Raw genomic sequence first — 70774 nt, 5'->3', positions numbered from 1 at the left:
AAAGTAGTGACAGTCAGAGTCTCCCAGGTGTCAATAGAGAGGTGGGCCAGGGACTTTTCCCAGTGACCAGAAACAAGAGCCTCAGGGAGATGAGGATGTCTCACAGCCAGGGACAGGACAGTGAAGGGCCCCATGGGAGTGCATCCCAGGGGTCTGTTCCTGTTCAGACTCCAATGCTCAGCACCCAGTGCGGCACGTGGCAAGACCTCAGCAAATACGTCAGTTGGCTGGATGAAGGAGGGCAGGTGTGAGCCAAAGAAAGATTTTTGTTAGAGCATAAATGTGAAAGTGTTAATGAACCTACCTTGCAAGGAGATAGAAAGGTGGATGGGTGGATGGATAGATAGATGGATATTCATTTTCTCTATGTGTGTGTGTACGTGTGTATCTATCTCTATGTCTGTCTCTCTGCTCTTTCTCTGCATTTGCCATTGTTCCTTCACAATCATGGTTTCACTATCATCAGTAACATCTTTTTTTTTTTTTTTTTTTTTTTTTTTGAGATGGAGTCTCACTCCGTCACCCAGGCTGGAGTGCAATGGCACGATCTCTGCTCACTGCAGCCTCCACCTCCTGGGTTCAAGTGATTCTCCTGCCTCAGCCTCCTTAGTAGCTGGGATTATAGGCGCCTGCCACCACGCCCAGCTAATTTTTGTTTTTTATTGTTTTTTGTAGAGACGGGGGTCTCACCGTGTTGGCCAGGCTGGTCTCGAACTCCTGACCTCGTGATTCGCCCTCCTCAACCTGGTCTTATAGGACCTTGCCTGTCTATTTTATTCGTGGTCACAAGACAGAAAAAGGAAAGGAGTGTGTGGAAAACAAGATAAGGAAACAGATGCTTCTGACGTGGGGCAGTGGGGAGACAGGGGCTGCGCCTCACTGCAGAGTCCATCTGCTGAACACAGAGGGGCAAAAGCATCCAGACAGCCATGCCCGTGCTGATCAGAAGGGAGGGCTGCGCCTCCCGATCCTTCTACCTATGTCTTTCAGGCTTTGCTGTCTAGGTCCAAGTTACCGCTATGAAAGGGATTTGAGAATTCCCAGAGGGGCCTTTCAGCCTCTTTGCATGGCTCTTCCTGCCCTTTTGAAAGCACAGCCAGAGACATCAGAAATGAAATTGTACATAATTCTTTTGGACTTTGTTGCAATCTTCGGAAAGAATTTTTGTAAATGCCAAGCTACATTTTGGCAACCCCATCAGAGTCAGGTGTGCCCAGGGCAGTCAACACAGGCCCTGGACTCTCATTCTGGTTGGATTCTATGACAGTTATTTTGCCATAAGAATTCTAGAGCCAGATCTTGCTACACCACAATTGCCTCACGTTGCAAGACAAACAAATCTAACCTGAGTCCTGTGGATTCCAGTGCTGCTCAGGAGGAATCTCCATCCCAGCGTGGATGACCTCAGGACCAGCCCCGTCTGCCCACTCAGCCCGCAGCCCGGTCCCGGAGGGCGCTCAATCAGAATTCGCGAGCAGCGCAGCGGCGCCCCCGTGTGGCCACAAGGCCGAGGACAGAGGATCCCACTCCCCTTTCTCCCCAGCCAGGACCTCCCAGGCTCTCCTTCTGCTTCCAGCACCTGGACAGGGCTCCGCACACAAGGGGCCTCCGGGTCTCAAGTCAGGCTCTGAGTCCATCCAGCTTCCCAAAATCCATGTTGACACTGACGTTTCCTCCCACCACTGAGTGACTCTGGAATTTGGCTTCAGGCAAGAGATACCTCCAGGCCAAAACAGTGGGGCTGACCCACCCCCAAACCATTGCTACCACATGACCCAGTCCCTCAGCCTCCAAAACGGGGCCTTGCCCTCCTGTCCCCTCCCTTGTACCTGCTGCTCCTCCTGCAGGTGGAGGCTGGTCATCCCAGGAATCAGCCTGTGAGCTCCAACCCTGGAGTCCGGCTCTGGGGCCTTGGTCCAGAGAGCAGAAGGGAGAAGAAATGCATCATAAGAGAAGCAGGAGAGTGGAAGGAATCAGGGGGAGAGAAAAATGGGAAGCGTCCTGTTAGAAGTTGTGTGTGCGTGTGTGTGTGTGTGTGTAGATCAGGAGGGGGTTTCTAGGGACCTGGGGAAAGGAGAGCTAAGGGCAGGTGCTAAGGGGCCCAGCCCTATTAATTCCAGGGTCTCACTTCCTGCAGTATCACTTCATGGCCATATCCAAGTCCAGCCCTGAGCAGCCTGTGGTCACAGAAAATCGTGAGAATAACCAGAGAAAAATGACATGTTACATACATGAAGACAATTATGAGAATGACCAGTCCATGTGTTTATAATTTGTCATCAGAAACAATGGTGGTCAGAAGACAATGAAATGGCATTTTTTTGAGTGCTGAAAGAAAACAACCTAACTCAGAATTACACATCCAGTAAAAATATTTCAGGGAAGAAAAATGAAAAGGTGTCTCCAGATAAAATAAAACTAGGATAATTTGTTGCAAACATAACTCTACTACAAGAAAAATACTGAAGGAATTTCCCAGATTGGAAGAAATCATACTAGATGGTAACTTGAGTCTTCAGATAGGAGTGACCAACACTGGAAATGCCAAATATTTAGTGGGAAGTTAAAGATGATCTATTTTTTCTTAGTTTATTTTTTTATTAATTTTTTTTTGAGATGGCCAGGCTGGAGTGCAGTGGCACAATCTCGGCTCACTGCAACCTCCACCTACCACGTTCATGCAATTCTCCTGCCTCAGCCTCCCAAGTAGCTGGGATTACAGGCATGCGCCACCACGCTTGGCTAATTTTGTATTTTTAGTAGAGACGTGGTTTCTCCATGTTGGTCAGGCTGGTCTCAAACTCCCGACCTCAGGTGATCCACGTGTCTCGACCTCCCAAAGTGCTGGGATTACAGGCATGAGTCACCGCGCCCAGCTTTTTCTTAGTTTTTTAAAAATACAAATGAACAACACTATCAACCGTCTTGATCTGACATTTACAGTCACTGTATTCAACAACTCCAGAATATATATTTTGTAAAGTGAATATGGTACATTCACTAACACAGGCCATATGTTGAGACATAAAACAAATAACAACATATTTCAAAGGACTGAAATCATACAGAATATGTTCTCGGACCAAAATAGATTTTATTAGAAATCAGTAATAAGTTGTCTAGGGGAAAAAAAGTATTGAAAATTTTAAATCGTCCTTCTAAATAACCTATGGATCAAAGAAGAAAACATAAGGGAAGTTAGACAATATTTCCAACTGAATGATGATGAAAACATACCTTTCAAAATTATGAGATACTATTTCCAGTCTTTCTGCAAAGGACAGTGATCAGGAGAGTGTGGTACTGGCAAAAGGACAGACATATAGATCAACAGAACAGAATGGAGAGGCCAGAAATGGAAGGACAAAAATAGTGTCACCTGATTTTGAATACAAATACAAAGGTCATCCAGTGAAGAAGGGAATCTCCTTTCAACAATGATGCTGAAACAATTGGCATCCATCTACTTAGGGAGGCTGAGGCAGGTGGATCACTTGAGGTCAGGAGTTTGAGACCAGCTTGGCCAACATGGTGAAACCCTGCCTCTACTAAAGGTACAAAAATTAGCTGGTGTGTGGCTCATGCCTGTAATCCCAGCTACTCGGGAGGCTGAGGTAGAAGAATCACTTGAACCTGGGAGGCAGAGGTTGCAGTGAGCCGAGATCATGCCATTGCACTCCAGCCTGGGCAACAGAGCAAGACTCAATCTCAAAAAAAAAAAAAAATTGACAATACCTCACACCTATAAAAAGTAACTCAAAATGTATCTTAGACCTAAAAATAATATGCACAGCCATAAAACTTCTAGAAGAATATAAAGGAGAAAATCTTAACCTTGAGTTTGAGTTTTTAGATAAAACACCAAAAGTACAATCCATGAAAGAGAAAACAAATCAATTAGACTTTATCATAATTAATAGTTTTTGCTTTACAAAAACACTGGTAAGTGAATGAAAAGACAAGGCACAGACTGGAAGAAAATGCTTGTCAAAAAACTGGAAGTTATAGATGTGACAAAGAACTCGTAAAGATAATATGTGAACAAAATGAAAACACAATAATTGGGAAAAAAAAATCTCGATTTTAGAAGTGGGTGAAAGGTCTCAGCAGACACCACCAAAGAAGATATATGGGTAGTAAATAATACATGAAAATATGCTTAAGATCATCTGTCATTAGGGAAACGCCAATAGGGTGCAGAGGCTCATGCTTGCAATGCCAACACTTTGGTAGGCTGAGGCGGAAGGATCACTTGAGCCCAGCACCTCGAGACCAGCCTGGGTAACATGGCGAGACAACGTATCTACAAACAAACAAACAAACAAACATTAAGCAGGTGTGGTGGCATGCGCCTGTGATTCCAGCTACTTGGGAGGGTGAGACGGGAGGATTGCTTGAACCTAGGAGGTGGAGGCTGAAGTGAGCTGTGATCACACCACTTTACTCCAGCCTGGGCAACAGAGCGAGACTCTGTCTCAAAAAACAAGACAAAACAAAACACCACAACAAAGTACTACTACACTATTAGAGTAGCTAAAATTTTTTAAACTTACAATAAAAAACGCTGAAAATATACAGAGCAACAAGAATTCCCACTCACTGCTAATGGGAATGGAAAATGGTAAAGCCACTTTGAAAGACAGTTTAGAAGTTCTTATAAAGTTAAGGAGAGACTTACCATCAATCGTGCTCTTAGATATTTACCCAAGTTAATTCAAGGTTGATATCCACACAAAAACCTGTTCACGAATATTTATAGCAGCTTTGCATATGTTCACTAAAAACTGTAAACAACCAAGATATCTTTCAACCATGCAAGACTCAGCAAACTGTGGTATAAACATATGGATCATAAGAAATGAGCTATTGTCAGGCTGGACATGGTGGCTCACACCTGTAATCCCAGCACTTTGGGAGGCTGAGGCAGGTGGATCACCTGAGGTCAGGAGTTTGAGACCAGCCTGGGCAACATGGCAAAACTCTGTCTCTAGTAAAAATACAAAAATAAAAAATTAGCCAGGCATGGTGGTGAGCAACTGTAATCTCAGCTCTTCAGGAGGCTGACACAGGAGAATCACTTGAACCTGGTAGGCAGAGGTCGCAGTGAGTCGAGACTGCATCATTGCACTCCAGCCTAGGCAACAGAGCGAGACTCTGTCTCAAAAAAATAAAATAAAATAAAAAATAAATAAATAAAAAAGCTATTGCCCTGGTGCAGTGGCTCATTTTGGAAGGCCAAGGTGGAAGGATGACTTGTGGCCAGGGTTCAAGACCAGTCTGGGCAACATTCTGAGACACTGTCTATGTTTATTTAAAAAAAAAAAAAATAGGCCGGGCACAGTGGCTCACGACTCTAATCCCAGCACTCTGGGAGGCCGAGGCATGTGGCTGAGGTCAGGAGTTCGAGACCAGCCTGGCCAATGTGAAGAAACCCCATCTCTACTAAAAATACAAAATTAGCCGGGAGTGGTGATGCATGCCTGTAATCCCAGCTACTCAGGAAGCTGAGGCAGGAGAATCACTTGAACCCAGGAGGCGGAGGTTGCGGTGAGCTGAGATGGCACCATTGTACTCCAGCCTGGGCAACAAGAGCAAAACTCTGTCTCAAAAAAAAAAATATATATATATATATGTATGTAAATGAGCTATTAATCCATACATCAATTAATCTTAAATGCATTTTACTAGGCGAAAAAAATGTCAGACACAAAAGGCTTCATTTTTTCTGACTCAATTCATATACCATTCTGGAAAAAGCAGGTCTATGGGGACAGAAAACAGGTTAATGGTTATCAAAGGTTGGAGGGAGAAGGGATAAAGAACATTCAAAGGGAAATTTTTAGGATGAAGGAACTGTTGTATATGGTACTAGGGTAGTGGATATATGATTCTATACATTTGTCAAAATCCAGGCTGGGTGTGGTGGCTCATGCCTGTAATCCCAGCACTTTGGGAGGCCGAGGCAGGTGGATCACCTGAAGTCACGAATTCAAGACCAGCATGGCCAACATGGTGAAACCCCACCTCTACTAAAAATACAAAAATTAGCCAGGCGTGTTGGTAGGCGCCTGTAATCCCAGCTACTCAGGAGGTTGAGGCAGGGGAATTGCTTGAACCTGGAGGCGGAGGTTGCAGTGAGCCCAGATGGCGCCATTGCACTCCAGCCTGGGCGACAAGAACAAGACTTCATCTCAAAAAAAAAAAAAAAAAAAAAAAAGAAGTCATTGTTGTAAAAAGGGCACAGGCTTTTCTACAGATTTTTCTACCAGTGAAAAGATGTATACACTTGCCTGGCCTCATCATTCAAACCAATTCATAAAATAACAAATGCATGGAAAAAAACTTGACAACACAATCATCATGTGACTGACTTCCAAATTAGATTCTCCTTCAAATCAGAGTATTGCTTGTTAATAGTGTTTATAAATTTTAATTCCTGATTGCTGAGACAATAGGTACCTAAAATATTTAACCAAAGAGTTCAAAATAAAATTACCCAAATTACCTATTTATTTTTTATACATAGTAATTTTTTTTTTTAATCTTTTGGCTGGGTGCTGTGGCTCATGCCTGTAATCCCAGCACTTTGGGAGGCCGAGGCGGGCAGATCATGAGGTCAGGAGTTCAAGACCAGCCTGACCAACATAGTGAAACCTCGTCTCTACTAAAACTACAAAAATTAGCCAGGCATGGTGTCACGGGCCTGTAATCCCAGCTACTCGGGAGGCTGAGGCAGGAGAATCGCTGGAACCCGGGAGGCTCCATCTCAAAAAAAAAAAAAATCTTTTAACTTTTGTTTAGGCTCACGCCTGTAATCCTAGCACTTTGGGAGGCCAAGGCGGGCGGATTATTTGAGGTAAAGAGTTTGAGACTGGCCTGGCCAATGTGGTAAAACCCTGTCTCTACTAAAAACATAACGATTAGCCAGGCATGGTGGTGTGTGCCTGTAGTCCCAGTTACTCAGGAGGCTGAGGCAGGAGAATCACCACTCGAACCTGGGAGGCAGAGGTTGCAGTGAGCCAAGATCGTGCCACTGTACTCCAGCCTGTGACAGAGTGAGAGTCTGTCAAAAAAAAAAGAAAGAAAGAAAGAAATTGTTCAGGGGATAATCGCTCTCACATCACGGCTAAGTCACAAGGAACTTCAAAACTTTGGGGGAAAAAAACTCATCCCTGATAAGTGAGAAATTTTTTTAAAAAGTATAAAAAAACAGAAGTGACAGTCCTGTACTCTTAACAATCTTTACCACAGTATGAACTATTATTAACAGCAATCAAAGGTATTCCAGCCCTGGAAAGTGGCTGCCTCTGAAGATCTGGTCTTTTTGTAATGAAATAACAAGCGCAACATGTTAAAACTCAGATAAGTAGGAACTCTGATTTTATTATCAGCTGTACATTTTTGTCAAGTGCAAGATCAGCCTGCTAAGATGTGAATCTTCCAATAATGACTGAAGTAATAGCTTCTGCTGGCATTTCTTCTTCTGAGTCTCCATTTCCTCTACTGATGGTCACACAAACAAAAGTAATACAATTGCAATTGAGTTTGCTGTTATCAATAGCACTGTCGTCCTGTTTCTTACAGATTGAGTAAGTTTTATCAGCTGAGATCTAATTCCTGGCTCCTCTCAGAATCCACCGATTCTCTGGTCTGTTCCCCAGTTGATGTTCTTGAGGAAGTGCTCCTCTGGCAGTATGGCAAGGGCACTGATGCAGAGCAGAGGTGTCTACAGCAGTGAATACAGGGTAAAGGCCATGGCCGTCTGGATCTGCCCCGAGGCCCAACTGACTCCCCTCCTGCAGCTGTAGGCACATCTCCTTTCTTACTGGATTCAGTGTATGGGTTGATTTATGCAGGTTTCCTCTGCTCCTCTCAGATATTGGTCCAGGCAGCTAGAATGTGAAGATTCAGAAACTCTAACTCTATCTTCAAATAAACCAGACAGGGCTCCACTTCTAATGATGGCATACCAGCATATTTCAGACTAATTCTCCCTCCAAGAACAATTACCAGGGCTCTTCAGCAGGTAAGAACATCCACAGAAAGTCTGGAGAGCTGCCCAGGCAGTGAGGATTTGATGGGGCCAGAGTTTAGAAAGAGGAAATACCCAGATATGTGAGCCCCATATTTGGTACACTCTGGTTCAAAGTATTTGTCAAGTTCAGAGTGGAGGCTCAGAGCCCCAGAAGCTGAGTAGGGCTTTTGGCAGCCTCTACTGGTAGAGAGACTTGAAAATGGAGAATAGAATATTCTACAGAAATGAAAATGACTGAACTATTGCTATGCACAAAACATGGATGATCTCACAATAAATAAATAAATAAATAAAGTTGAGCAACACAAGCCAGGCACAAAAAAAGTAGATGCTCTATGATTCCAGATATATAAATTCAAAATCAGAACAAACTGCTTCATGGCATTACCAGCTGGGAGAGTGTTTACTTCAGAGGGCAGCAGTCCCTGTCTGGAGGAAGCATGGGAGAGATGCTGGCAACCTTCCCTGTCTTGGCCTGTGGAGTGGTTATCACTGTGGAGAATTTTGAGTAGACTCTGAGCTGTACAGTTATGAACTGAGAAATTTCGTTTGCATGTGTTACTCTCATTTTCAATGTTTATATATATATATTTATATATGTATATATACACACACACATATATGTATGTATATGCATATTTTTATTTTTTGTAGAGACAGGGTTTTGCCATTGTGGCCCATGGCTAGCCTAGAACTCCTGGACTCAAGTGATCCACTTGCCTCAGCCTCCCAAATTGCTGGGATTACAGGTGTGAGCCACCAAGCCTGGCCAAAGTTCATTTTTAAAACTTTTAGGATGTTAGCCGGGCATGGTGGCTCACGCCTGTAATCCCAGCATTTTGGGAGGCCAAGGAGGGTGGATCACCAGAAGTCAGGAGTTCGAGATCAGCCTGACCAACATGGAGAAACCCCGTCTCTACTAAAAATACAAAATTAGCCAGGCGTGGTGGCGCGTGCCTGTAATCCCAGCTACTCGGGAGGCTGAGGCAAGAGAATCGCTTGAACCCAGGAAGCGGAGGTTGTGGTGAGCCAAGATCGCACCATTTTACTCCAACCTGGGCAACAAGAGTGAAACTCTGTCTCAAAAAAAATAAAAAAAAAAAAACATCAATTTTAAAAAAATAAAACTTTTAGGACATTAAGCCCCTGAAGCTCCGACTACAAAGTAGGGTAAAAGGCTGCCTAAAGCAGTGAAGATCAAGGAGTGACCTTGGAGGCAGCAGAGGGAGACTGTATTAGTCCATTTGTGTTGTTATAAAGGAATACCTGAGGTCAGGTAATATATAAACAAAAGAGATTTATCTGGCTCACAGTTCTGCAGGCTGCACAATCATGGTGCCAGCTCCACTAGGCTTCTGGTGAAGTCTCAGGAAGCTTTTACTCGTGGCAGAAGGCAAAGGAGGAGCAGGTGTGTCACATGGAGAGAGAAGGAGCAAGAGAGCTGCTAGGCTCTTTTAAATAATCAGCTCTTGTGTGAACGAGTAGAGTGAAAACTCACTCATTACCATGGGCAGGGTACTAAGCCATTCGTGAGAGAACCGCTCCCATGACCCAAATGCCTCCCACTAGGCCCCAGCTCCAACACTGGGGATCACATTTCAACATGAGATTTGGAGGGGACAAACACCCAAACCTTATCAGAGATGATCCCAGCCACAGGTCTCAGAGAACCAGCAGAGGGCACTCCTCCGGGGCCCAGCCTCAGTGTGGAAATAGCTGTCAGAATCATGTCAGAATGTTTCAGAACCCATGGGGAAAAGCTGAGACAGAAAAAAAGAAGAAAGTAAGAGGCTGGCAGAAATCAGCTAGGAACCTTGAGAGACTTGGTATTTCACTGAAAGGTAAGATAGGAGTGTTTTGACTCCCGTCATCCCTAAGGAAGACCAGCAGTATCTGAACTGTCAGAGAGCTCCTCTGCCCTCACAAAGCCAAACACTGATGTGCATGGCTATTTGGGAACTTCTGGAGGGCATCACACCAGACAACCAACTTGCGCTGGGTCACGTGTCCCTCCCCCAGACTCGGGCAGTGTTGGCAGGGTGCCATATTGGGAGTGTAGCCATCAGGGGACTGTATCCTTCCCAGGGAACCCCAACCTTTGTATATTCACATCACAGAAGCTCCTGCAGCCATGCCTCCAGTGCCCACTTGGATTGTGACAGCCACACAAGGCTGGCTGGACCCAGTGGAGCTACAGGGTTCCCAGTGGTCTAGCCATCAGGGATTGCTGCTCCTAAGGAAAGGGAGACTGCAGTACCCAAAAAAAGCACCACTTGGGACAAAGGAGGCCAGACCATGTGCTCTTCTGTGTCCAAGAGCTCCTTGTTCATGGGTTGAGTGACTGCACCACTTCCAGCAGAGTTGTGGATACTGTGTTCAGCTCTGCATGGAAGGAGTGTAGTTCCATCCCAGCAGCCAAGCAGCCCCAGTGCTTAGGATCAGGCATGGAAAGGGGAACTTCTCCTGCCCTTCCCCCATCCACCACTGCTTCAAACACAGCATGGCCACTCCCATGGGAAATTGGCACATGTGTGCCAGAGAAGAGACTTTCTAGGGTTATCAGGGATGACTGTGTTTCCACTGGCAGTGTGGCCATTTGGGCCAGGCTTGTGTGAAAGACATGGCCCTTTCCCCTCTCTACAGGGAGTGCCAGCATTCCTGCAGTGGAGAGCAGGAGACCTGAAAAGCTGTGTGCAGGCCGGGCGCGGTGGTTCATGCCTGTAATCCCTGTAATCCCAGCACTTTGGGAGGCCGAGGTGGGCGGATCATCTGAGGTCAGGAGTTCAAGACTAGCCTTACCAACATGGAGAAACCCCATATCTACTAAAACTACAAAAAAAATTAGCCAGGTGTGGTGGCGCATGCCTGTAATCCCAGCTACTCGAGAGGCTGAGGCAGGAGAATTGCTTGAACCTGGGAGGTGGAGGTTGCGGTGAGCTGAGATCTTGCCATTGCACTCCAGCCTGGGCAACAAGAGCAAAACTCCGTCTCAAAAAAAAAAAAAGAAAACCTATGTGTTTGGGGCTGAGGGAGGATGCTCTGCACCAAAGACATTTAAATGGTGAGCTGAGGAGAAGACATCTTTAATGAGTCTCAACTACATTGCAGCTTGAAGATAGAGAGTAGTGTCTGGTCAATTTGAGTGTCCCCGATGCCAGGACTGGGGAATGACAGGGAAATGGTGGCATTCCTGCCTGGCCAGGTCATGAAGCTGGGGCAGCCCTCTTCTCATCTGTGGAGACCTAGGCACGTTTCACCAGAAGCTTCCCATGCCACCGTTCCTGCCTGAAAGCTGCTGCCTGTACTCACCAACGTGGGGCAGGCTCGGGGATCCAGCTCTACTCAGCTATGTCCCCTTCTCTGGTGCTGAGCAGGGAGCCCAGACTGCTGTACATTCCACTTACCAGCACATTTCCTCAGGCAACAGAGAACTTTTCTAGGTATACAGTGATGAAGCATATACTCACTTGCTTCTGCCACATAGGCTTTTAGGCATAAGCCCACCTACTGTTCTGGAGGCCGAACCACGCAACTCAATACAAATCAGTTGACAAAAGGGCCCATGAGTGGAAATAAACTTCTCATCTCTTCCAAAAGAGAAAATGAGATAAACTTCTTAAACCTCTGCCATCCTGGCCCTGCAGGAGGCTGTGAGTCTGTTCACACTCCCAGTACATCACCAACACAACCGGCATTTGAGAAAGCCACCATACAAAGGCTATCTATAACCAGGGGACAACTACAGAGTCTTTGCCACTGAAAGCATCCACAACCAAATGCAAAGGACCTTAAACAACATACATTATAGTCTTAAAGGGAAGACTATAAAGGGAAAAAAATTCCTGCCCAAATGAAATAAATTCAAAAATAAGAAGAGAAAGTTTCTACAGATGAGAAGGAACCAAAGAAATGATTCTGGAAGTACCTATGTTTTCTATTTTTAAAGTCCTTTGTTTCTCTGTTGAAAACAATAGAATGTTTTGAAAAAATACTCTGAAAAAATAGAATGTTATGACACCCCCAAAAAATTACACTAACTTTCTAGCAATAGATCCTAACAAAAATAAAATCTTTGAAATACCAAATAAATAATTCAAAATAATGATTATAAAGAAGCTCAATGAAATCCAAGAGAAAGTTGAAAACAACACAAAGAAATTTAAAAAATCAATTCAGCATGTGAATAAAAAATTTACCAAGAAATAAATATTTTTAAAAAATTAAACCACCTGGGCTGGGCGTGGTGGCTCACGCCTGTAATCCCAGCACTTTGGGAGGCTGAAGCGAGCGGATCACGAGGTCAGGAGATCGAGACCATCCTGGCTAATACAGTGAAACCCCGTCTCTACTAAAAATACAAAAAATTAGCCGGGCCTGGTTGCAGGCGCCTGTAGTCCCAGCTACTTGGGAGGCTGAGGCAGGAGAATGACCTGAACCCAGGAGGCAGAGCTTGCATCGCACCACTGCACTCCAGCCTGGGCGACACAGCAAGACTCCATCTCAAAAAAGAAAAAAAAAAAAAATTAAACCACCTGGAAATAAAAAATTCATCAAAGTAGTTCCAAATGCAGCTGAAAGCTTTAACAATAGACTAGACCAAGCAGAAGAAAGAATTTCAGAGCTTGAAGACAGGTCTTTCAAATTAACCCAGTCAGACAAAAAGAAAGAAAAGAGAATTAAAATATGAACAAAGCCTTCAGGAAGTATGGGGTTATGTAAAACATCTGAACCCATGAATCATAGGTATTCCTAAGGGAGAATGAAGGGTAAAAAGTGTGGAAAATCTACTTGAGGAAATAATTGAGGAAAACCTCCCTAACCTTGGCTAGAGATTTAAAATCCAGATAGAAGATACTTAGAGAACTCCTGGAAAATACATTGCAAGATGGATTTCACCAAGACAAATAGTCATCAGACAATCTAAACTCAATGTGAAGGAAAAAAAATCCTAAAATGAGCAAGAGAAGAGAAAAGTGTCCTAAAAACCTATACAGGAAATTCCATCAGACTAACGTGGATTTTTCAGGCCGGGTGTGGTGGCTCACGCCTGTAATCCCAGTACTTTGGGAGGCGGAGGTGGGCAGATCACGAGGTCAGGAGATCCATACCGTCCTGGCTAACACAGTGAAACCCCGTCTCTACTAAAAATAAAAACCATTAGCCGGGCATGGTTGCAGGCGCCTGTAGTCCCAGCTACTCAGGAGGCTGAGGCGGGAGAATGGCCTGAACACGGGAGGCGGAGCTTGCAGTGAGCCGAGATCGCACCACTGCACTCCAGCCTGGGCGACAGAGCAAGACTCCGTCTCAAAAAAAAAAAAGAAAAGCACTGTGAAAATCCCTATCCTGTTTGTTCTGATCTAATTACTGGGGCATGCAGCCCCTAGTCACATACCCCCTGCTTGCTCAATCGATCACGACCCTCTCAAGCTCACCCCCTTAGAGTTGTGAGCCCTTAAAAGGGACAGAAATTGCTCACTGGGGGAGCTCGGCTCTTGAGACAGGAGTCTTGCCGATGCTCCCAGCCGAATAAACCCATTCCTTCTTTGACTTGGTGTCTGAGGAGTTTTGTCTGCGGCTCGTCCTGCTACAATATGGCGCCATTGCACTCTAGCCTGGGCAACAAGAGCCAGACTCCTTCTCAAAAAAAAAAAAAAAAAAACAACGGCCGGGCGCGGTGACTCACGCCTGTAATCCTAGCTCTTTGGGAGGCGGAGGTGGGCAGATCACGAGGTCAGGAGTTAGAGACCAGCCTGGCCAGTATGGAGAAACTCCACCTCTATTAAAAATACAAAAATTAGCTGGGCATGGTGGCACACACCTGTAGTCCCAGCTGCTCAGGAGGCTGAGGCAGGAGAATCGCTTCAACCTGGGAGGCGGAGCTTGCAGTGAGCCGAGATCATGCCACTGCACTCCAGCCTGGGTGACAGAGCGAGATTCTGTCTCAAAAGAACAAAAAAGAAAAACAAGCAAAGAGTGATGATGAAATTTGAAAGAAGGGACCAGGCTGGGCGAGGTGGCTCACGACTAATCCCAGCGCTTTGGGAGGCTGAGGCAGGCAGATCACCTGAGATCAGGAGTTCAAGACCAGCCTGGCCAACGTGGTGAAACCTGCCTCTACTAAAAATACAAAATCAGCTGGGCATGGTGGTGCGTGCCTATAAGTCCCAGCTACTTGGGAGGCTGAGGCAGGAGAATCGCTTGAACCCAGGAGGCAGAGGTTGCAGTGAGCCCAGATCGCTCCATTGCACTCCAGCCTGGGCGACAAGAGTGAAATTCTCTCTCAAAAAAAACAAAAAAGTAAAGAAAAAGAAAAGAAATAGCATATAGTAACATATAAATTCCCAAACATTAAACAATTGCCTTTGTTCATATAAACAATAAAAAGTTAAAATTTTTGTGAGGCGATAACCTCATATATAGTAGAAACAAAAAGGTTTTTAATGAAAAAAATTACTAAGAAGTGTGCAAACTTTAAATGAAAACATTAAAACACATCTGAAATTTAAAAATTAGATATGAACAATTCGGGCCGGGTGTGGTGGCTCACGCCTGTAATCGCAGCACTTTGGGAGGCTGAGGTGGGAGGATCACCTGAGATCAGGAGTTTGAGACCAGCCTGGCCAACGTGGTGAAACCCCGCTTCTAATAAAAGTACAAAAATTAGCCGGGTGTGGTGGTGTGAGCCTGTAATCCCAACTACCTGGGAGGCCGAGGCAGGAGAATGGCTTGAACCTGGGAGGCGGAGGTTGTGGTGAGCTGAGGTCACACCACTGCACTCCAGACTGGGTGACAGAATGAGATTCCATCTCAAAAAAAAAAAAAAAAAAAAGAAGAACTTTTTTTTCCCCATAAGTTCTTGGGGTACAGGTGGTATTTGGTTACATGAGTAAGTTCTTTAGTGGTGATTTGTGAGATTTCAGTGCACTTATCACCCGAGCAGTATACACTGCACCTTGTAGTCTTCTGCCCCTTGCCGCCTCCTACTCTTCCTCCCAACTCCCCAAAGTCCATTGCATCATTCATATGCCTTTGTGTCTTCATAACTCAGCTTCTACATATCAGTGAGAACATACGATGTTTGGTTTTCCATTCCTGAGTTATTTCACTTAGAATAACAGTCTCCAATCTCATCCAGGTCACTGCAAATGCTGTTAATTCATTCCTTGTTATGGCTGTGTAGTACAGAAGAACATTCTCAAATAGGAAGATTATACAGCACATTTTCAGAGTAAATTTTAAAATGTAATACCTCCTAATCAAAATGCCAACAACTACTTTTTTTCTTAAGCTAGACAAGTAGATTATAAAGTTCATATGAGAAAATAAATAAGAATAATTAGAAAATCCCTTGGGGGAAAAAACAAATTGAGAATTGGGTGTCTAGGTATGCCTAATAGTTAAATATTTTACAAATTCCCTGTCACTAGAACGGTGTGGCGCTGGTGAATGAATAGACAAACCAATGGAACAGCACAGGAAATCCAGAAAGAGCCAAGTGCATAGCAACCTAGTCCTCATTTAATGACTTTAATTCATTCCTGGACATCGTGCCACTAAATAAAAAGTATTAAACCAGGCTGGGTGCAGTGGCTCACGCCTGTAATCCCAGAAAATTGGGAGGCCAAGGTCGGCGGATCACCTGAGGTCGGGAGTTTGAGACCAGCCTGACCAACATGGAGAAACCCCGTCTCTACTGAAAATACAAATTAGGCAGGCGTGGTGATGCATGCCTGTAATCCCAGCTACTCGGAAGGCTGAGGCAGGAGAATCGCTTGACTTGAACCCAGGAGGCAGAGGTTGCTGTGAGCCAAGATCGGGCCATTGCGCTCCAGCCTGGGCAACAAGAGCAAAACTCCATCTTAAAAAGGCCGGGCGCGGTGGCTCACGCCTATAATCCCAGCACTTTGGGAGGCCGAGGCGGTCGGATCACTAGGTCAGGAGATCCAGACCATCCTGGCTAACACGGTGAAACCTCGTCTCTACTAAAAATACAAAAAAATCAGCCGGGCATGGTGGCGGGCACCTGTAGTCCCAGCTACTCTGGAGGCTGAGGCAGACGAATGGCGTGAACCCGGGAGGCGGAGCTTGCAGTGAGCCGAGATCACGCCACTGCACTCCAGCCTGGGCGAGAGAGAGAGACTCTGCCTCAAAGTGGAGAAAATAGTACAGAGGCCGGGCGTGGTGTCTCACGCCTGTAATCCTAGCACTTTGGGAAGCCGAGGCGGACGGATCACGAGGTCAGGAGATCGAGATCATGCTGGCTAACACGGTGAAACCCCGTCTCTACTAAAAACACAAAGAATTAGCCGGGCACGGTGGCGGGCGTCTGTAGTCCCAGCTACTCGGGAGGCTGACGCAGGAGAATGGCGTGAACCCGGGAGGCGGAGCTTGCAGTGAGCCGAGACAGCGCCCCTGCACTTAAAGAGCGAGACTCCGTCTCAAAAAAAAAAAAAAAAAAAAAAAAAAAAAAAAGTGGTACAGAAGTGAAAGAGATGTTTACTTATTGATCAAAAGATGTGAGGGTGTGTGTGTGTGATAAACGATACTAGAAAAAAAGAGAGCAAATGAATGATATTGTATTCTCTTCATTGTTAAGGTGTTCTGCTGTTTATTTTTTTTTGAGGGGAGGGGGACGCGGGACGGACAGAGTCTCACTCTGTCGCCCAGGCTGGAGTGCAATGGCGCGATCTCGGCTCACTGCAAACTTCTGCCTCCCTAGTTCAAGGGATTCTCCTGCCTCAGCCTCCTGAGTAGCTGGGATTACAGGCACGTGCCACCGGCTAATTTTTGTATTTTTAGTAGAGATGGGTTTTCACCATTTTGGTCAGGCTGGTGTTTATATGATATTAATAAATAATGAAAGATGAAGAAAAGATCTGAATCATTTGCATTTTCAGGAAAATTGTTACACATCAGAAAATCTGTCAGGAAATATTTGATACTCCAACACAATCGTTGCCCCTTAAACATACCCATCAACACGACTATTCTTCCTCCTTTAGAGAGTAAAATAAACCTTCAGTACACTGAGTTTTGTGGAATTCTTACCTATTTACTCTGAAGTTTCTATTTACTACTTACCTACCTTTGTTTTCATTGCTCTATTATCTACCTGCAAACGTTTTCTGTGAGTCCTCTATTGTTATAGAATGCACCATAATTTTTTCCATTAGGAAAATTAAATTTTGTTTACTCCTTGTTTTTTTTTTCTTTGAGACAGAGTTTCACTGTTATTGCCCAGGCTGGAATGCAATGGCATGATCTTGGCTCACTGCAACTTCCACCTCCTGGGTTCAAGCAATTCTCCTGCCTCAGCCTCCTGAATAGCTGGGATTACAGGCATGTGCCATCACGCCTGGCTAATTTTCTATTTTTAGTAGAGACAGGGTTTATTCATGTTAGTGAGACTGGTCTCAAACTCCCAACCTCAGGCAAAAAAAAAAAAAAAGTTCTCCATGTGGTGGTGGTGTTGGAGGTGGGGCTTAGTGGGAGGTGTTTGGGTCATCGGGAGCAGATCCTTCATGAATAGATTAATGCCCTCCCACATGAGTGAGTAATTTATTACTCTGTTGGGGCTAGGTTAGTTACCAAAGAGCAGATTGTTACAAAAGCAAGTTTGGTTTCCTAGATTCTCTCTTGCTTCCCTGTCTCCCCATGTGATCTTTTTGCACATGCCACTCACTTTTCCCCTTCTCCACCATGTTTTGACCTAACATTTGGCCTTCACCAGAAGCTGGCCAGATCCAGCACTATCCTGTTGAACTTCCCAGCCTGCAAAATCATGAGCTAAATAAACATCTTCTCTTTATAAACTACCCAGTTTCAAGTTATTCTGTTATAGTAATACTCAACAGACTAAGACAGTCATTGAAAACAAAGTCAACCTGGAGGAGCCTTAAGGAGACATGATTAGGACTAAATACAATGTGATATCCTCGATGAAATCCTGTGACAGAAAAAGGAAGTTAAAAGAACTAATGAAACCTGGCTGGGCATGGTGGCTCACACCTGTAATCCTAGCACTTTGGGAGGCCAAGGCGAGTGGGTCACTTTAGGTCAGGAGTAAGAGACAAGCCTGGCCAACATGGTGAAATCCTGTCCCTACTAAAAATAGAGAAATCAGCCAGGCACAGTGGCATATGTCTGTAATCACAGCTATTTGGGAGGCTGAGGCACGAGAATCGTTTGAACTCGGGAGGTGGAGGTTGCAGTGAGTGGACATCATGCCATTGCACTCCAGCCTGGGTGACAGATAAAGACTTTGTTTCAAAACAGAAAGAGCTAATGAAATTGAAATAAAGTTTAGTGATATTGTATTAATACTGTTTCATTGGTTGTGAAAAATGTATGATAGTCATATAAGATGTTAACAATGGGGCTGGGGGCAGTGGCACACACCTGTAATCCCAGCACTTTGGGAAGCTGAGGTGGGTAGATAACCTGAGGTCAGGAGTTCGAGACCAGCCTGGCCAACGTGGTGAAACCCTGTCTTTACTAAAAATACAAAAACTAGCTGGGCATGGTGGCACGCACCTGTAATCCTAGCTACTCGGGAGGCTGAGGCAGGAGAATGGCTTGAACCCCAGAGGCAGAGGTTGCAGTGAGCCGAAATCGTGCCACTGCACTTCAGCCTGGGTGACAGAGTGAGACTCCCTCAAAAAAAAAAAAAAAAAAAAAAAAGATGTTAACAATGGGGAACTGAGTGTGACATATGTGAGAACTATGTATTATCTTTGCAACTTTTGTGTAATCTAAAAGTATTCTAAAATAAATAAGTTTATTAAAAAAAAAAACAACAACAACCCTCAGAAGAGGAAAGGAATAGGGAGTTAAAGAAAAAACAGTATACTTTTTAGTTTTCCCAGGGTTTTCTATCAAGGGGCTGGGAAGAGGGAGAAAAGATTGGAACCTCAGAGACAGTGCAGGGCTCCAGAGTTCTCTTGTCCTCTGACTACTGGGGCTGCTCTGAAATTGTCTTCATCCCCCTATTGATGTCAGGTTCCAGGGTCAGCCACCTCTGCCCAACTCAGACCACAGACATCCCAGCCTTTTCTGATTGCTCGATTTGTGTTTGAGACACCAGAGAGGTGGCACCCCCAAATGGCCATAGGCCTGAGGACAGACGACCTGAGCCCCCTTTTCTTCTCGCTGTGGACTTCCCCTGTGTCTCCTTGGGCTCCCAGAAGTCAGACAGGGTTCTTCATGCAAGGGCAAGTGTTTTAGTCTCTTTGGGCTGCTATTAAAAATTATATATCATAGACTGAGAAACACTGCCCTAGCCAAGTGATGGAGGTTAACATAATCATTTGATAAATCAACTGGGTAATATACACTCTTGGTATGTTGTATTGAAAGTATTGCATTTCATCTCTGTGCTCTTCTTCCCCCAAACCTATAGCCCTGTCAACCACACTCAAATTAAGGGACATTTTACAATATGCCTCACCAGTACTCCTCCAAAAATACCAAATTATCAAAAACGATGTCTGAGAAATTGTCACAGACCAGAGGAGGCTAAGGAGATATGAAGGGGACTAAATATAATGTATCCTGGATGGGATCCTGGAACATAAAAGTGATGTTAGGGAAAAGAATAAAATCCAAATAAAATAGGAGTTAGTAACAATGTATCAATATTGTTTCATAACCTGTCACAAATGTATAATAAAATAAGACATTAATAATAGGGGAAACTGAATGTGGAACATACGAGAACTATGTACTATCTTTGCAACTTTTCTGTAAATCCAAAAATATTGTAGATTTGATTTGATTTGATTTAATTTTTGAGATAGTTTTGCTCTTGTTGCCCAGGCTGGAGTGCAATGGCACGATCTTGGCTCACCACAACCTCCACCTCCTGGGCTCAAGCGATTCACCTGCTTCAGCCTCCTAAGCAGCTGGGATTACAGGAATGCACCACCACGCCCGGCTAATTTTGTATTTTTAGTAGAGACGGGATTTCTCCATGTTGGTCAGGCTGGTCTCAAACCCCCAACCTCAGATGATCCGCCCGCCTTGGCCTCCCAATGTGCTGGGATTACAGGTGTGAACAGTGCCCAGCCAATATTTTAGATTTTAAAAGGATATTTTTATAACTAGTGCTCAGGAAAGAAAAAGAAAGTGGAAGTAAAAATTATCTACTTTTCGGGCGGCTCACCTTCACTCCCTCATTGACACCCAGCCTCCACGCCAGCCATATCTGTCCAGTTTAGACTGCAGCCCAGTCCTCTCCCAGGCCGCTCAATCAGAATCCAGGAGAGCAGAACATCAGCACTTGTATGTGGTCACCGGGCTGAGAACAGAAGACCGGACCCCTTTGGCCTTCTCAGGTTGAGACCTCCCATTGTCACCCCTGGCTTTCAGCAACTGGACAGGACAATGTACCCAAGGGGGTGCCCCAGTCCCGTGTTAGGTTCAGAATCTGAAGTGTTTCCCAAATCCACGCTGACAGATGTTTCCTCTCCACCTAGTGACCGTGGATTCTGACCTCAAGACAGAGCGAGGTTTCCAGGCCATAACAGGTGGTTCTCAGGTTACAAGTGGACAACATAAACATACTGTCACTTCTGCTGCTGCTTCCAGGGACAAATGTGGCTTATCCTGAAGACCAACCCCTACTCTCCATCCCTAGGATTGGCAAAAGGAAAGGAAATTCTCAGGGCATTGGCCTAGGGAGTTGGAGAGGCTGCTGGTGAAGTGAAAACAGGAACAGAATAGGGACATTAGAGATAAAGGGGCATAGAAAGGAATCAGCTCTGATGACACCTGTGTAGGATCAATGGGTTCTGCTTGGGGAGAGGCTCACAGGTTTCTAACTGGGGTGGTGTTTTTCGCATGGATGATAATTACAGCTGTGTCAGTTTTATAAGCGATCAGAAAACTACACTTAAATTTTAAGCAATTTTCTGTGCTTACAGAGATAGTATAATGTGCTTACACACGAAGAAAGGGAAGAAGACAAGGGGAGAAGAAGTGATTGTAGGAATTAGGTTCCTGTTTCCTTGCTAGCTGTCAACAAAGGGTTGCTCTCAGCTTCTGGAAGGTACCTGCATTCTTTTGCTCATGGCCACATCCATCTTGAAAGACAGCCATGGTACACTAAATACTTCTTTTGCTTTGAATCTTCCCAACTTCTCTTTGATCTTTGTTTTTTCTGCCTCTTAAGGAGTTCATGTGGTTAGATCAGGCCCAACCTGATAACCTGTTTTATGGTCAATTGTCTTGGGACTTCAATTACAACAGCATAATCCCTACATAGTGGTACAGATGGTCCCTGATTTACGATGGCTCAACTTATGGTTTTTCAACTTTATGATGATGTGAAAGCAACACACATTCAGTATAAACTGTACTTTGAATTTTGATATTTTCCTGGGTTAGAGAGTATGATACTCTCTGATGGTGCTGGACAGCAGTAGTGAGCTGCAGTTCCCATCAGCCACATAATTATGATGGTAACAACTGATACTGTACTCTACAGTATACTGTATGCAACCAGTTACATGAGATAGTCAACACTTTATCATACAATGGGATTTGTGTTAAGTGATTTTGCCCAGCTGTAGGCTAATGTGTTCTGAGCACATTTAAGGTAGGCTAGGCTGAGCTAATATATTCAGTAGGTTAGGTGTATTAAATACATTTTCCACTTGAAAATATTTTTAACTTAAAATGGTTTTATCGAAACATGACCCCATTTTAAATTGAAGAGCATCTGTACTTAGATTAGTGTTTGACTGAATAACCAATACTTTATATTGGGCAGAAACATCCTGATGGCTGATGCCATCGATTTTGGCCTTGGATCTAGCACCCACAGCCGTAGGCTCTGGCTGAGGCCATGGGGTTTGCATCTTCAGGCTGACTTGAGCTTGACTTGCACAGGGATAACCTTGAATGAGGAGGATTCCATCCATTACCAAGGTAACATTTTTTTAAGTTCTCATCAGGTTTCAACATAAGGGCTAGGGGACTTTTTCAGAGGAACAGGGCTGACTGCAAGCATTTATTTACATTTCTTTTTTCTTTTCTTTCTTTTTTTTTTTTTTTTTTCTTTGAGACGGAGTCTCTCTCTTTCGCCCAGGCTGGACTGCAGTGGCTCTATCTCGGCTCACTGCAAGCTCCGCCTCCCGGGTTCACGCCATTCTCCTGCCTCAGCCTCTGAGTAGCTGGGACTATAGTCGCCTGCCACCACGCCCGGCTAATTTTTTCTACTTTTAGTAGAGACGGAGTTTCACCGTGTTAGCCAGGATGGTCTCGATCTCCTGACCTCGTGATCCGCCCGCCTCAGCCTCCCAAAGTGCTGGGATTACAGGCGTGAGCCACTGCGCCCAGCCGTATTTACATTTCTTTAGGTCAGTTTGTTGTTCGTCGATGGATCGCCTTCCTCAGTACGGTAACACCAACCCAGAGCACTAAGAGGCTGAATATGTACTTGATTTCCCATAGTACTTTGTCTCAGGGAAATCTTACCTAGAGGGCCAAATCTTCCTGATGGCAGCCAGGGCTCATTGCAATGAAAATAAGAGACCTTTTACTGTTGCCTACAAATGGATCTAAGGTTGGGCCCACAGACTGCAGGAGGCGCTGATCTGTAAGGCAGCACAGTTGTTGCCATTCTTTCTTAACAAGCATTGACACTCTACCTCCTTATACCCCTCCCCCCCCACCATCTCAACTCCCAAGTGATCCAGCTAAAGTGTAATGATTTGGTTGGCTCTGCCAATAGCTATTGTTAATTTCCCTCCTTTCACATTCACTGTGCGTCTCTGTAATTTTCTGTGGAAAAATTGCAGATACTAGGATGAAATAACTTTTGTCAGACCCAGATAAAATAGGGCCAGGCTAGGCGCGGTGGCTCACGCCTGTAATCCCAGCACTTTGGGAGGCTGAGGCGGGTGGAGCACCTGAGGTCAGGAGTTCAAGACCAGCCTGGCCAACATGGTGAAACCCCATCTCTACTAAAAGTACAAAAATTAGCCGGGCGTGCTGGCATGTGGCTGTAATCCCAGCTACTGGAGAGGCTGAGGCAGGAGAATTGCTTGAACCTGGGAGGTGGAGGTTGCAGTGAGCCGAGATCACACCATTGCACTCCAGCCTAGGTGAAGAAGCGAGACTCTGTCTCAAAGAAAAAAAAAAAAAGGCCAGGAAGGCATGAAGGAGAGGAAGGTCATGCTTACATGTCTGAAGTAAGAATTGTTTTGTTGGGCGTGGTCGCTCACGCCTGTAATCCTAGCACTTTGGGAGGCTGAGGCAGGTGGATCACCTGAGGTCGGGAGTTCAAGACCAGCCTGACCAACATGGAAAACCCTGTCTCTACTAACAATAAAAAAATTAGCTGGGCGTGGTGGCGCATGCCTGTAATCCCAGCTACTCAGGAAGCTGAGGCAGGAGAATGGCTTGAACCTGGGAGGCGGAGGTTGCTGTGAGCTGAGATAGCGCCATTGCACTCTAGCCTGGGCAACAAGAGTGAAACTCTGTATCAAAAAAAAAAAAAAAAAAAGAATTGTTTCAAAGGACTTTTTAAAAACTCCACAAGAAGTCTTTTCTAGCTGGGCTCACGCCGGTAATCCCAGCACTTTGGGAGGCCAAGGCAGGCAGATCACGAGGTCAGAAGTTTGAGACCAGCCTGACCAACATGGTGAAACCCTATGTCTATTTAAAAAAAAAAAAATTAGCCCGGTATGGTGGTGCGTGACTGTAATCCCAGCTACTCGGGAGGCCAAGGCAGGAGAATCGCTTGAACCAGGAGTTGGAGGTTGCAGTGAGCCGAGATGGCGCCACTGCACTCCAGCTGGGGCAACAGAGCAAGACTCTGTCTCAAAATAAATAAATAAATAAATAAAAGAAATCTTTTCTTCATCCTTCTTGAATGTCCTGTCACAAGGTTTATCAGCAGACATTCTTTTTTTTTTTGTTTTGTTTAGAGATAGGGCCTCCCTCCATTGCCTAGGCTGGAATGCAGTGGTGCAATCATAGCTCACTGTAACCTCAAACTCCTGGGCTCAAGCAATCCTCCCACCTCAACCTCCTAAGTAGCTAGGACTAAAGGCATGTACCACCACACCTGGCCAAACTGTTTTCATTTTTTCTAGAGAAAGCGTCTTGCTATGTTGCCCAGGCTGGTCTTGAACTCCTGGACTCCAGCAATCCTCCCTCCTCAGCTTCCCAAAATGTTAGCATTCCAGGCGTGAGCCATGGGGCCCAGCCTAGACATTCTTTAGTACTACAGTAATTCAGATAAGATGCTCTTGAAAGAACCCTTGCCCAGTAATGGCAATGCCTCCCGAGTAGCTGGGATTACAGGCGTGCGTCACCACGACCGGCTAACTTTTGTATTTTTAATAGAGACAAGGTTTCGCCATATTGGCCACACTGAGGTCGAACTTCCGACCTCAGGTGATCCGCCCCCCTCGGCCTCCCAAAGTGCCCGGATTACAGGTGTGAGCCACCGCTCTCGGCCGCGTGTTTTAATCATAATACTTTGGTCTTTTTTTTTTTTTTCCGTAAATACTTTCCTTTTTTTTTTTTTTTTTTTTTTTTGAGATGGAGTTTCGCTCTTGTTGCCCAGGCTGGAGTGCGGTGGCGTGATCTCGGCTCACTGCAACCTCTGCCTCCTGGGTTCAAGAGATTCTCCTGCCTCAGCCTCCTGAGTAGCTGGGGTTACAGGCGCCCGCCACCACGCCTGGCTAACTTTTGTACTTTTAGTAGAGACAGGGTTTCGCCATGTTGGCCAGGCTGGTCTTGAACTCCTGACTTCAGGTAATTCATCCTCCTCGACCTCCCAAAGTGCCGGAATTACAGGCGTGAGCAACCGCGCCCGGCCTTTTTTTTTTTTTTTTTGTCTTCTTCTTCTAGAGTCAATTAAGACTGGGAAAAGGAAAATCCTAGCGCTAGTTGGGACCAGCAGTTATCAGTTGGTCGGAGGCTCGAAGTGGTGGTGCATGGCCGGGCTGTCTATGATTCTTAGGATGGGAAGCTTGACCTTGGCGGGCCCACCCTCTTAGCTGGGTCAAGGGGCAGGTTCTCGGTGGCCTGAGGACTGGGAGGGAGCGGAAGCGGGCGGGGCCGGGGCGGGGCCGCGGCGGGGCCGCGGCGCCGGGACTGCGGGTGCTGGGCTGGAGCGCTCCAGCCGCTGGTCCCCGGGAGACCCTGCGCCCCTAAATCGCAGTCCACTGCGCGCTTCAGGTGAGTAGTGCGGCGGCGGGGAGTCGCGCTAGCGGTGGTAGAGGCTGATGTTGGATGTTGTCCCCACTCCTCTGACTCTTCGGCAGGCCAGGGGAGCACCGCGCCCCTAATCTTGGAGGGGGTTCCAACCTCTGGGGTCCTCCGGGGAAAAGTGGGTTAGTCTGGGGTGTAGCCAAGTGCCCTGTCCACTGTGGGCACGCTGGGGATTCCGGGCCGAGGAAGGGCTCCTGGCATGTGTTGAAACAGTCTGCATCCCAGAAGGAAGATTCTGGGCAGATGGGCATCGGGAAAGGCAGTCCCAACCAATAGGACCGTTTCTGAGCACATAAGCGTATTCAGTGGGTGCTAACAAGCGCCTGCTTTGCCAAGCAACAGTGAGCAAAACAGGCTTTGTTCCTGGCTGCCGGAAGCTTCAAGGCTGGGGTTCCGGAGCTGGGCGCGCAATGACAAACTAAGCGCCGAGGACAGGGCCAGGAGCGCCCACCAGGGCCGCGATCTGGTGGGTAGGGGCAGGGCAATGGCTGGAAAGGGTCCCTGAAGCCCTAAGCAGAGACCCAAGGGCCTCATGACTCCAGGAAGGCCATTTTGCTTGGCTGACAGGCGGAAAACTCACGTGGCTGGAGTAGCAGGATTGGTGACAAGGGCGAATCCCACTAAGCCTTGCAACTGTCTGGGGTGTGACAGGTGAAGGGGATTCTCATCATTCTCGGAATTGCTGTGGATAAAGGGTTTTGGGTTGGAGAGAGATTGGGTGCACTCAAAGGACTGAAAGATGGCGACGACAGATTCCCTCAGAGGATTTACATTCTGGAAGGGTGGGGACAAGTCCGGGTACAGATAAGCCCGCAGGCGGCCTCCAGCTCTTACAGTCGAAAGTCTAATGAGTTATGCCCAGTCTCCTTCCTTCTCCCGCCGGCATGAGGTCTGGGGCCCTGTGGATGAAGGAAGTTCATGGGAGGCAAACGTGCCTGGGCAAGCAACAGCTGCAGAGATTCAGTCCCCAAGGGGGTTAGGATCCACACTTAGGGCCTCTGCCTACCGCCTCCAGCAAATGCCATCTTGAGGACTAGCGGCAGCATTAGGTCTTCTCTGCCAGAAAACTGGAAGGCCAGTTCTTGAGGGCACTGTTACTAAGGCTGTTTTGTTGTTGTTGTTGTTGTTGTTGAGACGGAGTTTCGCTCTCGTTGCCGTGTCTGGAGTGCAATGGCGCGATCTCGGCTCACCGCAACCTCCGCCTCCCGGATTCAAGCGATTCTCCTGCCTCAGCCTCCCTAGTAGCTGGGATTACAGGCATGCGCCACCACGCCCAGATAATTTTGTATTTTTAGTGGAGACGGGGTTTCTCCATGTTGGTCAAGCTGGTCTCAAACTCCTGACCTCAGGTGATCCGCCCGCCTTGGCCTCCCAAAGTGTTGGGATTACAGGCTGAGCCGCCGTGCCCGGCCTCATTAAGGCTGTTTTGAAGTGCAGTTGGCTGGAAAGTGGAAGAATAATCCAAGATCTGCATGCCTCATAAAAGGAGTGTGAGTGGTTTTGAAAGATAGGAAAGGAAAGGGAGAGAGAAGAGAGAGGAAGAAAGGAAGGAAATAAAATTCATATCCCAGGAATGCAGCTTTCATGACAACATTTTGGAGATCAAATTAACTCTATTCCTCGAGGGCGTTTTCTCTTGCTGGTATTTTCAGTTCTATTAACACTTCTCGAAAAGTGAAAGGAGAAAATAGTCAACAGAGTTTTTTGGTCTTTATCCTTTTCTTTCTATCTCTAGTGAGGGAGATGGGCGTGAGTGGCTGTCAGCAGGAAAAGGTGAGAGTTCAGCTATGTTTGCATCTGAGCAGGAAATTTCCAAGGATGAGCAGGGAACTCCAGTGCTGGGCTCATTGTGAGCCCAGAATAAGTGATTGCTCTTGGGTTGTTAGCAGTATTCTTTACAAAGATCTGTGTATACAGTGGTTCCCCTTATCCACAGGTGATATGTTCCAAGACCTCTAGTGGATACTTTGTTTTTGTTGTTGTTGTTTTTTGAGGCAGAATATCGCTCTGGTACCCAGTGCAGTGGTACAGTCTTGGCTCACTGCAACCTCCACCTCGCGGGTTCAAGTAATTCTCCTGCCTCAGCATCCTGAGCAGCTGGGACTACAGCGTGCCACCACGCCCAGCTAATTTTTGTATTTTCAGTAGAGACAGGATTTCACCATGTTGGCCAGGCTGCTCTCAAATTCCTGCCCTCAAGTGATCCACCGTGCCCCACCCCAGTGGATACTTTGAAACCATGGATAGTGCCAAACCCTGTATACACTATGTTTTTTTTTTCTATACATACATACTAATGATAAAGTTTGATTTATAAATTAGGCATGGTAAGAGATTGACAATAACTAGTAATAAGATAGAACAATTACAGCAATATATTGTAATAAAAGTTGTGTGAATACAGTATCTCTTTCAAAATAACTTATATTGTAAATCTTAGCAACCTCAGCATATGATTATTTTTTCTTTCCTTAAGACAAGAATTTTTACTTTTTATGGCTTCTGTTTGCATATCTGAATTTCCAGCGTCTCTACTCTTGTGCTTTAGGGTCATTATTAAGTAAAATAAGGGGTTCTTGAGCACAGGCAACGGCTATACTGCAATAGTCAACCTGATAACTGAGATGGCTAGCTACTAAGGAACTAATGGGCAGGTATTGTCTGCAGTGTGGATATGCTAGTCAAAGGGATGATTTACATCCTGGGCAGGCCAGAGAGAAAAGGTACAAGATTCCATCATGCTACTCAGAATGTCAAACAATTTAAAACTTAGGAATTGTTTATCTCTGGATTTTTTTTTTTTTTTTTTTTTTTTTTTTTTTTTTTTTTTGAGACGGAGTCTCACTCTGTCTCCCAGGCTGGAGTGCAGTGGCGCAATCTTGGTTCATGGCAACCTCCACCATGATTCTCCTGCCTCAAGGGTTCAAGTGATTCTCCTGCCTCAGCCTCCCGAGTTGCTGGGATTACAGATGTGTGCCACTATGCCCAGCTATTTTCTTTTTGTATTTTTAGTAAAGACAGGGTTTCACCAGGTTGACCAGGCTGGTCTTGAACTCCTGACCTCAGATGATCTGCCTACCTCAGCCTCCCAAAATGCTGGGATTATAGGCGTGAGCCACTGTGCCTGTCCTCTGGATTTTTTCATTCAATATTTTTAAACCATGGTTGACCATGGGTAACCTGAAGCATTGGAAAGCAAAACCATGATAAAGGGGAACTACTACATGTATTGAAAATCCAGATCACACAATTGTGTGTGTGTATATAATTTTGGTAATGGAAGAGATCTTAGAGAGTGTCTCCTTTATTCTCACATTTCTGATGAAACCAAGTCAGAAAGAATAGAGACTCATTCAAGGTGATCTGTAACAGATCCTAGCCTGGTTACCCCAGCTACATGATTTCCAATGGTACTGAGTCTAACATTAGCATTAGGTTTAAACATTAACTTTTGTAGATCAAGAATGTCCACTTGTCCTTGGAAAATTATTTAGCATCTCTGCATTAGGTCCTTAAGACAGGGCCAGTAATTGTTACCTCATTGCTGAGAGCATCCAATGGCACACAGCAGGGGTTTAGTAACTGCTGGCATTCCCTGACCAAATAAGGAAGCTGTTTCTTACCCTCCCTCTTGCTGATATGTTTTGTTTTTCTCTGACCTCAGGTTTCTAGAAGCAGGGTAGAACAGAGGGCAGACACCTAGCCCAGCCTGGTGTTACTAAACAATGGCAGCTGGTGAGCCAAGGGTGACCAGGGCCCTGAACTCTGTGGCCCCGGCTTTGAGGGAAGCAAAGTTGTTCTCAATTGTGGAAGAGGAGAATTTGGACAGCAGAACAAAAGAGGAAGACAGCCTCTTGGAGCAGATACATTTGTCACAGGAAGCCACATCAAACCCTGGGGCCTTTGCTGGGCCTCCCCATCTGCGCAGTTACTGGGAGGTAGATAGCCCCAGGAAGGAATCCAGTCAGCCCTGGGCACCAGGCCAGGAGTGGATAAAGCTAGAAAGAGACACCACAGAAGAGAAGATGTTTGAACAGCTGAAGCCAATTGAACCTGTACAGAAGACGCTCCCATGGGTGGGCGAGGTAGCTGCCACCCTGCAGGAAGCCATGAAGAGAGATTGCTGGAGGGAGGCATGGGTGAAGAAGGTGAGGAGACTAAGCTAGAGAGAGGTGGGTTCCAGGTCCTGGACTCCAGGAGCTCTTTCATGCATGCTCCTGCCTGCAGGTCAAATGAAATCTCAGATTGTTCCAGACTGAACGACATCCAGAAAAAGGAGCTGCAAGACCTTTCTCCATCTGCCGCACCATCCTGGCATCCTTCATGGAGTACTTCCTCAAATTTGTTAGAGTGGCAGCATTTTTTCCTTTGCTTTGCTTTCCTATTTATATTCTGCATATCCTCTTTCCTCTCCCCCACTTCTTATCTTTCTCCCTTTCTCTTTCTCTTCATCTTTCCTTTCCTTTTTTTTTTTTTTTTTTTTTGAGACGGAGTCTCGCTCTGTCACCCAGGCTGGAGTGCAGTGGCGCGATCTTGGCTCACTGCAACCTCTGCCTCCCAGGCTCAAGCAATTCTCCTGCCTCAGCCTCCTGAGTAGCTGGGATTACAGGCATGTGCCACCATGCCCGGCTAATTTTTGTGTTTTTAGTAGAGACCAGGTTTCACCATGTTGGTCAGGCTGGCCTCGAACTCCTGACCTTGTGATCTGCCTGCCTCAGCCTCCCAAAGTGCTGGGATTACAGGCGTGAGCCACCGCGCCCGGCCTCCTTTCTATACTTCACAGTTGCTGGCCTTGTGTCTGTCTTTTAATATTTCTCTCTTCCTTCCATGGTTTTATCTTTCTCTTAAGTTTTAATTCTCTGAATCTTGAGACTGGATGTTAATCTTGTACACACACACACACACACACACACACATACATATATTTATATAAACTTCTTGAGTCTCTCCTGTTCTTCCAGAAGCCAGTCACCTTTGAGGATGTGGCAGTGAATTTCACCCAGGAAGAGTGGGACTGTCTAGATGCCAGCCAGAGGGTCCTTTACCAGGATGTTATGTCGGAAACCTTTAAGAATCTAACATCTGTGGGTAAGAGGCTGGGCTTCCCTCAGCAAGCCCCCTGTCCTAAGGGCCCTGGAACATCTGGTTTCCCTGGACAGGTAGATCAGCTTATAATTAGTTTCACTGACCCCTGGTTCTATGCTTTCCAGGTGTGAAAGATCTGAGTCACTAAGCTCAGTGGTAAAGAGAAGAAATGATAGCCTACATGAAGGCAAAGATAACACTTGTAACATGATGACAGTGTTCTCAAAATATACAATTTTTTCCATTCATCAAACACATATTTACTAAGTCACTCCTGAGAACCAGGTACTTTGCTAGCAGCTGGCCTTTTGAATGTCTCCTTTCTGCATCTACATGTCCCAGGTTATGGTTCTTAAACAAAGGCTACAGGAGGTAGCCTGTTGTCCCCATCAGATGTGAAGGGGCCACACCTGGGACCAACTCAACTCTTTCTCATTCCCACACATCAGCCAGAATCTTTCTGCATAAGCCAGAGCTAATCACCAAGCTTGAGCAAGAAGAGGAACAGTGGAGAGAGTTTGTCCATCTCCCAAACACAGAAGGCCTTTCAGGTAAGAATTGCCAAGCAGGGAGGAAGGAAAAAAGGGTCCAGGATAACCCCTGAAAGGATGGAGAGCTGATGGAGAGGATGAATGCTCTATAGATGCTCTCCTAGTGTACCTCTGTCCGGCCTGGTCAGACTTGGAGTTGAAAGAGAGCTTAATATCATAGGCTCAAGTCCCTCGACTTCAAGTTGAAGATCTAAGTCTCTCTCTCTCTTTTTTTTTTTTTTTTTTGAGACACAGTCTCGCTCTGTTGCCAGGCTGGAGTGCAGTGGCACAATCTTGGCTTACTGCAACCTCCACCTCCCGGGTTCAAGCGATTCTCCTGCCTCAGCCTCTCGAGTAGCTGGGACTACAGGCACATGCTACCATGTCCAGATAATTTTTGTGTTTTTAGTAGAGACAGGGTTTCACCATGTTGGCCAGGATGGTCTTGATCTCTTGACCTCAGGTGATCCACCCACCTCGGCCTCCCAAATTGCTGGGATTACAGTCGTGAGCCACCGTGCCTGGCTGGCTGAAGATCTAAGTCTTTCAGGAGAAGTAAATGTCTTCAGTTTCTAGAGATTGAGAGATGACATGAAGGTTGCTTATGTCCATGATACTGCTCTGATTAAAATGTTCTTTCCAAGAGAAAAGAGAAGCAAAGGAGAAAGGCTTCATGCTGGGTTGGAGTAAGGGAGGCTTTTCCCTGGTAGTAAATAGTTGAGAGAGATATCAAGCCAGGCTGACTATACTTTTTGGTTTTCCAGGACAGTCCTGGTTTATACTTCTCATCCCAGCTTGATTATTAATAACACCTCTTTTCACCCTCAAGTGGCCCAATGTTCATGATGCATTATTATATGGGTGTCTGTGGAGTGTCTGTGGAAGTTTGAGCAATATTGAGAATGAGATAAGATAGATTTCGAGAAGTGTTGTTGTAAGTTAAAATTCACATTTCTGACAGTGTTGAAAGATTCCAGTTAAATTTTTATTTGCTTTTAATTTGAAACGCCAAATTTTTCTTTTTTTTCTTATTTCTAGCCTATGAGGCCCAAAGGTGAGGGTGAATGTGTTGGGTGGGAGAGCAAGGGCAGAGACAAGAAGTGTCTTGGGCTGAATGGAGAGCTGTGTTGGAGTTCTTCTTCTTCTTCTTCTTTTTGAGATGGAGTTTCACTCTAGTTGCCCAGGCAGGAGTGCAGTGGCAACATCTCAGCTCACTGCAACGTCTGCCTCCCGGGTTCAAGTGATTGTCCTGCCTCAGTCTCCCTAGTAGCTGAGATTACAGGCAGATAACATGACGCCTAGCTAATTTTTGTATTTGTAGTAGAGACAGGGTTTCACCATGTTGGTCAGGCTGGTTTCGAACTCCTGACCTCAGGTGATCCACTGGCCTCGGCCTCCCAAAGTGCTGGGATTACAGGCATAAGCCACTGCGCCCAGCCTCTATTGGAGTTCTTATAGTGAATTTTGTGTTATTCTTCCTCATTCACTATAGAAGGCAAGAAGAAAGAGCTTCGAGAACAACATGCCAGTCTGAGAGATGAGGGGACTAGTGATGACAAGGTCTTCCTTGCATGCAGAGGGGCCGGCCAGTGCCCCCTATCTGCCTCAGCTGGGTCTATGGACAGGACCCGGGTGCTTCAAGCATCCCAGGCTGGGCCACCCTTTTTTTGCCACACCTGTGGCAAATGTTTCAGCAGGCGCTCCTACCTCTATAGCCACCAGTTTGTTCACAATCCCAAGCTGACTAACAGCTGCAGTCAGTGTGGGAAGTTGTTTCGGAGCCCCAAGTCCCTCAGCTATCACAGACGCATGCATCTTGGGGAGAGGCCTTTCTGTTGCACGCTCTGTGACAAGACCTACTGTGATGCTTCTGGACTAAGTCGTCACCGCCGCGTCCATCTGGGTTACCGGCCCCATTCATGCTCTGTGTGTGGGAAGAGCTTCCGGGACCAGTCTGAACTCAAACGCCACCAGAAGATACACCAAAACCAGGAGCCAGTGGATGGAAACCAGGAGTGTACTTTGAGGATTCCAGGCACCCCTGCTGAATTCCAGACACCCATCGCCAGAAGCCAGAGGTCCATCCAGGGGCTTTTGGATGTGAACCATGCACCAGTGGCCAGGTCCCAGGAACCTATATTTAGAACTGAGGGTCCTATGGCCCAGAACCAGCCATCTGTACTTAAGAACCAAGCACCTGTGACCAGGACCCAGGCACCCATCACTGGAACCCCCTGTCAGGATGCCAGATCCAACTCTCATCCAGTGAAGCCCTCAAGACTCAATGTCTTCTGTTGCCCCCATTGTCCTGTGACTTTTAGCAAGAAATCCTATCTCTCCAGACACCAGAAGGCCCACCTCACAGAGCCGCCCAACTACTGCTTCCATTGCAGCAAGTCTTTCAGCTCATTTTCCAGGCTGGTCAGACACCAGCAGACCCACTGGAAGCAGAAGAGCTACCGTTGCCCTATCTGTGACCTCTCCTTTGGGGAGAAAGAGCACCTTATGGATCACTGGAGGGGCTATAAAGGCAAGGAATTGTGCCAGAGCAGCCACCATAAATGCCGAGTGATCCTGGGCCAGTGGCTTGGCTTCTCTCATGATGCCCCCACTATGGCTGGGGAGGAATGGAAGCATGGAGGTGATCAATCTCCCCCCAGGGTCCATACCGCCAGGAGAAGAGGCCTAAGAGAGAAGGCCTGCAAAGAAGACAAAACAAAGGAGGCAGTGAGCATCTTGAAACATAAATAAATGGCCTTTCTGACTGAGCTCTTTCTTTGTGTTTGGTTTTCCTGAGGACTGACCTCTGGGGTAATGAGGCTGGAGTAGAGGGAGATGGGTGCTTGGATAAAGAAGGAAATACATAAAAGACAAGGGGTTAGAAGTGTGCTTATGAAAACTCATTATTATTTATTTATTTATTTATTTTTGAGACAGAGTCTTACTCTGTCACTCTGGCTAGAGTGCAGTGGTGCGATCTCAGCTCACTGCAGCCTCCGCCTCCTGGGTTCAAGCGATTCTCCTGCCTCAGCCTCCCGAGTAGCTGGTATTACAGGCGCCCACCACTATGCCCAGCTAATTGTTTGTATTTTTAGTAGAGATGGGGTTTCACCATGTTGGCCAGGCTGGTCTCGAACTCCTGACCTCGTGATCCGCCCACCTGGGCTTCCCAAAGTGCTGGGATTACAGGCGTGAGCCACCGTGCCTGGCCAAAACTCGTATCGTTATTAATTAGCACCTAGCTTGTTTGTTTGTGTCTGACCATCAAGTAGTAGTTGTTGAATAAACAGTGGATACTCTGATAGATATGAAGACAGGAGAAAAAGGATGAGAGGAAGGAAAGATTCTGAGACCTGTGGAAGATGTGTAAGTAGAAGGAAAACATTCTAAAGCAGGCATGTTGCCCAGCTTTCATTTTTGCTTCCCCAGGTTCCTACTAGGCTGCCAAGACAAGGTGGAGCTCTGGCTAGTATTCTGTAGGTTTCTCCCCATCTCCAGATTTGGGTTGGGGCTACCCATATCCTCACTCTTCAGCTCACTCAGCTATCTCTTCAATGTTTTGCATTCTTCCTCTTCCTTCCCTTCACATGCCTCTCAGTTTTGCGCAATCAGGGCTGGAGTCTTGGAAGAAACAACCACCATTTGCAAAGTTATCATACTGTAATTTTCAGTGAGGAGATTCCTGGCCTCCAGTTCATGGCAGAGACCATACTGTGTTGCTCTCCAGTACAGGTGTCCTCTGATGGAGAGAGGGGCACCTGCCTGTCCTTAGCCAGAGAGGGCTTCCAGGTGGAAGACTGGAGAGAGAAATGGAAAGAAGGGTAATAAAAATGGGAAAATGAAGGAAGAGAAAAGGTAGATGACAGAAGAAAGGAAATCAATTCTACTTGGAATTCAGAGTGTTCCTGAAAGTGCAAATTGGAATGTTCCCACAGCAAAGATGCCTGTGAGTGTGCAACTTGATGGATGAGATGTCCCCAAGGACCAATCCCTGGGCAACCAGGCTCTCCTCCACCCCTGCCAAGATGTGACATCACTCAGAAGGGATTTCCTAGAAGAAGGAGAAAATAACTTGAAAAATCTATGTCAGTAGTTTGTATCATAAAACCATTGAACTAGGGAGAAGAAAAGCCCTTGGGGTCATCTTGTCTCCATTACTGCCTCAATGGTTGATCTGAGAGGTGAGGCACTGGACAGTTGCTGTGGAATGGGCAATGAGACCAGCTAAGGTGGGATTCCTGCTTAGGGGCAGTGAAGGAGGAATGGATCAGGCGGCAGATGGGAGTGCCTCCCGCTTCTCTGCCACCTGTAAATGTGTCTCTAACAGCTGGCCTCTTTCCCCTCCACCTCCCAGGAGGAGTCTTCCCCAGCTCTCCAGCTCCTCCTTTCCTCTGGGAATGTGATCCCTCAATAGCCCTCCTCTTCCTCTTGTTGCTTCTGTCTCCCTTTCCTGGCTTTTTATTCTCTGCTTATAAGAGAGAGAAGAGAACTTACTTAGCTCTTCAAGGAATTGCCCTGAAAACAAAAAGAAACAAATACATGATCAGTAGAAGATGAATAGCTCCTTCCCCACATCCTCCCTATGGACACCTGGAGTGACCCACACTGCCCTTTCCACTGGGGGACCCCAAAGATCCAGTAAGTGGTTCTCTTCAATTTCTCAGAAGAGCCTGGGGTTGGGCATGAGGACAGAGGAATAAGGAAATCCCAGCTCCCCTAATCTTGAGTCCTGTTTCTATTCTCTTTCTGCTTCCCATTCAGAGCTGACTTGGTCCCCCTCTATTTGATAGTCTTGCCTGCTGCCCAGCCACTGCACCTGCTAGTCTTCGATGTAGCCAGTTGTAGCAGATGATCAAGGCAACCAGGGGTCCAAGAACCGGCACAATTACAAACAGGGTTATCTTCCAGCAGGGCACCCTCAGAAAGTGGGGATCTGAATTGTTCACCAGAACAAACAGGGTTAACATGTTCCCCCTCATGCCCCACCCACCTGTCTTTTTTGGTTCCTTAACCTGGGGTCCTAGAACACCAAAGGACTCTGGGGACAGAATTCAGAGAGTCCATGAACTTGGATGAGAAAAGTACTGCCTCCTTATTTTCAATAACATTTAACATTTTCTTTCATTAAAAATGTAACAACTGCCAGGCGTGGTGGCTCATGCCTGTAATCCCAACACTTTGGGAGTCCAAGGCAGGCAGATCACGAGGCCAAGAGTTCAAGACCAGCCAGGCCAACATGGTGAAACCCCATCTCAACTAAGAACGTAAAAATTAGCTGGGCATGGTGGTGCGTGCCTGTAATGCCAGCTACTCGGGAGGCTGAGGCAGGAGAATCACTTGAACCTGGGAGGCGGAGGTTGCAGTGAGCCGAGATCCTGCCCCTGCACTCCAGCCTGGGCCACACAGCAAGACTCTTGTTGATCCCACCAACACCCATTCCCCCAAGTCTTGGAAAAAACAAAACAAAACAAAACATGTTACAACTAGCCACAATATGAGCAGTACCTGTGACTTAATTACCAATGGAAGCCATAGATATTTTCATTCCCATTAGAGTTATTGCAGAAATCTTGAAATACTGTTTATGTTTATTAGTATTTTGAAATTAAAGGTTATTGGGCCAGGCCTGGTGGCTCATGCCTGTAATCCCAGCACTTTGGAAGGCCGAGGCAGGCAGATCACCTGAGGTCAGGGGTTCAAGACCAGCCTGGCCAACATGGTGAAATCCCGTCTCTACTAAAAATACAAAAATTAGCTGGGCGTGGTGGCATGCACCTGTAGTTCCAGCAACTTGGGAGGTTGAGGCAGGAGAATCGCTTGAACCCAGGAGGCAGAGGTTGCAGTGAGCTGAGATCGTGCCATTGCACTCCAGGCTGGGCTACAAGAGCAAAACTCCATCTCAAAAAAAAAAAAGAAAAAGAAAAAAAGAAAGAAATTACAGGTTATTAGACTTGCTGCTAATTACTTAATGTGTTACTTTTGCTAAAGAAACATTTATGGCTGGGCACGGTGTCTCATGCCTGTAATCCCAGCACTTTGGGAGGCCAAGGCGGGTGGATCACCTGAGGTCAGGAGTTCGAGGCCAGCCTGGCCAACCTGGTGAAACCTAGTCTCTACTAAAAATAGAAAAATTAGCTGGGTGTGGTGGCGGGCACCTGTAATCCCAGCTACTTAGGAGGCTGAGAATCGCTTGAACCTGGGAGGCAGAGGTTTCAGTGAGCCTAGATCGTGCCATTGCACTCCAGCCTGGGCGACAAGAGCAAAACTCTGCCTCAAAAAAAAAAAAAAAAAAAAAAAAAGAAATATTTATGTCACTATATCACAAATGTGATTATCGGTTGATAACTATATTTCAATACAATGATTGTTTTTGCAATCATAAGTGTTCTATTTTATGTGTATATTTAAAAACATTCTGCAAAGGGGTCCTTTAGACTTCACTGGAGTGCCAGAGAGATTCATGGTACAAAGAGGAGTTAAGACCTTTCATAGTCAAGTCCTCCAAAACAAAGATACTATTCCTCCTCTTTGGGTGTGTAAAGATGTGTGTGTGTGTGGTCCACACACTGGTCTAATTTCATAAATCGTAGGATAGAACTCTGTGTGCCAGGTGACAAGAGTAGAGTCCCCCACAGGCTCGGGAGGGGGGGCTGTGAAGGAAGTTTGCTCAGAGAAGGTACCATCTGTGCCCTAATGACACCTTCTAGTTTCTGCAACATTTATCTAACAAATATTTGGGTGCTCTTCTGTTGCCATTGTCTTTAGGCATTGGGCAATCTGCAGTGAACAAAAAGGCTAGAAACCATGTCCTCGAGGGGTCAATTCCTAGTGGGGCTTGGTGGCTTTTCTATTCCTCCATGAGGTCTTCTCTGATTAGTCATGTTCTGTACTCATGGAAACATCCTGAGTTTGTAAAGCAGAAATATAAATACAGGTGATACAGTTGTGTCTTGTTTTTCTGTTTGTTTCACCTCCCCAACCAGACATTAGGTTTACGTGTAAACGATCTATTTACCTCTGTTTTGCCATTCCTGAAAAGAGAGATCATGTGCATAAGGAGTTAAACAGAATAAGATAACATTTTTGTAAAGCAGTTAGAATAGTGCCTTTTATAGAACAGGCACATAAAAACAGTACATGAGTATTTTTGTTATGATTTTACCAATCCTAAATGCAAATGACTTCTTATTTAAAGAAAGAAAAATGAAGAGAGGAAGGGACCCAACCAGGAGCCAGGGGTCCTTGTTCCCCCAGGTGACCGGAACTAGAGTGAAATACCAAGTTGACCTGGGAGGGCCTAGACATGCCGGAACTTACCAAAAGTCCGGTGGAGATTCTCTGAAAGAGAAACAAATGGAAATGGATTTAGTAGGGCACTCAAAAAGGATCTTTTATCCTGAGTCTTTGTTATTTAATTACTTAAAACTTGTTCTAGGCAAGACACACCCACCGTAGAGAAAGGGAAACTGAGGGAAAAACAGGGTATTGAGAGGGAGAGACGGTCCAAGAATGGGACAATTTCCATTATGACAAAAAACCAAAAGGCAAGAATTGGGAGAAACGATGACTAGAACTCACCTATCTCTGCTCGAAGTTTTCCTAAAATAGAAAAAGGCAACATGTTAGTTCCTGCATGTTCTGGCTATCGGTAGGGACCCTCCCACACCCAGCGCCTGGGCCCCTTGTTCAAGCTATTTCTCTGCAGCCCGGAAACAACCTTAGGAGAGTAGGAAGAGCACTGGATTTAAAGCCAAGGGTTGCGGCTCTTTCTCTAGCTATAGTCTAGACACAATAGCGAATAAAGAATGTGAGCAATGCCCCAAGCCAGCACAAGGATCTACTACCTCCCAGCTGCTCTTCGCCCCTTTTCTTGGATTCTCAGTTCACAGTGCTGCTCCAGCCCACTGCGTTGCCACTTTGTAGATCTAAAGCCACTTTCATCTGAATGAGGAAGGAGGAGCTGAACATTTAGTGAGTAGCTAGCTACTTTGTGACTGGATTTATAGTCGGCACTTTGCATGACTTTAATCCTCCCTACAATTTAGGAGGGAGGATGTTTTCTCTACTTGACAGACAAGGCAACTGAGGCTTGGAGAATCTAAGAATTTTGCTACATAGTGCAGTACCTGAGATGGAATTTTGCTATATAGTGCAGTAACTGAGATGGAATTTTGCTATATAGTGCAGTACCTGAGATGGAGTTTGCTATATAGTGCAGTACCTGAGATGGAACCCAGGCTGCCTGACTCTAACATTCAGATTCTTTCTGCTCAGCCATGTGGGCTGAAGGCCTTTTTCCTGTGGAAGAAGTAAATAAAAAAGCAGGCATCTGGGATGAATTCAAGGTGAGAGAAAGGACTTTGTTGTTGATCCCACCAACCCCCATTCCCCAAAAACATTCCCCATACCCTCCTTGCTACTTTCTCCTCTCCTCTTAGTAACAAATGGGAGGTGGGACATGGGGAGGAGTGAAGACTCTTTCTTGCTCTGGCATTGGGGAGACACTTGGTAGGAGGAGAAGGCTCAGAATGAAAGCTCCAGGCAAAAAAGAGGAGCTTCATCAGCAGCTAAACCTAATGGAGAAGGAGGAAACAATTTTTGAACGCCTACTGTGTGGTAGAGACTTTCACTTCAGTATCTTTATTCAAAACTCCTAATGGCCTAGACCTGTCTGACTTTGAAGCTCACACTCTCCCAAGTTGCATGGAGCTGCTAGGTATGATACAGAGGCCTCAGCTCTACCACTTATAAGTTACATCGGTTTGAGTAAGTCACTGAACTACGCCTGGCCTCAGTTGTATCCTCTGTAAAATGGGGTTACTATATGCCATAGTTAGCTCATAGGGAAATGCTAGGTCTGATTATTCATATGAAAGCATTCCATAAGATGTAAAACTCATCATGGAGTTTTTTTTTTTTCTTTATCACTCAATAGTGTGAAGAAGTTCTGAACCCAGAAGTCACTCACAAATACATGTTAAGTGGTGTAGCTCCAAGAAGCCAGCTCATTTAAAGGAAGGATCCTGATCCACCCACCCTCTGCCCTGTACCTCTCAGTCTATACTGCAGGCAGAGGAAGACGAGGCCAACAGCGATCTGCAGGAGGAGCACAGGTAGCACCGCGAGGAGAACCAGCACTCCAGGGCTGACCCAGTAGAAAGGATCTGAAAGGCAGAATCGACATTGCCCAGAGCTGAATCCTCAACACTCAGCATGGTGCCTGGGGCCCAATAAATCAGGCCAAATAAAGAAATGAATATCATCAGGATTCAAAGAAGGTGACACAGAATTGGTCTCTGAGCTTAGCCTTGAAGAAAAAATGGTTTTTTTCCAGGAAATGCTAGTGATTTAGAAAGACAAGTGGTTTAAAGTCAAGATTGTGTATTGGGTCAGGCTGGGGGAGTTTTAAGGAGCAGCTATGGGACTTAGATCTGATCCTCAAGGTCATGGGGGTGCACTGAAGGATTCCAAGCTGAGAAGTGACTATATTAGATTTAGCACCTACAGGACTGGAGAAGATAGGGAGAAATGTTAAGAGACTGTGATAACAATTAAAGTAAAAAACAACATGAACCTGAACTAGGACAGTGGTAATGGTATGGGAAGTCAGGGGATTCAAAGCTTAAATAGGAAATAAAAAATACATATTTATTTTCAGTAAACTTTAAACTGAAATTTAGTGTTTATTTTAATTATGCCTGTAGGCAATACACCACAATAATATGAACAGAACCTTTGACTTTGTCGTCAATAAAAATCACAAATATTGGCCAGGCGCAGTGGCTCACACCTGTAATCCCAGCACTTTGGGAGGCCGAGGCGGGCGGATCGCCTGAGGTCGGGAGTTTGAGACCAGCCTGACCCACATGGAGAAACCCCATCTCTACTAAAAATACAAAATAAGCCGGACGTGGTGGCACATGCCCGTAATCCCAGCTACTCTAGTGGCTGAGGCAGGAGAATCGCTTGAACCCGGGAGACGGAGGTTGTGGTGACCCGAGATCGTGCCATTGCACTCCAGCCTGGGCAACAAGAGTGAAACTCCGTCTCAAAAAACAACAACAACAACAACAACAAAAATCACAAATATTTTCATGTCGCATTAGAAAAGTCACAGAAATCTCAAACTATCACTTATGTTCATTACTATTTTGAAATTATATTAATTACTAGGGCCACCCTAACTCTTGTTAATTTAATATTTTGATAACTGTATTTTGGTATAAATGTTTTATTTGATATAGTTAAAACATTCTTCTGGCTAGGCGTGGTGGCTTTCCCCTGTAATTCCACCACTTTGGGAGGCCAAGGCAGGAAGATTGCTTGAGCCCAGGAGTTCTCGAGGTCAGACTGGGCAACAGTGTGAGACCCTGCCTCTACAAAAAAAAAAAAAAAAAAATTAAAAATTAGCTGGGCATGGTGGCACAAGCTTGTGGTCTCAGCTATTCAAGAGGCTGAGTCAGGAGGATCACTCGAGCCTGGGAGGTGGAGGCTGCAATGAGCCATGATCGTGCCACTGCAACCCATCCTGGGTGACAGACTGAGACACTGTCTCAAAAAAAAAAAAAATATTCTGAGATGCGGTCTATCAACTTCATCAGCTTGCCAAAGGTGCACGACACACAACAAAAGGTTAAGAGCCCTCTTCTAGAGCTTTTAAGAAGGTAGTTTACAGAGGGCGCGGTGGCTCACACCTATAATCCCAGCATTTTGGGAGGCCAAGGTGGGTGGAGAGGTCAGGAGTTGGAGACCAGCCTGGCCAACATGGTGAAACCCTGTCTCTACCGATAATACAAAAATTAGCAAGACGTGGTGGTGCACTCCTGTAATCCCAGCTATTCGGAAGGCTGAGGAAGGAGAATTGCATGAACCTGGGAGTTGGAGGGTGCAGTAAGCCAAGATCACACCATTGCACTCCAGCCTGGGCAACAAGAGCAAAACTCCGTCCCAAAAAAAAGAGAAAAAAAAAAGAAAAGAAAAGAAAAAAGAAAAAGAAGGTAGCTTACACAGGATTCAGTAACTGAACAGATGTGCAGACGTGGAGTAGGGAGGGGGACCTTCACTTCTGTGGCTCCCATCCATTTCCCTTTCTAGGTCTGCTCCTCAGCATCCAAAAGCCCCACTCTAATCTCCATGTGCCATGCTGCAGCTGAAGCCCTTTTCATCTTGATCTCTGCTTTAAGGGAGCTAAGTAAGGATATTGACATCAAAGGTAGGGATACATCACAGCTAATAAGGTTAAACTGGTCCAGGAGGGTTGCTTAGGTATAATTACAATCCTTCAAGCTGTAGACTAAGGCTCCTGTCTATTATTGTGTTCCCTAGAGGAAAATGCAGCACCCTTTACTTTCAAGTTCTTAATGGAAGTTACCTGTAGCAACGTGATTTAGTGAGTATGTACTTAAGGGTTTTTTTCTCGCAACCCCCCACATTTTTCCTTTCACAAATAATTAGAAAAGAGAGCAAAGCAGACATTATTAGCCTCCGGATGTAAAGCAACAAGAAGTATAGAGTATCACTGATGAACTATATTTGCCAAAGTAAATCAAACACAAATGTCGTTGCATCTCCACATCTATCAGTTTACAGAAAAACACAGGGCATGGAGGACCGTATTACATAGCAACATGGGAATGTTGTCAACAAAATTCAGACCGTGGAAAACCCTAAGGGCAAAGGTCAACAGGTGGGTCTCGTTTGAATCTCGCTGAAAGAAACCAACTGTAAGAGTATATTTATGAAACAATCAGGAAAATTTGAACACAAACTGGGTATTTGATGATATTAAGAAATTTTTGTTGAGTTTTTAATATGTGGTAATAGTATTGTGGTTATTTATTTATTTATATTATTGTGTGTGTGTGTGTGTGTGTGGCTTTTTTTTTTTTTTTTTTTTTTTTGAGACAGTCTCACTCTGTTGCCCAGGCTGGAGTGCAGTGGCACGATCTCAGCTCACTGCAAGCTCCGCCTCCCGGGTTCACTCCATTATCTTGCCTCAGCTCCCAAGTAGCTGGGACTACAGGCGCCTGCCACCACGCCCGGCTAATTTTGTTTTTGTATTTTTAGTAGAAATGCGGTTTCACCATGTTAGCTAGGATGGTCTCGAACTCTTGACCTCGTGATTCGCCCACCTCGGCCTCCCAAAGTACTGGGATTACAGGCGTGAGCCACCGCACCCGGCCTATTTATTTTTTAAAAAGTGTCCTTCGCTGGGTGCAGTGGCTCACGCCTGTAATTCTAGCACTTTGGGAGGCCGAGGTGGGACGATTGCTTGAGCCTAAGAGTTTGAGACCAGCCTAAGCAACAACATGGCAAAACCCAGTCTCTACAAAAAATACAAAACATTAGCAGCGTATGGTGGTGTGTGCCTGTGGTCCCAGCTACTACGTAGGCTGAGGTGGGAGGATGGCTTCTGCCCGGGAGGCAGAGGCTGCAGTGAGCAGAGATCATGCCACTACACTCCAGCCCGGGTGACAGAGACAGATCCTGTCTCAAAATAAATAAAAAGAAAAAAAAGAAATGATCATGCTGCCTAGGATTTACCTCAATAATTGAGTAGGGGAGGGTGGTAATGAGTGGGGAGCCGGTGAAGTGGGTGGTCCCTGGATTGACAAGTGCTGCAGCAAGGTGGTAGGCACTTGGAGGCTCATTATAATATTATCTCTGGTTTGTGTGTGTGTTTTTTTTTGAGACAGAGTTTTGCTCTTGTTGCCTAGACTGGAGTGCAATGGCATGATCTTGGCTCACTGCAACCTCTGCCTCCCAAGTTCAAGCGATTCTCCTGCCTCAGTCTCTCGAGTAGCTGGGATTACTGGCATGCGCCACCACAACTGGCTAATTTTGTATGTTTTAGTAGAGAAGGGGTTTCTCCATGTTGATCAGGCTGGTCTCGAACTCCTGACCTCAGGTGATCCGCCCGCCTTGGCCTCCCAAAGTGCTGGGATTACAGGCGTGAGCCGCCGTGCCTGGCATTTGTTTTTATGTTTCATAATGAAGAATTTAAAGAAAGGATTAGAGACAACTAGTAATAAAATCACAAAAATGACAAGAAAAAATAAGTAAAAAAGAGAAATTAGAAACTCTTCAGAGAAAGAGCAGAGGTAATTACACCTGAGACTTGCAATAATACCATTACTTCATCTCATTCCTAAATTTTTCTCAACTTCCTGGCTCCAAAGCCTAGGCAAAGGGTCCCTTGTTTACTTGTAAAACAGTTTCTTTTTAGATTCTTAGGCATGCAGACTAAGAGGTGGGAACAGGAGGTTGGAATGTGGATAGCAACCCCAAAGAGAACTTTCTCCCCTGAGGCAAAGTCTTTAGCTGCTTTTCTTTTTGTCTTCCTTGTTTTTTTTGTTTTTTTTTTTTGAGATGGAGTTCCACTTTTCTTGCCCAGGCTGGAATGCAATGGCATGATCTTGGCTCACTGCAACCTCCGCCTCCCGGGTTCAAGGGTTCAGGCAATTCTCCTGCCTCAGCCTCCCAGCTGGGATTACAGGAATGTGCCACCATGCCAGGCTAATTTTGTATTTTTAGTAGAGACAGGGTTTCTCCATGTTGGTCAGGCTGGTCTTGAACTCCCGACCTCAGGTGATCCACCCGCCTTGGCCTCCCAAAGTTTTGGGATTACAAGTGTGAGCCACTGCAACCGGCTTGTCTTCCTTTTTTGGTGTGGTGAAACTGGGGGAGTTTGTTGGGAGAGGCAGTTACTGAGCTAGGAAGTTGTTGAGCAGGAAGGAGAAAAATCTGCAAACTGGAGCACTATCAAACTTTTCGACAAGTAGAATTTCCCCAATAAAAACAGCTGTATGAAGAACATTCTGAGACACACAAAGCTATTTCCATATCCCTGCAGGCAGTCCCTAGAAATAGTGCTTTGTTGTTCCACATACAATGCCATCTTCTGGTCCCAGCACTGCAATGGTCACTCCCACCTCCAAGATACAATAGTTATCAATTGTCTGATGTTTGAACTGCAGGTGGGGAGGAGGAAAAGGCAAAGGATCTGATCCCCAGGCTCTCAAAGCAGTTTAGTTCTTCAATTAAATAGCAATTAACTTTCAAAGCTCCCCCTCCATCCACTTCACCTTGTCCACATCTTAATCATCCTGCGATAGAGCAAAAAATATTCTCCAAAATCACCCATCACGCAAAACATGTTGAAAATGAAATTCTGAGGCTGGGCACCATGGCTCATGCCTGTAATCCCAGCACTTTGGGAGGCTGAGGCGAGTGGATCACCTGAGGTCAGGAGTTTGAGACCAGCCTTGCCAACCTGGTGAAACCCTGTCTCTACTAAAAATACAAAAATTAGCTGGGTGTGGTGGTGGGCACCTGTAATCCCAGCTACTCAGGAGGCTGAGGCAGGAGAATCACTTGAACCCAGGAGGCAGAGGGCGCCACTGCACTCCAGCCTGGGCGACAGAGCGAGACTGTCTCAAAAAAAAAAAAAAAAAAAAGAAAAGAAAGAAAAAAAAAAGAAATTCTGCAATTCTGGAGAATGAAATAGTGGAGGTACAGCCAAAAAGTGACATCTCCTTTCTATAACTATATTTAGACATTTGATTTACTTGCTTATTCACTAGGACCAAGCACAGGTGTGTGTGTTTGTGTGTGTGTGCTCACAAATACAGAGTTTTTTTTTTTTGAGATGGAGTCTCGCTGTGTCCCCCAGGCTGGAGTGCAGTGGCGGGATTTCGGCTCACTGCAACCTCCGTTTCCGGGTTCACACCATTCTCCTGCCTCACGCCTGGCTAATTTTTTTTTTTTTTTTTTTTGTATTTTTAGTAGAAACGGGGTTTCACCGTTTTAGCCAGGATGGTCTCGATCTCCTGACCTTGTGATCCACCCGCCTCGGCCTCCCAATGTGCTGGGATTACAGGTGTGAGCCACCGCGCCGGGCCCAAGGGTTTTGTTTTCTGTTTTTGTTTTTTTTAGAGACAGGGGTAGGGAGTGGGGGTGAAGGTCTTTGCTCTGTCACCCAGGCTGGAGTGCAGTGGTGCAATCATAGCTCACTGTAACTGCAAACCCCTGGGCTCAAGCCAGCCTCCCACCTCAGCCTCCTGAGTAGCCACGAGCCAAACCACCATGCCCTAGGGTTTTGTTTTTGTTTTTGTATCCTAGAGCATCTTGCTCTTATCACTCAATAATACCTTATAGAAGGCCTCCAAACCACTGGCCTAGTGCTAAAATAATCTTTTTAATGCCTGCATAATATTCACAGTATGGCTACCATGTTTATTCAGTCACTTACCTACTCAGAGGCATTGATTTTGATCCCAATTTCCTTGCTACTCTGAATAATGATGCAACAGACATCCCTAAGCATGAGTTTCTGTTTATTTACGTGTACATTTGTATGGAATTCATTCCCAGGAGTGAGATGTTTGGGTTGAGGGATCTCATCTCAGTTGAGAGAATAATTGTTCTTGGCCACCCAACAGTTAATACCTAATATTATATAGCACTACTCACCTTCTACTTTCAATTCCATTGCTGCCTCCTCTTGGTAAGAATGATCTCGGAAGAAGCATGTGAAACCTCCTTCATCTGAGAACCTTACATTCCGGATCCTGAGAGTCACCTTTCCCTCACCAATAGCATCTTTCAGCAGCTCTGTCCGGCCCCGATATTCAGGTGCCTGCTCTCCGTCTTGGTCCTTGCCATTTCTGTAGAGATGAACCACCCTAGAGAAGGGGGGGCGGTACCACCCCACCTCCATGCCTGTAGCGTTCTTCCCAGGAGATATGCGACACGGCAATTCCACTTCATCCCCGACCAGAGCCCGGATAGGGTGTCTTGGTCCTATCACTCTGAACTGCCCTGTCCAAGACACCAAAAGGAAGAGATTTAAGGTCAGAGGGAACCTTGGCAAGCAAGCCTGTCATGAGAAGGGCTGCTTCAAAACAGGGAAGGAAGAAGACATTCGACTTTTAAATGAAATTCTAGAGCCAGGGAGGATTGCAATTCTTCTTCTTCTTCCCTTTTTTTTTTTTTTTTTTTTTTTTTTTGAGACAGTCTTACTCTCTGTCACCCAGGCTGGAGTGCAGTGGTGCAATCTTGGCTCACTGCAACCTCCGCCTCCCTGCAACCTCCACCTCCCAGGTTCAAGTGATTCTCCTGCCTCAGCCTCCTGAGTACCTGGGATTACAGGCGCCTACCACCACGCCCAGCTAATTTTTGTATTTTTAGTAAAGATGAGGTTTCACACTGTTGGCCAGGCTGGTCTCGAACTCCTGACCTCAGGTGATCCGCCTGCCTTGGCCCCAAGGTGCTGGGATTATGGGCATAAACCACCACACCCGGCCCCAAGTTTCCTTCTTGAGAACAACAACAACAACAACAACAAAAAAGACTCTGGTTATAGAGATACTGTGAATGTCCTCGACAGAACATTCTACAAATCATCTCCTCTCAGCATCTGCCCATCTTTTTGCCAGCTGTAGCCATCTCTGACTTTTCAGCCCAGGCTTTAGGTTCCCTCTTGGAATGTGGTGCAGCATCCTGAGGTTGAATCCTCCCATGGGCCTCCCTGTTAGGACTTGGCCAAATTGCTGCCTATTCTACCCTTAGAGGTTTTGCTTTTGTCACTCCATCCACTTTAACTGTCTCTCCATCACTTCTTACTATTCAGTCCTTGTTCATACCTTGTTTCCCAAATTCTCCTCTGAGATCTTCCACCCTGGGGATGGCTCTATTTCACTCTTCCTTCCCCTGTATCTTCCACCTCACTGTGGCTCCTGGACCCTGACCTGAACAAGTTCCATGTTTTTTTCTATGTGGATGTGTTTCTCAAGTCAGATTCTGAGCTACTAAGAAATAAGGCTGCTTCCTCCCCTAGACCTGGAGAGTGGATGCACTGTGCCTCTGTCAGTCAGGTGGCTCCCTGAGGATGGGAATCTTTGTTTATTTCTCCTCTGCACGTGACAGCCGGGTTCCTTTATAAAAACCTACCGGTGCCTGATTATGCAGAGCAAAGTCTCAAACATGACAAGATATTATAATTCCACAAACATTTGTTGAGATTTACTATGGACAGGCACTGCTAAGCATGTTACATATCTCATTTCATGTAATCCTGATGAGAACTCCAAGAGGTTGTTATTATTTTATCTCACTTTGAGAGGTGAAAAGACAAAGCTGGAAAGACAAGTAAGAACTAGTTCAAGGAAAGCCTTGAGTTAGTCACATTAAGGAGTCTGGGTCGGGCACAATGGCTCATGCCTGTAATCCCAGCATTTTGGGAGGCTGAGGAGGGCAGACCACTTGAGGTCAGGGGTTCCAGACCAGCCTGGCCAACATGGTAAAACCCCGTCTCTACTAAAAATAAAAAAATTAGGCCTGGCGCAGTGGCTCACGCCTGTAATCCCAGTACTTTGGGAAGCCGAGGCGGGCGGATCAGCAGGTCAGGAGATAGAGACCATCCTGACCAACATGTGAAACCCTATCTCTACTAAAATACAAAAAAAAAAAAAAAAAAAAGAGAAAAAATTTAGCTGGGCGTGGTGGCAGGCGCCTGTAGTCTCCGCTACTTGGGAGGCCAAGGCAGGAGAATCGCTTGAACCAGGGAGGCCGAGGTTGCAGTGAGCTGAGATCATGCCACTGCACTCCAGCCTGAGCAACAGAGGGAGACTCTGTCTCAAAAAAAAAAAAGAGTCTGGACTCCATCTTGAAGGCTGTAAGAACCACCCACGGAAGGTTTCTGAGGAAGGGAGGCATGTCAGCAGGTCTATATTTTAGAAAGATAATATAGCAACTTAAGGATGATTGAAGGAGCTAAGCCCCAGGAAACTAGCCTTTCTGTTTTCAGGGTCTCCCCAGGGCAGAAAAAAAAACATGTCTTACCTGCGTAGCTGGAAGACACTTGGAGGAGGAGGAGGAGGAAGGAGCAGAGGCAGCTGGGCAGAGAGGGTCTCGATAAGCTTGCCATCTCCACTGTTCCTGGGGACAGAGAGCCCCTGCAGCAAGGTCAGGCCAAGTGGAGGCCCTTGGGGTGCATGTCCCCTTACTGCTGAAAAGCCCGAGGGAAGATCTTGGACAGCAGTGCTGCCTGGGCCCTGCCTCCACTCCGGTAAGTGCTGCAGCTGTGCCCGCAGAAACAGCCCCACGTCACCCTTGCCAGGCACTCACACAAAAGGGCTACAGACTGAGGGGATGACCAGGGTTTGCCTTCCCCACCCCCCCGGAGCAATGGAGCAGAGCCTGCCTGGTACTGGGCTTTCCTCCCCCACTCTCTCCTGGAGATCCAACCTTTGAAGGGTCTTCTAGGGGCTAATCAGTGGGGAAGGATCACTTACAGGACCTCAGGAAGAGGCTTGTTTGTGGAATATGTAAGGTTCCTCCAATCCACCCCAGCCCTACCGACTAGTCAAAAGAGAGAAATTGTTATTGGTTCTTAAAAAAAGAAAGAAAACTTAGATTTTTTTTTCCTATTTCTATTATCTCACAACTGTCATCACCAGACCATTCTTCTTGATGTCTAACCTCCCTTTCTTCTACCGCGAATCCAAACTCTGTTCTGTATGTTTGTATATGTGATAGGTCACTTGGGATTTGTTAGTTTCTTGTTCCCAAAGAATGTTTTTAGGGAAGTCATGAGACGAATTTCAGGTGTGCTGAGACAGGCAAGGTTGGAGGAAGGGAGACCAGCAAGGGCAGCAACTAACTATGTCAGTCAACACAGGCAGCAGGGACAGAGCCAGCATACAGGACACGCTCTCCAGCCTTCACGTCACTTGCCAGTTTCCTCAGTGTCACAGGGGAGAGTGAGATCTGGAATGGAAAATGACCTTTCTCTCACCTCTGGGCTCAGCTGAGAATTGCAAGCGTGATACCAGCATTGGTAGCAGGTTCCAAAAATAGACTTCCCAATCTTAAGGCAAGTATGCCTCATCAAATAAGGAAAAAAGGCTCAATTTAGAGCCGTGCTGTCCAATGCAGCAGTCACTCCCTGCAAGTGGCCACTTAAAATTAATTACAATAAAATAAAATTAAAAATTTGGTTCATTGATTACACTAGCCATGTTTCAAATGCTCAATAGCACTACAGCTAGTGGTTATCCCATCAGACAACACAAATACAGAACATTTCCATGGTCACAAAAAATTATATTGGGCAACACAAAAATTTATATTGGGCAGCAAGGGGTAGGAACACAACTGAGTCATACATTTCTGCTTTTGTCCGAGATGGGCGTACGGAGCTAGAAGGACATTATGGTCAGCTGAGTTTGGGAACTGCTTATTCTTTCACCCTGCAAGGCAGCCAGCGTTTGGACACAAGCAATGTTTGGCTACTCTGGTGCTGTGTGGTTGAAAGTCAAGATTGCAGGGGTGAATCCCATGGAAAAAGTGGCCGCTGTGGATCCCTGGCTTTTTACCAAGTGGGGATTTTCTCCTTCAAAAACCTAAAATGTCCTGGGACGCTTTTTCTCCCTGATGCATATTCAGGTAGGAGAGTTATGCACAAGATGCTTCTGGGCAGGGTTTGGGGGTGGTAGGATGTGTGCAATTGTCCAGCACCAAGCAAGCTGTCAAAAGCTGGATGGGAGAGCAGGATGAGGGTGGAGGCATGTGGGAGCAGAGAGGGTCAGGAGCCTGCCGAGCCATCACAGCCACTTTGGAGAAATCACAGCATCTCTGAAAACAACAACAACAACAACAACAACAACAACAAACTAACCACCTTACTGAGATCTTCTATGTGCCATGGTTCTAAGTGGTTTACTTGTATTAACACCTTTAATCCTCACAACAACAAAGCAAATATTAAACTATTATCACCCATATCTTACAGGTGAGAAAAGGGAGGTACAAAAGAGGTAAAGGAACTTGCTAAAGTCACACCACTAGGGAGTGGCAGAGCTGGGATTTCAAGCCAGGCTTTCTAGTCCTAGAATTGGCTCTTTTAACCACCACGATACAAGGCCTCTGATGAGCTCAGCTTACTTACTTTCATGCCCTCAACTGCCTCAAATCTCCTGAAAGGGGAGGATTCCTGGAGCTGTGAGAGCAGTCCCTTGGCTGACATGGTCTTTGGGCAAAGGTGATATATATAAGGGAAGGCCAGAGGGGCCACCAGCAAAATGAAGCCAGCGGTGTTGCCACTTGCAGAAATCTGGGGCATAGGGGCCGGGCGCGGTGACTCACACCTGTAATCCCAGCACTTTGGGAGGCCGAGGTGGGCAGATTACCTGAGGTTGGGAGTTCGAGACCAGCCTGACCAACATGGAGAAACCCTGTCTCTACTAAAAATACAAAAATTAGCCGGGCCTGGTGGCGTGCACCTGTAATCCCAGCTACTCGGGAGGCTGAGGCAGGAGAATCCCTTGAACCCGGGAGGCAGAGGTTTCGGTGAACCGAGATCATGCCATTGCACTCCAGCCTGGGCAACAAGAGTGAAACTCCATCTCAAAATAAAATAAAATAAAATAGAAAAAGAAATCTGGGGTACAGGAACATCAGGTATTGCCAGGAATAGAGCTTGCTGTAGATGTGTCCAAGAAGTGAAACCACCCTGTATCACCCTGGGAGCTGCTCATTTCTTTCAGCATTTAAATGTTATTTTTTATTTATTTATTTATTTATTTTTTGGAGACAGTGTCTCACTCTGTCACCCATGCTGGAGTGCAGTGGCATGATCCCAGCTCACTGCAACCTCCGCCTCCTGGGTTCAAGCGATTCTCCTGCCTCAGCCGCCTGAGTAGCTGGGACTACAGGCATGCGCCACCATGCCCAGTTAATTTTGTATATTTAGTAGAGACAGGGTTTCACCATGTTAGCCAGGCTGATCTCGAACTCCCGACCTCAGGTGATCCACCCACCTCGGCCTCCCAAAGTGCTGGGATTACAGGCGTGAGCCACGGCTCCCGGCCTTAAACGTTATTTTAATTGATTTTGTATAGCATATGTTATGAGATCCTGCAAGTATTCTTGAGTTCTTGAGTCGCCTCTTTTTCTTTCTTTTTTTTTTTTTTGAGACAGGGTCTCTCTCTGTCATACAGGCTGGAGAGCAGTGACGTGATCAGGGCTTACTGCAGCCTTGACCTCTCAAGTTTAAGCCATCCTTATGCCTCAACCTCCTGAGTAGCTGAAACTACAGGTATGTGCCACCATGCCTGGCTAAATGGAAACTTCTCTTCTCTTCTCTTCTCTTCTCTTCTCTTCTCTTCTCTTCTCTTCTCTTCTCTTCTCTTCTCTTCTCTTCTCCTTCCTTCCTTCCTTCCTTCCTTCCCTCTTTCTTTCTTTCTTTCTTTCTTTCTTTCTTTCTTTCTTTCTTTCATGGGGTCTTGCTATGTTGCACAGGCTGGTCTCAAACGGGGTCTTGCTATGTTGCACAGGCTCTTTCTTTCTTTCTTTCATGGGGTCTTGCTATGTTGCACAGGCTGGTCTCAAACTCCTGGACTCAAGTGATCCTCCTGCCTCAGCCTTCTGAAGTGTTGAGATTACAGGCTGAGCCACCATACCCAGCTCAATTTTCTTTCAGTGTTGCTGTCCTCAGTAATTTCAGCTTAATCTGCATCTCTCACCATGTCCAATGACAGACCATGTACACAGTAATATATTCAGAGTGACACATTGAATACAATAAATGTGTGTGGTAATTTTTTAACATGCTGCATGCTGTCCATATGTGAAATAGTAAGCACTCAATAAATGGTAGCTTTCCTACATAAATACCCAGCAACAGTGCTGTATAAGATTTTCCAGATAATCTGTAAAGTATATATCTTTACATTATTTATCTGTTATCAGAAGTGATAATAGACACACTGTTTTGATTCTTGTTGTCCACTTAATTCATAATTCCACATTAATAGATAATATAGCTTTTTGTACTTCTGAAAATTGATTCTTAGCTGGGTGTGGTGACATGAATCTGTTGAGCCCAGGAGAGAGAGGCTGCAGTGAGCAGTGATCATGCTGCTGCACTCCAGCCTGTGCGACAGAGTGAGACCCTATCTCAAAAAAATAAAATAAATAAAAATTGATTCTTATAAAGTAACATACTTTGAAAATCTCAGCCATCCAAAGCCAATCTGTATTTTCTCTAAATCCTTCCATATTTGTATGTATGCCACTAGAGGGCGCTCCATGAAAGTCACTGCCTGTGAGGACTGAAAGTAGCGCTCACACATCCCTCCCTCTCCCTCCTCCCACCTGTTTTACATAAATGGTAACAATTTATCTTGAAGCTCTTTCCTTATCAGTACCTAAAGAACATCCTTGTTATTTTTATACAGCTTACAATATTTTATTGGATGAATATAATATAGTTATTTAAGTAGCTTCCCAAGACATTTAGGCTGTTTCAGTTTTTTAAATATCTATTTTTACTAGGTTGAAGCAAAAATGTACTCAATTAATTTAAATCAATACATATTTAAAAGCAAGTGCTATGTGTCATACTTTATATTAGGCCCTGATTATAAAAGTTTCAGCAAGACAGACAAGATTCTTGCCTTCATGAGTTATATTCTAGTTGTATTGCAGTTATATTCCAGTTGTATGTTACCTAAAGGAACAAATTGATCAATGTCAGGCCATCATTTTCAACCTTTTTGCCCTTACATATAATTTGGCAATGAATATCAGTCTACTAAGGCCAGCTACATATTTTGAGGGGCAAAATGAAACTATGGAGCTCCTTGTTTAATAGCAAGAAAAGGCCAGGTGTAGTGGCTCACGCCTGTAATCCCATCACTTTGGGAGGACCAGGTTGGAGGATCGCTTGAGCCCAGGGGCTCGAGTCCAGCCTGGGCAACATAGTAAGACCCCGTCTCTAGTTAAATAAATCTATTAAAAGATTATAAAATAGAAAATAAAAAGCAGGGAAAAAAACAACCTTTTCCTTTTTTTCTGTGGTTCCACTGTCAACCTATTATGTGGGTTTTCTTTCTTTTTTCTTTTCTTTTTTTTTTTTTTTGAGACAGAGTCTTGCTCTGTCACCCAGGCTGGAGTGCAGTGGTGCAATCTCAGCTCACTGCAAGCTCCGCCTCCTGGGTTCAAGCCATTCTCCTGCCTCAGCCTCCGGAGTAGCTGGGACTACAGGCGCTTGCCACCACGCCCGGCTAATTTTTTTTGTATTTTTAGTAGAGGCGGGGTTTCACCGTGTTAGCCAGGATGGTCTTGATCTCCTGACCTCGTGATCCGCCTGCCTCAGCCTCCCAAAGTGCTGGGATTACAGGCATTAGCCACCAAGCCTGGACTTTTTTTTTTTTTTTTTTTTTTTTTTAATTTAATGTCACACTCCTTCAGGCACAGGAGTACCTAGAAGAAGTGCAGATCTTCACAAGTGCCTAGGGCCATGCCTTCCATTTGGCAAGGGAGGTGTTTATGCCTGACCGCTCCCCTCCTTTCCGCTGTGCCCAGGCCCCTGCTGGGAGCAAGCCTGCATACAAGGTGGTGGAGCGGGCAGCTGAAAACCAGTCCTGGGGAGGCTGGGAGGACTGGGGAGCAGGACCTCACTTGGGTGGAGGCTCCAAAAGTCTGTAGCCCACGTTCTGCTTTCTCATCAGACTTCATTATAAGATACAAATTGAAAGAGAAAATTACTAAGAATTTCAAGACAGGAACCACAGAGCTTTAGAACCCAAACACAGTATCCCCTTCTAAGCATGGGGCCCTTGTGTGACTGCCCTGGTCACTCACCCACGAAGTTTACTCTGCTTTATACACAGGTAGGATAGTTTGTTCAGAGAGCATGTTTTTTTGGTAATTTCAATAAATATTGATAAATTGCCCTACACAAAGTTGTATACTTCACTGTACCCTGGCTTTCTCCTTAGTGAGTGAGGGAATAATATTATCCACCTCATCAGGGTTATCATGAGAATGACATGAATGAGTCCCTGTGAACTGTGAATGGTACACAGTAACCACACAGTAAATGCAGTCATTAGCCCTTACATGCAGTGATTTTCTTCTGGAACTCCCTCTAGTGGCATAAATATAAAGAGGAATTCACGTTTTCTTTTCTACTTTTGTGGCCCTATTTCCCATAATATTTGTGTGTTTAAATTGGTCTAGATATTTCACCGAGGCTCAATGACTGATGGACTATAAAATGTCTAATTTACATCCATTTAGCCAGATGCTTCCTAGGTAGGTCGGAGAAATGAGAACACTGATCCGAATCAATGTGAGGCAGCTCCCAGCAAGTGAGCGCTTGTAGCATTTGTGAGCATGGGTGCTGTGGTGAATGCAGCCAGGGGCTGCTCTTTCATACTGGTTTATTTCTTTTTCGTTTCTTTTCTTTCTTTTTTTTTTTTGAGACGGAGTTTCACTCTTGTTGCCCAGGCTGGAGTGCAATGGCACGATCTTGGCTCACTGCAACCTCCACCTCCCGGGTTCAAGCGATTCTCCTGCCTCACCCTCCTTAGTAGCTGGGACTACAGGCACCCGCCACCACGCCCGGCTAATTTTTTGTATTTTAGTAGAGACGGGGTTTCACCATATTGGTCAGGATGGGCTCGATCTCCTGACCTCGTGATCCACCCGCCTCGTCATCCCAAAGTGCTGGGATTGCAGGCGTGAGCCACCGCGCCCAGCCATACTGGTTTCTTTCTTTCTTTCTTTCTTTTTTTTTTTGAGGCAGAGTCTTGCTCTTTTGCCCAGGCTGGAGTGCAGTGGCACGATCTCGGCTCACTGCAAGCTCCGCCTCCCGGGTTCACGCCATTCTCCTGCCTCAGCCTCCTGAGTAGCTGGGACTACAGGCGCCCGCCACCACGCCCGGCTAATTTTTTGTATTTTTTTTAGTAGAGACGGGTTTCACCGTGTTAGCCAGGATGGTCTCGATCTCCTGACCTCGTGATCCGCCCGCCTCGGCCTCCCAAAGTGCTGGGATTACAGGCGTGAGCCACCGCACCCGGCCTACTGGTTTATTTCTCTAAGTAACACATACAGTGTAGAAAAATTAGAAACGATATGGAAAAATGTAGAGAACAAAAAACTAATTATGTTCTACCAAAGGTTTAAATTTTATCTATCAACATTTTTTCCATTTTTGTGTATTCCCTATTGTTAGTCTGAGATTCACCAATATTTTTATCTTTCAAAAGGAAAAACACTCAGCTTCTTATGAGTCAAGTGAATCAGGCACTGAGGCTTGCCCCTCCCCTTACCCCCTCACCAAATGGGAATGGGTTTGCGCTGATTTTAACCAAAATGCAATGGGTTGTCCTGCGTAAGAGGCTTTGGACTGTTTTGTAGGTCCCCGTGGGGTAGAACAGCTGGGTGCGAGACTCTGAAGGCAGATTTCAGCTCAAAAGAAAGAATTTTCCCTCTTTCAGAGCCGTCCAACCGTGGTGGGAATGAGTGGGAACTGCGGGAGTGAGCTTCCCATTCCTGGATTTTCCAGCCAACATAGAACTGGAGGTTAGGCCACATTATCCTAATATTTTTGCCTAGCTGTAGGATGATACAAGAATATACATTTTCCTTCCCCATCTTCTCCCGCTTTCTCTTGCCTCTTTTCCATTTCTTTGGCCCCTTCGCTTTTCGCCACCTAGCGGCAGGATCTTGCTAGGTAAGGACCAGGAAGCTCTCCCAATCTGACCCGCAACAGCTGACGTCACGGCTTCACCATCGATAATTGGTTACCAGCAGCCTTTGGGGGCGGAGAATAAGTCGCAGATTACAAATAGGTCAAAGAGAGGTGCCTGCGAGCGGCGCAGTGACACCCCGTTCCTAAGGGCAGAGCCTTTCTTGCCTTTCGCTTCAGACCCACTGCCCTTGGTTACGTGCTTTTCCTCCGCTGTCCGCTTCGTTTATCTGCTTTAACCCAGCCTGGGCTAGGTAGGCCTGAAGTCTATAATGCTGCTTGGCTGTTGCTCAGGAGAAGAAAGGCCCAGGTGGCCAGTCTGGCAACTGGCACAGTCCCTGTGAGCACCTACCTGCTGATGGTCCTTCTGTCACTACGTAGTCGCTCCGACGCCAGGAAAGTGCGGTGGTGGCCATTTTGGAACTGGGCAATTTTCACTTCGCCAATCATCTTGGGGTCTGGCCACCACAGTACTTTTTTTTCATTATTATTCTGGCAGAGAACACTTTATGGAGGGATAATTATGTAGCCTAGAATTTCTAGAGTTGTCTCAGGACTCATAATATCCTCATTCCAGAATATGAGAATATAGAAGCTTGGAATACTCAGATGCAAATTCCAGCACCGCCCTTTCCTAATTGATTGAGGAACACATCTGACGCTAGTCTACGGTCCTGTGGAAAGACCTGTGACCCTAGGCAAAGAGCTTAAAGAAATCTTTTTTTTTTTTTTTTTGAAACGGAGTTTTGCTCTTGTTGCCTAGGCTGGAGTGCAGTGGCGCGATCTCAGCTCACCGCAACCTCCACCTCCTGGATTCAAGTGATTTCTCCTGCCTCAGCCTTCCGAGTAGCTGGGATTACAGGCATGCGCCACCATGCCCTGCTAATTTTGTATTTTTAGTAGAGATGGGGTTTCTCCATGTTGGTCAGGCTGGTCTCGAACTCCGACTTCAGGTGATCCACCCGCCTCGGCCTTCCAAAGTGCTGGGATTACAGGCGTGAGCCACTGCGCCCGGCCATGAAGAAATAGCAATTTATTTAACTGTAAAATGATAATTCTGTCACTCACCTCGTGGTGCTGATGTGAGGATTAAATGAGACAAGGTATATAAAGTGCTTAGGCCTGTTTCTGGCTCCCCCAAAAAACATAACACCGCTTGTGCAGCACCTGTGCTTAGAATGTTAGCCAGTGAGGGCAGGACTTCGTCTTATTTTCCCTGTGCCCTCCTGGGCATTGAATAGTGAGGGATACATAATAGAATAAGTTTGCTGAAAGAGTGAATGACAAAGAATCCCCGCCTGTAGGTCTTCAGCCTTTGTATTCTAGTATCTTTTAGGCTGTAGGCTCGCCCTCAGGCATCTTCTTGCCACTCTAACCCCTATAGGCTGATAATTACACTTTTACTTGCTCTAGGTCACAGCAATCTGTTAACTACGAGATTAGTATTTTTATTAGTATTTTTGACTTTTTTTTTTTTTTTTTTTGAGACATGGTTTCACTCTTAGAGTGCAGTGGCGTGATCTCAGCTCACTGCAACCTCCGCCTCCCAGGTTCAAGAGATTCTCCTTCCTCAGCCTCCTGAGTAGCTGGGATTACAGGTGCCCGCCACCACGCCTGGCTAATTTTTGTATTTTTTTTTAGTAGAGACGGGGTTTCATCGTGTTAGCCAGGATGGTCTCGATCTCCTGACCTCGTGATCCGCCTGCCTCAGCCTCCCAAAGTGCGAGGATTACAGGCGTGAACCACCGCGCCCGGCCTAATTTTTGTATTTTTAGTAGAGACAGGGTTTCACTGTGTTGGCCAGGCTTGTCTCCAACTCCTGACCTCGTGATCTGCCTGCCTGCCTCGGCCTCCCAAAGTGCTGGGATTACAAGCGTGAGCCACCGCGCCCGGCAGATAATTTACTTATTATTTCATACACCACCTGATATATTTTCACAGTGAGCATATGGCCTTTATAATAATGATTTTTTTTGTTGTTTAAGTTACAAACAAACCTGAAAAAATATTTGCTTTTTAGAAATGCTCAGTTTCTGAAGGGACCTAAGTTTGCCTTGTAACTAGTACCATCTAATGGTCAAACTGAGCTATTGCGCTGAGGTTGGACACAGGAAGCTAAGGGAAGACAGGGATGTGGGAAGTTCAATAGGGGTATGCTATGGAATAGGGTGATAGAACTTTGTGGATGACATACCAACATCACTTGCTGAAGTTGTGTAGAGTTTATTCTTACTGAAACAGTAATCCAGAAATTAACTCATATCTAATGACTTGGTGGTATAGCATACCAACACTTTTATGCCAGCCACTGGAGAAAAAGTGTGTTCCTATAGCATTTTCACTTTCTGAAAACATTTGTCTATGATTGTATTTATTTCTCACAATAGTATGTGAGTTAAAGAGATCAAATAGTTTTATTCCTATTTTACAGATGATGAAATTGAGGCCAGACGGGTTGTGACAGGCTCAAGGTCAGTCAGAAAACCGTTGTCAGAGCAAGACCGGACTGGCATTCTTTTTCAGGTGTTTCTGCTGCAGTTGGGGGCAGAGATATGCAGGCTTAACTTTTATAAATATAAAAGAGATGCTTTATTGGGAAACGTGAAGTAGTGGTTCTCTGAGTTTTTTGTACCATTTCTTAGCCTTTTTGTTTTATGCAATTTTTTATTTGCCCCAACCTGAACTCTATGTTTGGAGAGGTGATTTTCAGCAACACAGCTAAATTTATGTATAATTTATTTCTTTTTCTTTTATTAATCAAACATGTTTTAACTTGTAACTTTTCTTCTAAAGTCAGCATCATGTGTATACATATGTGAATAATTCCACTCCAAGGTAAAGAAACTTTAAGGATATTTTAATTAGTGCTTACAACAAATATGTGTATCTGTTCTGATTTTTAAATAATAAAGATGGAGGATGACTTTCTTCTTCTCTTTCTGTATTCCAGTTTTAAAATCATTGGCTGGGCACAGTGGCTCATGCCTGTAATCCCAGCACTCTTGGAGGCCGAGGCAGGCGGATCACTTGAGGAAAGGAATTTGAGACCGGCCTGGCCAACATGGCAAAACCCTGTTTCTATCAAAAATACAAAAAAGTAGCTGGGCATGGTGGCATGCACCTGTAGTCCCAGCTACTTGGGAGGCTGAGATGGAAGGATTGTTTGAGGCTGGTTGACAGAGTGAGACTCCCATCTCAAAAAGAAAAAAAAATCACCATACCACATTGTAGGAGCTATGAAGGCTGACATCATGCTTAGCTCATGTGTGTGATCCCAAAGTGCCCTATTCCATAAATATTTATTGACTAAATGAGAAAAAAATCTTACAGCAAGGTAGGTTTTTTTTCTTTTCTTTTTTTTTTTTTTTGAGACGGAGTCTTGCTCTGTTGCTCAGGCTGGAGTGCAGTGGCGCGATCTCTGCTCACTGCAAGCTCCGCCTCCCAGGTTCACACCATTCTCCTGCCTCAGCCTCCTGAGTAGCTGGCACCCGCCACCATGCCCGGCTAATTTTTTCTTGTATATTTAGTAGAGACAGGGTTTCACCGTGTTAGCCAGGATGGTCTCGATCTCCTGACCTCATGATCAGTCCGCCTCAGCCTCCCAAAGTGCTGGGATTACAGGAGTGAGCACCGCACCCAGCCATAGCCAGATAAGTTTCTTTTGCACACCTGTAATACTTTTAATGGTAGTTATGGAAGGTGGTATTAAATAACAATAATATTTTCTAGGCCAGGCATGGTGGCTCACCCCTGTAATCCCAGTACTTTAGGCGGGAGGGTCACTTGAGGTCCAGAGTTCAAAACCAGCCTGGCCAACATGGCGAAACCCCGTCTCTACTTCAAATACAAAAATTAGCCAGGTATGGTGGTGCATGCCTGTAATCCTAGCTACTGGGGAGGCTGAGGCAAAAGAATTGCTTGAACCCTGGAGGCAGATATTGCAGTGAGCTGAGATTGCACCGCTGCACTCCAACCTGGGTGATTTTATATATATATATATATATATATATATATATATATATATTTAGTTTTCTTATGAGCCCCTTAAGAATAATATCAATACACAGGCAGAAAAAAAGCATTCCAAGATCTTTTTTTTTCTTTTCTTTTTTTTTGAGATGGTGTCTCACTCTGTTACCCAGGCTGGAGAGCAATGGCGCAAACTCGGCTTACTGCAACCTCTGCCTCTCTGGTTCAAGTGATTGTCCTGCCTCAGCCTCCTGAGTTAGCTGGGATTACAGGTGTCCACCACCACACCTGGCTAATTTTAGTATTTTTAATAGAGACAGCGTTTCACTATGTTGGTCAGGCTGGTCTTGAACTCCTGACATCGTGATCTGCCCACCTTAGCCTTCCAAAGTGCTGGGATTACAGGTGTGAGCCACCGCGCCTAGCCTTTTTTCTTTTCTTCTTCTTCTTCTTCTTGTTTTTTTAATAGAGATGGGGTTTTGCCATGTTGGCCTCAAACTCCTGGGCTCAAGCAATCTGCCTGCCTCAGCCTCCCAAAGTATTGGGATTACAGGTGTCAGCCACCGAGCTAGGCCTAAAACTTTTTATTTTCTAAAGTTGAAGTAACTTCAGGATATAATTTAGAGATATCATGACTCCTTGGGGTCCAGAGAAGAAAATCACTCAGGAGTTAAAATTAAGAGAAGGGTCAGGCACAGTTGTGAGTGCTATAGTCCCAACTACTCAGGAGGCTGAGCAGGAAGAATTGGTTGAGGCCAGGAGTTCAAGAGCAGCCTGGGCAATAGAGTGAGACCTGTCTTTTAAAAAAGTAAAAATAGGCCAGGCTCAGTGGCTCACACCTGTAATCCCAGCACTTTGGGAGGCCGAGGTGGGCGGATCATCTGAGGTCAGGAGCTGAAGACCAGCCTGAGCAACATGACAAAACCCCATCTCTATTAAAAATACAAAAAATTAGCCGTGTGTGGTGGTGCACGCCTGCATTCCCAGCTACTCAGAAGCCTGAGGCAGGAGAGTCACTTGAACCCAGGAGGTGGAAGTTGCAGTGAGCCGAGATCGCACCTGCATTCCCAGCTACTTAGAAGGCTTGAGGCAGGAGAATCACTTGAACCCAGGAGGTGGAAGTTGCAGTGAGCTGAGATCGCACCATTGTACTCCAGCCTAGGCAACAAGAGTGAAACTCCACCACAAAAAAAAAAAAAAAAGTAAGAATAAAATCACAAGGAATGGTTGGAGGAGCCCAGGCCATTCTATTTGTACCTCTATTTTGAGCCATTTCATCCTCTTCCCTGACCAGTTCATTCATCATCCCTCCTCCCCATTAACCACCAGCTTACCTTGTACTCTTCAGTCTTAGAACCCACATTACCTTCAATCTTCTTTGTAAAATGTTGGTAAGAAGTTAACAAATTCAGGCCGGGGGTGGTGGCTTATGCTTGTAATCCCAGCACTTTGGGAGGCCGAGGTGGGAGGATCACTTGAGGTCAGGAGTTCAAGACCAGCCTGGCCAACATGGTGAAACCCCATCTCTACTAAAATTACAAAAATTAGCTGGGCATGGTGGTGCATGCCTATAATCCCAACTACTCAGGTGGCTGAGGCACAAGAATTGCTTAAACCCAGGAGGTGGAGATTGCAGTGAGCCAAGCTTGCACCACTGCACACCAGCCTGGGTGACAGAGCAAGACTCTGTTAAAAAAAAAAAAAAAGTTAACAAACTCAAATTCAAGAATGCTTTCTTAATACATTTCTCCTGCTATTTTCCATTTTTTCCCATGGTGGAAAATAGAAAATAGGATGGCATCACTTGAGTTGGGCATAGGGAAAGAAATTTCAAATAGGGCATGAGTTCTAGGATTTAGAACAGCTAATGCAGGAGTAGAATTAAAGAAGATACCCCACCTAGCCTAGCCTGCTAGCTGCTTGACAGTAACCAGGGATAACAAGGGAACAGTTAAGGTTCTTCAGATCATGGTCTCTTTCTTTTTCTTCTCCCCTCCCCCATCCTACTTATAATTATTCAGACAGAATGAAGGTTTGCTGCAGGCACAGGTGAAAATTTTCCACCTGTGTCCCTATTTCATAGCAGGATCTTGAGATAAGACCAAGGAGAATGATCCTTGGAAAAGTGCTTTCTTAAGAGCAGTGAATGGCTGAACGTAGTGGCTCATGCCTATAATCCCAGCACTTTGAGAGGTCAAGGCGTGTGAATCACCTGAGGTCAGGAGTTTGAGCTTAGCCCGACCCGGATCATGAGGTCAGGAGATCGAGACCATCCTGGCTAACACGGTGAAACCCTGTCTCTACTAACAATACAAAAAATTAGCCGGGCATGGTGGCATCTGCCTGTAGTCCCAGCTACTCGGGAGGCTGAGGCAGGAGAATGGCGTGAACCCGGGAGGTGGAGGTTGCAGTGAGCTCAGACCGCGCCACTGCACTCTAGCCTGGGTGACAGAGCGAGACTCTGTCTCAAAAAAAAAGAGATTAGCCCAACCAACAAGGTGAATCCCCATCTCTACTAAAAACACAAAAATTAGCCAGGCATGGTGGCAGGCGTCTGTAGTCCCAGCTACTCGGGAGGCTGAGACCGGCCTGGGAGGCAGAGGTTGCAGTGAACTGAGATTGCGCCACTACACTCACCTGGGCAACGGAGCAAGACTCCATCTTAAAAAAAAAAAAAAAAAAAGCAGCGAGAAGAGAGAGAAGAGAAGTAAGGCCCTCTTCCTGGTAACATCTTGCTCTACTCCTATTCCCGATGTGGGCCACCATTAGCGCTGCTATGTGGAGCAGAATTTGTGCATGCACCAGAGATTATACTTGCAATGCTATCAAAATACTCATGGGTGGTGGGGGATGCACAGAGGTCTTGCCAGGTCTAATGCTGGTGAGGAAGCTTTAGTTTGCTAATGGTAAGGGCTACTGGGCAGTACAGTAAGGGTACTGAGCATAGTAGCATCATGGACAGTAAAATGGCAGCACCTACAAATAAGGCAAGTAAGTAAAGCTATGGCTAAAAGAAAATATTCAGATAAACACTGGTAAGTCTTTTTGGAGAGGGATTCTGCCTATGGCTCAGCCAAGGCCCCCTGCTCTATGGCAGGGGGAATCTTCTGGATCTTCTGCTAACAGAAATCTTACCCACATAGTGATAACCCCAGTGATTTAATCCTTAGCAGCATTGCTGATATGCAGAGGACTCTCAGGGAGAGAGGCCCCTGGGTGCCTTGAGGATGCTTTGCACATCTTGTCACTGGGCTGCGCAGGGTTTTTGGAATCACTAATCTCACGTTGGCTTGTTACATGTGAGACACTGTGCAGATTATTAAACATGTTTGAGTTTCAGTTTTCCCATTTTGCAAATGGGAAGAATAATATCTATATCAGAGAATGCTATAAGGAGCAAGTGAGACAATCCAAGTAAAACACACAGCCCAAAACTGGTTATAGTAAAATAAATGCTATTATTATTATTATTATTATCCTGTAACTTATAGGGTGGAATGACTTAAATGTGTTTAGAATGTGTCACTATTATGGCCCATGGAACAAAGCATCCCATTTTACCAATACCTAGTAGGTCTTCAACAAACAACAGAGACCGCTAGGTTAATAGACTTGGAAACTGGTGTGATCATTCTGTACAATGGAATGAAACTCATCTCTGAGTCAGAAAATATGTAGCTCTTTTAGTGGGATAAAATGAGCCACATAGTCAAAATCCCTGCCGTCCTGGAGTTTATGGTCTGGTCAGGAAGGCAAATGTAAATACACTATTCCACAGTTACCTTAATTAACACTGAGATAAATTTTGTGGTTTTATTTTTATTTTGAGACAGGGTCTGTCTGTCACCCAGGCTGGAGTGCATTGGCATGATCGCGGCTTACTGACATTGACTTCCTAGGCTAAAGCGATCCTCCTGCCTCAGCCTCCCAAGTAGCTGGGACTACAGGCTCATGCCACCACACTCGGCTAATATCTTTAATTTTTGGTAGAGACAGGGTCTCCCCATGTTACCCAGACTGAGATAAGTTCCTTCCTTCCTCCCTCCCTCCCTCCCTTCCTTCCTCTCTCCCTTCTCCTTCCCCTTCCGCTTCCCTTTCCCCTTCCCCTTCCTTTCCCTTCAGCATGCACCACCACCCCCGGCTAATTTTTGTATTTTTAGTAGAGACGGGGTTTCACCTTATTGGTCAGGCTGGTCTGGAACTCCTGACCTCAGCTATCTGCCTGCCTCAGCCTCCCAAAGTGCTGGGATTACAGGCATGAGCCACCACACCCACATGGATTTTGATTTTCTTCTCTTTTCTTTTTTTCTTTTCTTTCTCTCTCTCTCTCTTTCTAAAAAACAAACAAAACAATGACTACAGTATGCCATATATGAGAGTGGCTAGTGGGATTGGGGAAACAGGGTTCTAAGTCTGGGGAATTCAGGGGAGGCTTTACTGAGGAGGCGCCATTTAAGCTGTTAGTAACATGAAAATGGTGTGGGGTGAGGAGGCTGAAGAGAGCACCACGCCCAGGCAGAGGGAGCTGGGTGTGTTTGGTTTCTGAGTTGAAAGTTAAGGAAGTTTAAAGAACAGCAATCAGATGACCATGGCTGGAGCACTGTGAGTGAGGGGCAGAAGGACCTGAGACTTGACTTTGAGGCCAAGCTCTGGTATTTATTGGCTGTGTGATCTTATGAAGTTCATTCAGACTTCCTGAGCTTCAGTTTTCCTATCTGACAAATGGAGATATTATCATATAGAAACAACAGAAAGAATTAGGAGAGCTAATGTGAGAATTCTTTGTAAATTATGCACCAATAAGGTATTCAGTTTCTGTGCAGATCTAAGTGTAACAAATACTGAAAGCATCTGAAGGTGTGTATGAGTCATGTCTGCTTTTTAGGTCTTCAGAGTGATGGCTTACAAAGACAGGCAAGGAAGAGTAAACTCAGCAGGTGTTTGTTTACTCTCAATTGCTAAAAGCCAAGCTTGCTTCACATCTGTTCCAGGCTTTCCCTCCACTAGGACTCAGTGGTTCCTGTGGTTCTCTGGACTAGGGTAAGATTAATCTGACCCACTGTAATAGGGTCATGGATGTGACATGGTTAGGTTTTCATACATGGCCTTTATGGAGATCCTTACTGGCATTTTAAAATTTATTTTATTTTATTTTATTTTGAGACGGAGTCTTGCTCTGTCGCCCAGGCTGGAACGCAGTGGTGTGATCTCGGCTCACTGCAACCTCTGCCTCCCAGGTTCAAGCAATTCTCCTTCCTTAGCCTCCCCCGTAGCTGGGATTACAGGCATCTGCCACCACGCCCAACTAATTTTTTGTATTTTTGGTAGAGACGGGGTTTTGTATTTTTGGTAGAGACGGGGTTTTGCCATGTTGCCCAGGCTGGTCTCGGACTCCAGTTCAAGCAATCCACCCGCCTCGGCCTCCCAAAGTGCTAGGATTATAGGCATAAGCCACCACGCCCAGCCCTCTTACTGGCATTTTTATCATATTTCCATGAATAGAATTTCTAGTCTGTTGCCTCAGATTTGTTCATTTGACTCCTAAAACATCTATCTGTAAACATTTTCTCATGTTTATAAACAGTTTCACATATCTTTTTCTGCAATTCCAAAATTCACAGTACTCTGAAAACCAAAATTTTGTAACTCATTTGGTGGCAAAGCCTGGCCTGACTTGCATTCATTCTGTGACAAAATGAGATGTGAAGCTATTTATAGTCTTTCTTTACCTCATCTAGTGTAAATAGCCATACAGTTAACATTAAAATATATTTTTGCTTATTATGGGCTTTAGACCTGCATACCCATATTAAATGATAGATTTTTGAGTATTGTGTAGCTTCTAATAGAAAAATCTGGGTGCTATATCCTTTTACTCTGAGTATTATTTGATTAGTGTGCTTTGAATAAGTGAACAATCATTTTAGGTACTTGAACAGAATATGACGAGAGACAGAAATCTATTGCAGCAAAATGAACAAACAAAAACCCTAGCAACCAATTACATACACACATTATGATGCATATGTTTTTCAGATTAGTATGAATAATTATTTGTAGATATTCACACCAGTATATACTTAATTACATGTTTAATTACATATAATACTTATTTTGAGATCTTTAAAATGCTCATTAAATTTGTGTTTATGAGAACTGAAACTTTTTTTTTTTTTTGAGACAGTTTTGCTTGTTGCCCAGGCTGGAGTGCAATGGCACAATCTCGGCTCAATGCAACCTCCAACTCCTGGGTTCAAGTGATTCTCCTGCCTCAGCCTCCCGAGTAGGTGGAATTACACACATGCACCACCACGGCCGACTAATTTTGTATCTTTAGTAGAGATGTGGTTTCTCCATGCTGGTTAGGCTGGTCTCGAACTCCTGATGTCAGGTGATCCGCCCGCCTAGGCCTCCCAAAATGCTGGGATTAAAGGCGTGAGCCATGGCACCCAGCCGGAGAACTGAACCTTTTCTAAGTCTGTTAACATGACCTCATTATCCTGTAGATGAACGGACAAAGCAGCTTTCTATTTTCCTTTTTGTTTCTTAGGTTAATCTAGCATTTAATTACATTGTGTTCATTCACTTATTATATAAAGGTGTACTTATTGAGAAATGATTTCTAGAGGCAACTTCACAGTGTCAACGTTGTAATCTGGTTATTGGCTCTGTGCACTCCTGAGACAGGGGTAGGATCCCCACTACCTCAGGGATTCTTGTGGGTGAGGGTGGTAAGTGCTAGCGCAGGTATTCATAGTGTGGCTTTTTAATTTCGCTGAAGTTTTGTGACTCCCAAACTGGGCTCACCTGTACATGCCTGTAAAGACATGATAGAAATAGCTTCATGAGCTTCCTATTTCCTTTTATTGGCACAATGAACCAAGGCCAGAACTTCCAAGAATGTACAACTGCTATGGTCTGAATGTTTGTGTTCCCCCAAAATTCATGTTCTGAAACCTAATCCCCAATGCAATGTGGTATTAAGTGGTGGGGACTTTTGCAAATGAGATTAGTGCCCTTCTAAAAGAGGCCCCAGGGAGCTTGTTTGCCCTTCCACCATGTGAAGACACAGCTAGATGGCAGATGGCAGATGGCAGTCTATGAGGAAGCCAGCCCTCACCAGACACTGAATCTGCCAGTGCCTTAATCTTGGATTTCCCAGCCTCCAGAACTGTCAGAAATACATTTCTGTTGTTCATAAGTTACCTGGTGCAAGAGATTTTGTTATAGCAGCCCAAACAGACGAAGACAGCAACCAAACTAGGATTGTGTGTGGAGAGAAATAGAGAGGGTTTATTAAAGAAAGATGTTCCCTTACTCTTTTTTTTTTTTTTTTTTTTTTTTGAGACGGAGTCTCACTCTATTGCCCAGGCTGGAGTGCAGTGGCTCGATCTCTGCTCACTGCAAGCTCCACCTTCCAGGTCACACCATTCTCCTGCCTCATCCTCCCAAGTAGCTGGGATTACAGGTGCCCACCATCACGCCCGGCTAATTTTTTTTTTTTTGTATTTTTAGTAGAGACGGGGTTTCACCGTGTTAGCCAGGATGGTCTTGATCTCATAACCTCGTGATCTGCCCACCTCGGCTTCCCAAAGTGCTAGGATTACAGGCGTGAGCCACCACGCCCAGCCTACTCTCTTACTTCTTTCTGGCCCAGTGATTCTGAGTGCCTGTGCCTATCAAGACGGGAAGAAAGAGAACACACAAATGGAAACTGAGGGGAAGGATCAAACAGTTTCACAAAAATATCCTATTTTAGTGATATTAAATATGACGGAAAAGATTCAAAACCTCACTAAAAAGCCAGAGTGAATCCCAGAGTGTAAATAACTTCACGTTTGAATAATAAACCTTTGCCGTATACATTTTTCTAAACAACAAGAGCTGTTACAGGACAGAAAACCCTCCCAGAAGACAGGTCTTTCATCCTAACCCAAGAGGACATGAACATCTTCCATTCACCCAGTGATCACCACTACTTTAGATGAAAGAATAGAACTGCAGTTTGACCCTTGATAGAAAATGCCTTGGAGCCAGGCGTGGTGGCTCACACGTGTCATCCCAGCACTTTGGGAGGCCGAGGCGGGCAGATTATGAGGTCAGGAGATCGAGACCATCCTGGCTAACACAGTGAAATCCCGCCTCTAATAAAAATACAAAAAATTTAGCTGGGCATGGTGGCGGGCACCTGTAGTCCCAGCTACTCGGGAGGCTGAGGCAGGAGAATGGTGTGAACCCGGGAGGCGGAGGTTGCAGTGAGCCGAGATCGCGCCACTGCACTCCAGCCTGGGCAAAAGAGCAAGACTCTGTCTCAATAAAAAAAAAAAAAGAAAAAAGAAAATGCCTTGGAGTGGGAGTTGGGTGAGAGAAGTGCCTCAAAACTAAGCCTCTCAATGCAATAAAAGAATTTGAAAATAGGGCAGTGAACTTAAGTTCAAATGTTGGCTCTGTCAGCTTTACAGGCTGTGTGACCTCTGATTTGCTTCTTACTTTCTTTAAATGGTAGTTTACTAGGCTCAGTATAGAACATGAATATCCACTCTGTGTTGTTAGGTGAGAATTTAATGAGATACTTCCAAAATGCACCTAGCATCTACCTGATCATCAATAAAGTGAACTATGTTGGTTAATATGTTTTCAGGGCTCCCAGAGTGTTAAATTCTGGGCTATATGCTCTCAGGGATGGATGGAAGATGAGGCAGAAGAGAGAAAAGGAAGTACAAAGAAAGTATGGGAGGCCAGGCCCGGTGGCTCATGCCTGTAATCCCAGTACTTTGGGAGGCCGAGGCGGGCAGATCATGAGGTCAGGAGTTTGAGACCAGCCTGGCCAACATGGTGAAACCCCGTCTCTACTAAAAATACAAAAAATTAGCTGGGCGTGGTGGTGGGTGCCTGTAATTCCCAGCTACTCAGGAGGCTGAGGCAAGAGAATTGCTTGAACCCAGGAGGCAGAGGTTGCAGTGAGCGAGATCGCGCCACTGCACTCCAGCCCAGGCGACAGTGTGAGACTCTGTCTCAAAAAAAATAAATAAATAAAAATAAATAAATAAAATAAAAATAAATAAATAAGAATAAAAAATAAAAATTATTAAAAAAAAGAAAGTATGGGAACTAAAATGAATAAGGTTTGTCATTTTTCAGTAATCTGAGTAGGAACTCCACTATCTCCATGAAAAACAGTCAAAAACTACAAAAGGAGATGGCATTGCCAAAGGCACAAATTGTACAGAAGTGAGAGAAGGATGGGATCAAGCCCAGGGATCCTTCCAGAGAAAAGAAGTTTTGTGCTTGATGTAAAAGGAAAAGAAGGAAGTAGACTGATTGTGGGGAGGATGAAATTAGGATACTCAAGTAGTGGTTCTGGAAGGACCTCTACAAATACCCTGAAAAATATGGCCAGGAATCCTGGCAGTGACATTGGAATATGAAAAGATGTGAAAGGGGGAAGTTGCAGCTACTGGTGGAAAAAGGTGAGTGGTTTGTATAATGAATATAATTGGAGCTCCTGTCTGTACCCTCAAATGCCTCTGCCTCCCAAACAAGTAACAGATTTTAGCTATACTGATTCAACCTGCTTAGGAAGGTTTTCTTTTAAACCTTTATAAATCAATTAAAAATGATTTATAGAGGAGACACTTGTAAAACATTTGAATAAAAGTTGAACAACAAATAAGATGAAAGAAAAGTATGCAGGCCCTGCACAGTAGCTCATGCCTGTAATCCCAGCACTTTGGGAGGCTGAGGCAGGTGGATCACCTGAGGTCAGGAGTTCGAGACTAGCCTGACCAATATTGTGAAACCTGTCTCTACTAAAAATACAAAATTTAGCCAGGCATGGTGGTGTGCACCTGTAGTCTCAGCTACTCGGCAGGGTGAGGCAGGAGAATCGCTTGAATCCGGGAGGTGGAAGTCGCAGTGAGCCGAGATCACGCCATTGCACTCCAGCCTGGGTGACAAGAGTGAAACTCCGTCTCAAAAAAAAAAAGAAAGAAAAAAAGAAAAGTATGCAATAATTAATGGCCCAGAGGCAATACTTGTTAACATTTTGAGGCATCTTTTAGCTGTTTTTTTTTTTTTTTTTTTTTTTTGACTGAGTTTCACTCTTGTCACCCAGGCTGAAGTGCAATGGCACGATCTTGGCTCACTGCAACCTCTGCCTCCCGGGTTCAAGTGATTCTCCTGCCTCAGCCTCCCGAGTAGCTGAGATTACAGGCATGCACCACCATGCCTGGCTAATTTTGTATTTTTAGTAGAGATGGGGCTTCTCCATGTTGGTCAGGCTGGTCTCGAACTCCTGACCTCAGGTGATAAGGGAAGGGGCACTATTGACATTTATGGGTGGGGCAGAGGTGTAAGATATTCTTCAAAGCACTACCTACATGTTGAAGAATTGTT

The 70774-nt window shown here is 45.4% G+C and overlaps 2 protein-coding genes and 1 pseudogene across 6 annotated transcripts; 1 reads left to right on the top strand and 2 right to left on the bottom strand.

Moving 5' to 3' along the window:
- Nucleotides 1-7510: 7510 nt before the first annotated feature.
- Nucleotides 7511-7756, bottom strand: LOC129039006 (immediate early response 3-interacting protein 1-like; annotated as a pseudogene).
- Nucleotides 7757-25108: 17352 nt separating this feature from the next.
- On the top strand, nucleotides 25109-33732 carry ZFP57 (ZFP57 zinc finger protein). Its single transcript, XM_054492167.2, has 5 exons — nucleotides 25109-25225; nucleotides 28923-29406; nucleotides 30220-30346; nucleotides 30793-30894; nucleotides 32366-33732. The coding sequence occupies exons 2-5, from the start codon at nucleotides 28984-28986 to the stop codon at nucleotides 33622-33624; spliced, it is 1911 nt and encodes a 636-aa protein (XP_054348142.2). The 5' UTR covers nucleotides 25109-25225; nucleotides 28923-28983; the 3' UTR covers nucleotides 33625-33732.
- Nucleotides 33733-33765: 33 nt separating this feature from the next.
- On the bottom strand, nucleotides 33766-48981 carry MOG (myelin oligodendrocyte glycoprotein). Of its 5 annotated transcripts, XM_054492907.2 has the most exons (8): nucleotides 48715-48981; nucleotides 46345-46692; nucleotides 39924-40037; nucleotides 38452-38472; nucleotides 38191-38211; nucleotides 35690-35806; nucleotides 35368-35388; nucleotides 33766-34924 (listed from the first exon to the last, which is right to left on the bottom strand). In XM_054492907.2, the coding sequence occupies exons 1-8, from the start codon at nucleotides 48797-48799 to the stop codon at nucleotides 34911-34913; spliced, it is 741 nt and encodes a 246-aa protein (XP_054348882.1). In that variant the 5' UTR covers nucleotides 48800-48981; the 3' UTR covers nucleotides 33766-34910. The 5 variants fall into 5 exon arrangements, with proteins under 5 accessions (XP_054348882.1, XP_054348881.2, XP_054348886.1 ...); XM_054492906.2 differs by having other exon boundaries at nucleotides 33766-35388; XM_054492911.2 differs by lacking the exon at nucleotides 46345-46692.
- Nucleotides 48982-70774: the final 21793 nt, after the last annotated feature.

Source organism: Pongo pygmaeus, chromosome 5, assembly GCF_028885625.2.
Source record: "Pongo pygmaeus isolate AG05252 chromosome 5, NHGRI_mPonPyg2-v2.0_pri, whole genome shotgun sequence".
Lineage (NCBI taxonomy): Eukaryota > Metazoa > Chordata > Mammalia > Primates > Hominidae > Pongo > Pongo pygmaeus.
This window is presented reverse-complemented; position numbering and strand designations above follow the sequence as displayed.

Bases quoted from the DNA above. Each gene is read 5' to 3' on its own strand.
- ZFP57 (XM_054492167.2), top strand. From the start codon at position 28,984: ATGGCAGCTGGTGAGCCAAGGGTGACCAGGGCCCTGAACTCTGTGGCC. The intron at 30,347-30,792 runs GTAAGAGGCTGG...CCCACACATCAG, and splicing joins TAAGAATCTAACATCTGTGG to CCAGAATCTTTCTGCATAAG. The intron at 30,895-32,365 runs GTAAGAATTGCC...CATTCACTATAG, and splicing joins AAACACAGAAGGCCTTTCAG to AAGGCAAGAAGAAAGAGCTT.
- MOG (XM_054492906.2), bottom strand. From the start codon at position 48,799: ATGGCAAGCTTATCGAGACCCTCTCTGCCCAGCTGCCTCTGCTCCTTC. The intron at 46,693-48,714 runs GTAAGACATGTT...TGTCTTGGACAG, and splicing joins AGTGTCTTCCAGCTACGCAG to GGCAGTTCAGAGTGATAGGA. The intron at 35,389-35,689 runs GTGCAGTGGCTG...TTTTGTTTTCAG, and splicing joins GCTACATCGAAGACTAGCAG to GGCAATTCCTTGAAGAGCTA.